Here is a 72,089-nt window from a genome sequence, read left to right on the forward strand (position 1 = left end):
ATAACAAAAAAAAAATAACATTTACAGTATCTTTATAGACACTGACATTTTGAAATACGGCAGTGTACGATTATTTTGTCGTACAAGGTTGGCAACGCTACGAGCAGTGGGCGCGGCCGGGTTAGCGACTTCCAGAGTTAGCGAATTCCGCCGCGAGACAAAATGGAGTTAGCGGGTTCCGGAGTTAGCCAATTCCTGACTGAGACGGTTAGCCAGTTCCAGAGTTAGCCAGTTCCGCCACACGACCGAGTTAGCGAGTTCCTGAGTTAGCCAATTCCTACGTCTCCCTAGGTCCACCGCCGTAAATCTCCCCCGCGCTAGTTTACGCAAGGTCTGCGGCCGGCGGGGCATGAGACCAACAATCCCTCCCACTTGCCATTGAGTCGCACAGTTTGGTTTGGCCGACCTAACCAAACGGTGCGGTGGACAACTGGAGACTACTAGTAGCCTACTTCACTCGTAATTACGCCTGCAAAATGTAGGATACTTTACCAAAGCACTGCTGTATTGCGGGCAATTAATTAATTCCATTTCTCATAAGGTTAACACGTTGGGTGCTGATGACGGGAATTCCCGCCATATTGCTTAACATTGAAATAAATGCAATTTTCATGTTCAAACATGTCAACGGCACTTTAAGTGTTAACATGGGAAACTCCAGAGCCACTGGGGCGGAGCCGATTGGACGGATCACGAAATTGATGGTGTATAAACCTATTCCATGAAATTCTACACGTATGTACCAAGTTTCGTGGCAATCGGTTCAGCGGTGTCTGAGTTTATCACTGCCAAACATATATATATATATACAAACATCCTCTTTTTATACTTATAGATTTGGGCAAGGCCGCACTAGTATATCTAGTGCGGCCTTGATTCGGGCCAACAACGTCATTTGTTTATGTTTATGATCCATACCGGTATTTTTCTAATATTCGTGGGTACTATTTTCTTTGCTGTTAACTCAACTGAGAACTGAATGTTTTTTGTTTTTTAGTTTACTTTTCAGCTATATCGAGCTATATCAGAAATATCGAATATATGCAAACTTAGACTAGGCCATACTATAGTGAATAAGTATCTCCATTCTAAGAACATGTACTTTACCCCACTTTGCTTGAAATGCACTCAAGGGGAAGATGAGTCATTGCAGCATCTATTTTGGGACTGTCCAAATTATAATTATTTCAGAGATAAACATCTTAAAGAAACATATAGACAGTACAGAAACAACCTACAAGAAGCCCTGAAATCTGTAAATGATCATATTTACAAGGAAATGAACAATTATTTGAAGGAAATAGGAAAAGCAATCTAAAAGAACAAAGAGACACAAACACTATTAGTTTCACATTTATGTTTAGTTAGCCTATGTTTTCTGCTCTAGAGGATCAACTTGCACGTCCCCAGAAGTACCAGGCATCAACGCTTGTTTGAGCTAGACCATGCGTCGACCAGCTATCTACGCTTCTGTCCCATACCACGTCTGATGCGCTCCGGGAACGAGATCTGTTCGTCGGTCGACCTTTTCGATTCCAGTTTGGAGGCTAGGCGAGTGGCAGCAGAGGAACGTGACGCTCTATAACATTTCACTGTTGGTGTTGTTTTTTGATCTTGTTGATCTCAAATCATTATTATTGTTGTTCATTTAATGCTTTATTATTGTTATTCATTCCATTATTTATTATTGTTACTAGTTAATTTCTACTTCTGTTATTCTTTTCATTGTTTATCGTTGTTAATGCCTAGCACAAAACACAAACATTCACTGTTGTAGCTTTCAATCTTTATCTTTGTAAATTGGTGTATTGCCGTTGGTAAATAAATAAATAAATAAATAAATAAATAAATAAAATAAATATGTTGTCCACTCTTGGGTTTCTTAATCCGTGGCCTTCCTCCCCTCTTCTGGGTAGTTAGGTATGCCTGATGGGCCCCTGGCGAGAAGATCACCTACCTCTACCATCCTAAAGAATCCCTTGAACCTTTAGAAAATCCTATCTTTAATACCTAATTAGGTACAATAACAAAACTAGAACAAATCAACATGAAACATTAATTGTGCACATTTATGTTCAATAACAAATGTTTGTAAACTAACAAATAACCTTAATTGCAGGATGAATTGGAAGCAACCACCACTCAGTGCACATCGAGGCTGCCTGGTCTATTAAACCGAAGCCTGCTAAGCAAACTAGAGAAAAAAAACATAAAAAAACAGTAAACGAAACAAACACGTTAGTCGTTATTTAAACAAACACAAACACTTAAAACTTAACAACAACAACACACAGTCTTAACTTGTGCTTGCTTGCTTTTGCGCTGTGCAGATTACTATTACTCAAACTCAAGTAATAAGTTAAATCATAAAGGAATCTAGGCCTAGTATTATGCACTGCAGATCTCATTTCAAATAGCCTAGGCCAAGGCCAAGTTTAAGTTATTTTGGCAGAAATATAAGAAGTGATGTAAACTATAAGTTAACTTATAACAGAGGCTGTCTAGTGTCTTGTGTTGATCGGTTTGATCTATGTAGGCTAGCCTAAAATTATTGTAGGAGCAATTCACAGTGATACTCATTAATATTTTATCTAATAATTTATTTTGTATAGGCCAAGCCTAATTATTTTATCATGTCATTGGAGAGGGTCTTGAGTTTTGCTAAGTTTGGACCTAACTCGAATATAGTGAATGCAAGACCAACTGTTCTTGTAAGTTTCCAAGGTTTTAACCCAAGTATCATAAGTAGGCCTATGGGGCACAGTTTCTTAACTGGGCTACGCTAATATCAATTGAAAATATTGATTAATAATCAATATTTTAAAATATATCTATTATAGAATTAAATATCATAACCTAACCTAACCAACCAAACTTGCTGTTGGTGAAAAATCACATGAAGGTTTACTAATTGAATCGGGTACACTTCCATATCCGTTGGCACAAACAACCGAATGAAAATATTGATCGATATATCGTTTGGTTAGTAAGGTAAGGTTAACCTAACGAAACAATATTTTGAAATAAACAATCGAATAATCAAAATTACTCATTCGGTTGTTTTTGCCAACAGATATGGAAGTGTACCCATTGAATCGATAGTTCAAATCGATATTAGTGTAGCCCAGTTAAGAAACTGTAACTTACACTGAGTATGTAGGCCTATGAATAAATATATATAGCCTAGTCTTAGTCTTAGCCTATGTGCATCTTATTATTTAAACCTAACCAACCAAACGATAAACCGAAATAAATTTAATCAATATCACTCATTTGGTTGTTTGTGCCAACAGATAAGTGTACCCGTATTAATTTATTAGGCCCAACTTATGTAGCTTAGAGGCATTTTACTACCAGAATTTTAGATCTGGTTCATGCAGGGCCTAATCTTAATGCAAACTAACTAAGACTAACTTATTTAAGTTATTTGTTTGTTTCCCAACTTCTTTTGCCTGAGTTCATGGTACTGTACCTAGTTAGTTAAGTTAATTCAGGCAAAAAAGATTGCACTTTTTTTGTGAAAGAAGATTTGTGTTTATTGTGTTCGCCCTACATAGTTAGGAGCTAATATAGGCCTAAAACTTACTTTCATTTATTACTCCCAACCAACCTAAACGCTTAAAATCAATTTTAAAATAGCCTATTCTGGCATCAATAACTTACACTTGGCTGCTAAGTTATAGCTTTTGGGTACAGTTCCGCAGAGAACCTGTGATATATTATGGGATTAATATAAAAAAGTTATATAGATCAACGATGATTTGGTAAGATTAGGATATAAATATCATCACATTGAATTTAATTTTAGTGTAGGCCTACCATATGATATATATAGGCTAGGCTAAATAAAAATATTACCGAAACAAAAATATTTAACTTAAGGCCTATAAAAAGTTGTTTCTTTATTTTATCCTTAGTAAAAAATTATCCTAAGCTAAGGCTTTTAAAAATTTTTACGACTAAATTTGTATACATTATATGGCAGGGATAAACTCAGACACCGCACAACCGATGGCCACGAAACTTGGTAGCCTACGGTACATAAGTTACAAGTAGAATTTCATTGAGTAGGTTATACATCATCAAATTTGTGATAACTTTCAGGGCTTAGCCCTGGGACCGTCTTAAAGATAGGTAGGCCTACCCATGTCAGGGATTTTGAAAGAATTTGAGTTATAGCTTTGTTAACTAATAAAACATATCAAAGTAAAATTTAAAACACGTGATGTATAAGTTAATGGTCACTTATAAATTTTTTCATAATTTATTAACCGATCAGCATTACATTGCTATACAAGTCAGGTATTTATGAGAAACAAAATAGAATAAATTACATTCACATAGGTAGGGGTCAGTTATGGATAGCCCTCACCCCCCCAGGCACTATTGTTAGGCTACTGTTTTTGTGTGCCTCACTGTAAGGCACTGTTAACATCAATGCATGGGTAGCTGAGTGGTTAGTGCTTGCCTGGTAATCAAAAGGTCGCCGGTTCGATCCTGAGAAAAGACGCTAGCTTTTTGATGGTTCGAAACTGGACCCAGCTGTTCCTGATCATTGGGCTTTAAATAAATGATCCTGACTAATGAAACCGCTGATCTTAGTCAGTAACAAAGCTACACAGGTCATCACACACCATTCTACACTCATCCTTCACTCATATTTGGGTTTAAATAAGCACCTAGGTGGCGTCCCCATCTCAACGATTGATTGAGATTGATATTGATACATCAATAGAACTCAGAATTCTTGAGAATGGAACATAAATGGAAAAAGGTTATAGCAGGGCCAATTTACTGAATAGGCACGTGCCTAGGGTGCAAGGCAATTGTCTTTTTGGGAGGCGCCAAATAATTTGAAAAAAAAAAACTTGTAGTTGGATATGCATGCGATTGTGGTAAACTTCTGATAATCCCTCGCAGCCATAGACATGGTAATCATCTCCCGCCATTGCAGAAAAATTCTGACTTACCTCCTCTCAGTATTTGTTTACTTTAGGGGCTTCTAACGAATTTTGAAAAAAATAGTTTTATCTCATTATTTGGCCTATTTTGAACACTTTTTACATTTGGCACTTTTGGGGCAAACACCTAATTCACCCTGAAAATCGCGTTTGAAAATTGCCAAAAAGTGCAAAAAAATTGGTGTTTTTTTTAATACTTGTGTTTTACTATTACTTTAGGACATTTTAAACACTTTTCCCAAATGTAATATAATCTAACCTAACTTAACTTAACCTAACCTAACCTAACCTTGGTTTAACAAAAAATCCGTAATTTTCGGCATAGGCTATTCCTAACCTAAGCATAGGTTAGGTCGTGTTAGGTTAGGCTAGGGTTAGGTTAGGCCACACTATATTATATATTTAGCTTGGTAAATACACTCATCTACCAAACTAAATATAATCTAACCTAACCCGACCTAACCCATGCTTAGGTTAGCAATTTGCCAAAAATGACGAATTTTTTTAACAAGGTTAGGTTAGGTTAGGTTAGGTAATGTTAGGTTAGGTTAGTTAATGTTAGGTTATGTTTGGTTAGGTTAAGCTAGGTTATGTTTGGTTAAGTTATATTATAGGTATTTAGTTAAGCAGAGGAGTGGGACGGGCATTTTCGGCACTGCAATTTTTTTATGATTTTTCAAATCTGATTTTTTTTTTACGGCAGTGTCTAAAAAAGTGCTAGAGGGTGTTTCAAATGTCCTAATTAAAAGTAAAAACACATTAAAAGTATAAAAAAATGAAGATTTTTTTTCAGTTTTTGTGATTTTCAAACACGATTTTCTGGGTGAAATAGGTGTTTGCCCCAAAAGTGCCAAATGTAAAAAGTGTTCAAAATAGGCCAAATAATGAGATAAAACTATTTTTTCAAAATTCGTTAGAAGCCCCTAAAGTAAACAAATACCTTTTTCTCGGTCGTGTAGACATAATTATCGGGGCTATAGAATACAGGGGCTAGCTCACGTCTTTGATGTAGCACTTGCCGACACGGCCCCGCTTCCCCACCCCTTGTGACGTCACCGGGCTGACAGTCGGGCCTGTTTCCATTACGCGGCCAGCGAAAATCTCCCTCTTTTACACGCTCCCATACCGTTGTACGAACATATTTCTCATATGATACTTATATCGTTTTATTCTGCATTAACTGTAGAATCCAAATATCCAAACAGTTTTTAGTTTACCACAAGTAAATTGGTTTTATATCAACAAACGTTGAGAAACTACAATAATGAAAAAAGAAGCGAGGAATATTTTTATTTTCGGGTTAGGCACAAACTTTCAGCGTAAATAATTATAACTGAATGAAAACTGCAGTCAATCAGTTCTACCATAGTAATTACTTAACGATTGTTAAATACCCCTAACAGTTCATTAAATCGTCTCAAAAGACAATTGTTTCAAGATAATTTTGCCGTTCGCTTCGCAATTTTTAGGTTATTGTTATGGCAACACTGCATCTAATACGAGTGAAATCAACTTCACTCTTTCATTGTTATTCGCGTCTTCTTTTTGTTTCTGAAGAAGATAAAAGAAAAGTGGTCAGAAGATGAGTAAGTGGCTGAAATCAGCAAAATAGGTTACAATTATTATAATAAAAATACTATTGCTAAAACGCTCTTTTACGTTTTTTTACGAATACACTTTTTACACTTTTACACTTTGTTCTACAGACTATATAAAATTACGTAAACCATTACACATTCCTAAAAGATATCCAACCAAGTGTATTAGAATATATGACAAAGGGGTACCGGAATATCAAACAAGATAAATAACAATTTAAGCCTTAAGTCTACACAATTCTTAAAATTCTGTTTTAGCACTAATTAATTATTTCAATAATGGAAACAGTGCAATTGTTTTATTAGGATCATAACAATTTTTACTATCATGTTATAAACAGCACGATGCGGACATGTGCGGAACGATGTAATGTGATCGCCAAGTTTATAAAGCCTTACTTCCTTATAAGCAATAAACGACCCGTTGGTTTTATCGAGAATTTTCAGGCTAATTATTGAAGTAGAACTATTAATGAATATTTTCTCGCTCAGAGTTTGTCCCTATCCAAAAAATAAAAAAATTCCCCGCTTAGTGACTTTTTGTAGTTCACAAGTTTGTAATCCTTATAATTTTCTCCTTTTAAAAAACATATTATTGATCATAACTCAAATGTTTTTGGACCATCAGATTCGGTAGTTAATGCAGATTACAATGATATAAGTTTCATACGGACAATTAAATTGTGTTAATTTAGGCAAGCGTTTGAATGAGAGGTTTGTATATGTGCCGCGCGCTAGCTACAGCCGTGGAGTCAGCCCGGTGACGTCACAGCCACACGGCACTGGGACCACTTTGTTAGTCGACGTGAGCCAGCCCCTGTATTCTATAGCCCCGCATAATTATAGTCTTCCATGATCATGGTAATATATGAAAATATCCCACGGTCGTTTGAAGATTATCATCGTCTACGGCGAATGAGGCAAAATTCTGGTCTTTTCCCACGGTCGTGTGGACATTCTCATCGTCTTGCAAGATCGCGGCAAATTCTGATCACACCTCGCGTCCGTGAAGACATCATTATATCCTCCACTGTGGTCGTGTGGACATAGTAATCGCCTCCCACGATTGAGGCAAAATGGTAATAATCTCTCCGGTCTTGTTGAGATCATCGTCTTCCGCAAAATAGGCAAAATTCTGATCATACCTAGCGGCTCTGTAGATATCATCATGATCTTCTGCGATCGCGGAAAATTCTGATCATCCCTCGCGGCCGTGTGTAGACATATTATCATCTCCCGCATTCATGGAAACGTCACTGTTGTCATGTGCGATCGCAGTAAATTGAAAATTCCTGGCAGGAATTTTAATTCATGTATCATTCCTGGTAAAAAAAACTCACTCATAATTCCTGGATTTCCTGGTCGGTGGACCCCCTTGCAAAGGGGAGCTAGGCTACTATTAGCCTAGTTGTGCCTAGGGCGCTAGCAGGGTCAAAAACGGGCCTGGGTTATAGTAATACATCTTGAGGCAATCTGAGTTTTAGCCCGAGTCTCTGGATTTCAGAAGGTTAGTGCTGTGGTGCTGGTTAATGGAAGTTTTGTAGGCCTAAATAGTTAGGTAATTTTCTTGATGAAATCCTCTATAGGTTTGATTCTCAGTAACTTTATATGAAATTTCAAATTTAATTTTCAGTCAAAGTATACATCTAAATATTTTATTGCTTGGTCAGAAAGGGTTAAATGCGATCTGTTCACCTAAAATCAGTGGCGTAGCTAACCAATGCAACCAATGCGGTGCATTGGGGCGCAACCCTTCAGTGGGCGCAGGCCTTAGGGAGGTGCAAAAAACTGATATTCTGGACAACTTTTAGAAAAAAATATGTTGAAGCAAATCTTTCTGTAGCTTACCAAAAGTAAATGTAAAAAAATATTCGTGGTACCGTACTTAATTAGGTTACAGTCACAACAAAATGTTGGTGACTCTTATGTTTACGTTTTTCGTTATCTCCTCATCGCGAGGGTGCACATCTGCGCTTATCACGTTCTTATGACAAGGATAGACTGCTCTTGCTTATGCTTTGGTCAATGAAGTAATTTGTTTTAGAAATGTAGTCAAAGACGATATTAAGAGTAATAAAATAAAGCAAAATCAGCCAGTTGGCTGATTATCTATGAAATGAAATTAAATGAAATATTACTTTATTACCACAAAACATTTCACAGATCCAGTGTCAGCTGGTGAAACAGGTGATATTGTCAGAGATCTTTAACACTACATAATAAAACTAAAATCCACATAGCTTAAACTAAAATACATTTACATCATGTAAATAATCGGAAATTTATAATAATATTTTTGTAAAAGGTATTGTTTGAAATCATTTTTAAATTTTGAAATACTGTTAATTTCTTTGAAATTAGTAGGTAGACTGTTGTAAAGCCTTAATTCCATAGTAAGGCGATCTTTCATATAAACATAGGCGATGTCTTGGATACCTATTGAAAATTTTTTGAGCGTGTAGGATACGGATGACTCATTTGTTTATCATTGTAGGCCTACATTTGATAATTAATTTTAAAATTCAGTAATTCACCACCATTTAAAAAATATAAAGTGAAGGCAGAGTTAATATCTCATATTTAGCAAATAAAGCTCTGCATGAGGTTCTTTTAGGCATAAACAATAAAATCCTTATAAATTTCTTCTGAATTTTGAAAACTGCTTTAGAATAAGAAGTTGCTCCCCATAATTCAATCCCATATTGCAAGACAGAAAAGAACATTGCATAGTATACTGTGAGTTTAGTTTTAGCGAATTTCCCATATAGGGAATAAGCTATTACCGTAGTACTCATGGTAAGACCTGGACCCGGGACCGATTTACTTTTTGTTTTGATTTCCCTAGAGGCCAAAAACACCATCCGTTAAAATTCATATATATATATATATATACTAGCTGTACCCGTGGGCTTTGCCCCGTTTAACTTCATAAGTATTCGCATGGCTCAATCACGTCCTGGTTGAAGTTTGTTCGCTACACTCACTCACCTTTAGGTTAGAGCTCGTTCGCTGCGCTCACTTGTCTTCAGGTTAGCTCGTTCGCTACGCTAACTCGCCTCCAGGTTGAAGTTCGTTCGCTACGCTCACTCACCTTTTGGTTGCAAATTAGTTGTAGCATATGTAATCTTTGGTTGTTGTCATAAATTAAAAAAAATAATAGTGCTGCAGCCTGTTGGTAATCCTTGTAACTTTAATGCTATTGAACATCATAGAACAGAACCACCTTGTTTTAATTGAAACAGCTATTAAGATTCATTAATTCATTTTAAATATGAAAAATCATAAGGTTAACATGGGAAACTCCAGAGCCACTGAGGCGGAGCCCGAAAGCCCGATCAGAATATAAACTACTTAGTTTTCCTATTTAATGCCTAAAGAATCGGTGTACCGAATTTCAGCCTCCTAGGTAAATGGGAAGTGGGAGAATTAGTGATGAGTGAGTGAGTCAGTGAGGGCTTTGCCTTTTATATATTTAGATGTATGTGTCTGTTAGCACGATAACTCGAGCAAAAATGATCCGATTTTGATGAAATTTGGTACAAAGGTGTAAACCTACATTTATTCGAACGAGTTTGCGAACCAGCATGATCGGACTATGGGAACGGGGTTTATGGGGAGTTTTATGGGGTAAAAATAGGGTTTTCCCATTTTTTACCGTAAAAATACAAAATTTCACAATTTCTTTCTAAACCATTTTGTAGAGCTTAAAAAAACAAATAATTTAGTATATTGAAGCGTTATTATGCGCCTAATGGTTACGGAGAAAATTTCAAAAAATTGTTAATTTAAAACTCCCATGTTATTCTTATGGAGAATAAGTCAACTGTTGTAGTTTGCTTGTTTATGAACATATTTTGATCAAATTTGGAAAATACATTCATTTCCAAACTACAGTATTAACACTTAACAACAAAAAAACACTTTTTATCCTCCCTGTTGCAGCAAACCTAAGTGCTCGTTAAACTAATTATATATTTAGGGAATAAATGTGATAATTTTAAGGAGACCTTTGAGTGTAAATCCAATCAGACAAACGGAAATTCGCTAAGTCTGCAGGTTTGCTGCGGCGGGGGTATTTTAATCTATTACATTTCTCAAAACATTTGAAAGCAAGCAGTATTTAATTTACCAACCACGATTTTTATGTGTGTTTTCCATGTTAAATTCTTATCGATATCTAATCCCAAAAATTTTGCATTTTCAGTAAAGGATATAATATTATTATCATAAGATAGTTCAACAGTGGAGTTTTGCCTATTCTGAATTGTTTGAAATAACATCACCTGTGTTTTAGAATTATTAAGTTTTAGCCCGTTGGCTGTAAACCACTTGGATAAATTAAGAATAGAAAGACTGATTTCTTGTTTTAGATTTTGCAAATTATTTTATTTAACTATTGCTATAGTGTCATCAGCATATAAGATAAGGTTAGACAATACATTTCGAGGTAAGTCATTAATAAATATTAAAAATAGCAAGGGGCCTAGTATTGACCCTTGCGGAACCCCACATTTAGTGTTAAGCCACTGTGAAATACATTTTTTACGATAATTGTTCTTTGATGTCTGTTAGTCAAATATGAATGCATCCAAGACAGCGCCATATCAGAAAATTCATAATATTTAAGTTTACTCATTAATATATCGTAATTTACGCAATCAAATGCCTTGGATAGATCACAGAACACCCCAGCTGTGCTCTGAGACCCTTCCAAGCCATCAGCAACCTGATCTATGAAATCTGAGACAGCAGATATAGTGTTTTCCCAGATCTAAAACCATATTGTTTATTGGTGAATAAATCATTATTTTCAAAATATGAATAGATTTGGTTGTAAGCAATTTTTTCAAAGATTTTAGACAAAGGTGGGAGTATTGAAATAGGACGATAGTTGTCGGGGTCCATTACTGAGCCTTTTTTGAAAAGTGGTTTCAGCTCAGCATTTTTTAATTGATAGGGAAAAATTCCTTCATCAAAACATTGATTGATTACTAGACACAGAGGCTCTGCAATATAGTTTATGACATTTTTAATTAATTCAATAGGAATTTCATCCCATCCAGAAGATTTTTTATTAGTGAATTTCCCTGTAGGGAAATAGCCATTTTGGAAAATGGCGGCTGAATTTCAAAAAAATAAAATCATATTTATAACTTCCACAAAAAATAAAGGATTGTCCCCATTTAAAGTTTTCTCTAATTCTTACCGTTTCCGATATCCCAATGGTGGCCTCCTTGAGTTGATCACCCTGTATCTATATATATAAAAGGCAAAGCCCTCACTGACTGACTGACTCACTCACTCATCACTAATTCTCCCACTTCCCACTTACCTAGGAGGCTGAAATTTGGTACACTGATTCTTTAGGCATTAAATAGGAAAACTAAGTGGTTTTTATTCTGATCGGACTCTCGGGCTCCGCCCCAGTGGCTCTGGAGTTTCCCATGTTAACCTAATGAGTACTCATATTTAAATGGAATTAATGAATCATAACAGCTGTTTCAATTAAACAAGTTGGTTCTGCTCTATGATGTTCAATAGCATTAAAGTTACAAGGATTACCAACAGAGTGCAGCACTATATTTTTTTTTTTTAATATTTGACAACAGCTAATTTGAAACCAAAAGGTGAGTGAGCGTAGCGAACAAACTTCAACCCGGAGGCGAGGTAGCGTAGCGAACGAGCTCCAACCGTAAAAGTGAGTGAGCTTAGTGAACGAACTTCAACCAGGACGTGTGAGCGCAGCGAACGAGCTCCAACCCAAAGGTGAGTGAGCGTAGCGAACGAACTTCAACCAGGACGTGATTGAGCCATGCGAACGAGCTCACGTATGAAGTTAAACGGGGCAAAGCCCGCGGGTACAACTTGAGTAATTTTTTTCCGATTTTGATGAAATTTGGTTTAAAGGTGTAAGGCGGGATAAACTTGAATGAGTTCGCGAACCAGCATGATCGGACCATGGGAACGGGGTTTTACGGGAGGTTTTATGGGGTAAAAAATGGTTTTTCTCATTTTTGACCCTCAAAACACAAAATTACCCAATTTCTCTCTAGACCTTTTCAAAGAGCTTAAAAAAACCAATAATTTAGTATATAAAAGTGTTTTTGTACGGTTATTGGTAACAGAGTCAAAAAATCGTAAATTTAAAATTCCCATGTTATTCTTATAGAGAATATTGTAAACTGTTGTATTTTGCTTGTTTTTTTTTTATCAAACTTGGCAAATTTATTTATTTTATACTAAGCTATTAATATTTTACAATAAAATACACTATTAGTTTCCTTGTAGCAACAAACCTAGGTACCTACTCATTAAACCTAATGTTATTTAAATAAATTTAATTGAAAATCAATTAAGACAAATGGAAATTCGCTTAGTCGACAGGTTTGCTGTGGCGGAGGTATTTTTTATATTTGTAATGGTTTTTTTTAAATTTCTGGTTTATAGAAGTATTTTTGTCAGATTTTGATGACATTTTGCTCGAAGGTGCAGGGCGGCTACATGATCGGACTTTGGGAACAGGGTTTTATAGGGGGTTTTATGGGGTGAAAATTGGGTTTTCCCATTTTTTACCCGAAAAACAAAAAAATTTCCCAACTTGACTCTAAAAAATTTTAAAGATAAAAAAAACCGTAATGAAACTGCAAGTTTATCGGGTGCAGGTATAACTTTTCTTAATGAAATTAAATGAAATGAAATGTGTTTATTGTCATTAGAATTTTCACAAATTATTGACAAAGTCATACAACTGCTAAGGTTTATAGCGTAGTCAGTTAATAAATACAGTAAGATAAAATATAGCTAACTACATAAAATGAGACATCTTACAATACACATTTTAAATATTACAATTGAACAGGTAATCTTATTCTTAAGAAAAATTTGTGGCATTGAAAATAATAGCCCAAGCAAATTAGGAAAAATAGAGGAACAAAACAATGTATTCCCAATTTTTTCAAAAGGGGTCCCCTAATGAATATATGATAGGGGAGAATAAAATCACCCTGCCGCTCTCTGGTGGTGGGAGGTGTAAATGCCCCAATTTGCGGTTTTTTTCTTATAACTTGAAAATGGCGTGTCGTAGCTTAAGTTGTTCACTGTAAAAGTTAAAGCTTATTAAATTTGCTACAACTTTGATCATATACATTATTAGTGAAAGACGCATAGTTTCTGAGATATCCGCGCTCAAAAAAAAGAAAATAATGTTCGAAAAAAGATTTTCATCTCACATATTTTGTTAAAATCTTATTTGTTTCTCCTTCTCTGTTATTTTTCAGAAATATTGATGGAAAGAAGGTTGTAGAGAATTAAATTTACTTCAATAATATATACAAATATGTAAATAGATAAGATGTAGGTATAAAGTTACAGTATTTTTAAAATTAAAAGAGAAAATTATGAATTACACAAATAATCGCAAAGTTTAGATTTTTTATCATTGCACGATTTGTATGGTTTCTGATAATTGTTTAGGCCAAATATAAGTATAGGTATTTAAGGTAAAAATTGGTAATAGTTATGTAAATAACAATTTAACAAAATAAAAAGGTTATCTATTTATTTTGATGATTCAAGTTAAAATAATTAAAACATACAAAATACATTCATACTTAATTATAGAACTAATGTTGTCAAATTGTTATTTACATAACTATTACCAATTTTTTCTTTAAATATACTTATATTTGGCCTAAACAATTATCAGAAACCATACAAATCGTGCAATGATAAAAAATCAAAACTTTGCAAGTATTTGTGTAATTCATGATTTTCTCTTTTAATCTTAAAAACGCTGTAACTTTATACCTACATCTTATCTATTTACATATTTATATATATCTTTGAAGTAAATTTAATTCTCTACAACCTTCTTTTCGTCAATATTTCTGAAAAATAACAAGGAAGGAGAAACAAATAAGATTTTAACGACAAATGTGAGAGAAAATCTGTTTTCGAACGTTATATTTTTTTGAGCGCGGATGCCTTAGAAACTTTGAGTCTTCCACTAATAATGTATATGATCAAAGTTGTAGCAAATTTAATAAGCTTTAACTTTTACATTGAACAACTTAAGCTACGACACGCCGTTTTCAAGTTATAAGCAAAAGACCGCAAATTGGGGCATTTACACCTCCCACCACCAGAGAGCGGCAGGGTGATTTTATTCTTACCTAGCATATATTCATTAGGGGACCCTCCCCGACACATTTAAAAAAAAATGGGAATACATAGATTTGTTCCTCTATTTTTCCTTATTTGGACTTATTTGCTTGAACTATAATGGAAGTGATTAAACCGCATAACCAACAAAGTCCAACAGTATTTGGTCAATTCGCTAACTCTACTTAAAAATTAATACCAGACATTTCAAAAAATTCATTTAGAGAATACGATGAATGCGATACCAGTCTACTGTAAAAAAAATTTTAAAAAAAATTAAAAATAGAATGGGTTGTTCAAAAGCCATCTGTAGAATTTTGTTTTAAAAGTGTTTTCAGGATATTTTTGTATTAAATGTATTAGCTTGTTGTATATTTTTAGTGAGATTACAATATGGCTTTTAAGAGTTTTAGACAGTCTGAAAAAAATCGATGGTAGCAACGCTTTTATTCCTTGTATAATGAACATTAGAAATTTGTTTGATTAACCCTCCGAGTGTCCCTTGTTTTGGCCTTAATGTCTGCCTATTTTTTGCTCATTTGCAAGGTTTTATTAAAACGGATCTGAGAAGCTTGAAAACAATGTTAATTATACTGTTCTATATACCATTTTGTTTGGAAAATCATGGGCTTCAATATTATAAATAAAACATAAGGAACATTTGTTTCAAAAAAATTTGTAGGTAAAAAAAAATATTTTGGAAAATTAAAAAAAAAAATAAGTTTGCGCTCAATGAAATTGTATAAATTATAGGCCTATAAATATTTGAAAATAGCCACTTTGTTCTAAATTTTATGAGGATTACAAATATATAATAATATAAGGAAGTAGATTTGCAAACCAGATTTGTATTTGTAAATTGTATTGTATTGTATTATATTGTATTGTATTTATATTGTATTTGTAAATAAGTTATGGGCAAAAAACAGATTTCAGTACATAGCGTTTAGCTAAGAATGCATAGCCTAACCATAGCTAGGAATCGGGCTGATAATTTACATCAATATCACTACCTACTTCTTCAGGATCATCAACCAGCCCTTCAAAATCACTTAAATCTTCTTATAATGCACCACATATATCACTACTTTTGATTTTTAACACTAAAACAATGATAAACGTAATAAAACACATCAGTCATCGGTCCGAGGTTAACCAAGCTGTTTACAAATACGCACGTCACCTGTCTGCTACAATATTTTCGGAACTAAAATGAAAAGCGCTTAGAGACAGACCTCCGGAGAAAGCTCTGAATCTGTCAAATAAAACGATACCTAACTCGATCCAGGTCAATCCGATTTTGTCAGTTATAGAGCCTTCGCCGTAAACAGTGTTTGCGAGTCGATGCATCGACACAAAACACTACACAAAGTGTGTTATGTGTCGATGCATCGACAAATAACACTCGGAGGGTTAAGTTGGGATTTTTTAGAACATGTGATACAGAGTCAAATAAATAAATGTTAATCACTGTTGGAATTTGTATTTGTATTCAGCATTTAAGTGTTGTAAGCTACACCCAACAACTTAACTAAAACATAAAACGTTAAAAATGTCCCGTACAAGCTGGTAGGGCACAAAACAACTTTCGGCAGTGAACTTTCGATAAAGTAGGGTGGAAATATAGCCATGTGTCTCAATCAAGTGTCTCTTTTAGTAATTAAAGGTGCCACTTTCTGTAAAAGGTCCTCAAACTCTGTGGTGGGTATGCGGCGGTAATTCTTAAATCCCGAACGATCTTACAACGTGAGTTCATTCTAAACATGCTGTAAGCACCATGCATTTTTCTTTTCTTAAAAAACTCATGCTGCCACCACCACCCAAGGGCGGTCCTAGACATACATTTTGCGGGGGGGGGGGGTCACCGGGGGGCCTTGGGGCTATGGGATACCCCCCAACAAAGGAGGGGGGTCCGGGGAAAAAAAATTTGGAAAGAACGTGCTAAAATGAGTGGTTTTTAAGCAATTTTGAGGACCTAGTTTAATGTGTTCAAGCTTCCCAGTTTATTTAAAGGTCAAAGAAATGTCTACAAATGAACTTGTATAATGTCATGTTTTTGCATTATTGAGACTTGTGGTTTTAATATCAAAGGAATACCGCAACATTACAACACATTCAAGCATTATTGATGTACGAAAACACCCTTTCAACTGGTGCCGATGTGCATGCTAAACTGAAAATGTCCAAAATCAGACCAAGATTTCGAAAAATAGAACTTATTTTATCTAAGAAGTGTTTAAGAACTTGCACCAAACACGACTGCATTATACCTGCCCAGTAAGCAACAGTTAACTTACACAAAGTACACTACCCAACTAACGTTGTGTTGGCGTCCCGTCACTGCTACCGCCTGAAGAATTGGTTCTCAGTGTTCTCATTTTTTTACGCCAGTGCCAGTGGCATTTTACAAGGGGTCAACGTGAGATTTAAGTTTTTGTGCAACGTTTTTGTGGTTGTGTCGGGAATTAAATCCGTCCCTTCCGCATCTAAGTCTGAGACACTACCATTTTGATGTTGTTTTGTGGCTAGCAATTAACATGCCAATTGGGTTGTGTTATTCTTAAATATGATATCAGGTGCTCTAAATATGAATACTATTTAATATTGAAAGTTTTGAAATTTGCTATGGTAATCATTGAATTGCATTACTGTAATTACAAATTCCTAACGCTGAACTCAGATAAATGAATATTCAACTACCTTTCAAACTCTGACTATTGATACAACTTCTTTTCTTTATCCAATACCCAATTCAAGTTTTCGATCATCTGGGTTAAAATGAATTATAACATTAAATGCCGAAAAATTCAATAAGAAGAAGAATGCAGCCGAACGTCAGCATCGGACACTGCCGTTGCCATATATGGCTGAAAGCGTCCGTTGTCTGCCGATCTTCCCTACTTTTCATAACGTACAAAAACATAATCAGACTTGAACGATCCCAAGTTTTAGGTTAGACTTTGTAATTAGTCCTTTCGTTCGCTACAAGTGTAAAGACTACAACGAATTTCAATTTGGTAAAACGATTTGCAATAAAAATTATTAATGTTTCCCTGGTTGTTATTGACTAAGGCCAACATATTCCTTAGACACAGCTTTATAATTTCAACTTTTCTTTTATTTATAGGCCTATGTATTTTATCTAGGTCGTATCATCTGCTGGTTACATCGAAAATTTGAAAGATGCATTGTTACTAGAAAACAAACAACAGTGCTCTAACGCTATTCAGTTCATATTTTGTGAACATGTAGAAGATGTTATGGAATGGACTTCACACAACCAACTGTCTCGTGTGGATTACATTGTTATTGTGTTGGATCCAAGAGAAAGCACTTGTATAACTACGGTAAGCTATATCTGTTTTTCAGTAGGCCTACACAATAAACCCAGAAAAAAATATAAGGCAACTGGTTAGGCAAAAAACTCATATTAATGATGGAATTACGCCCGCGCTATTGTTGTGCTAGCTTAGGCCGGGAGCCACTTGTAATTTTTAACTAATGACATAGGTTTTTCTGTTTTCACGTGCAATGCACGTGGATTGCTTTGATCATGCCACACTCGTCTTATGAGATAGACTTTTTGGGCCTAATGTGTAAATTATTTTGCACCTAACTCCCTTAACAATAAATTAATAATGAGGCATGAGAATTTTATTTACAAGTTGATAGTTTGAGTAGATTACCGTAATTTCAACCTCATTCTTTTGGTTCAAATGATGAAAGATACCATTGAATAGTAGCGACATTTCAAACAAAAGTGCAGTCAGAGATTCCTATTACTTGTACCGAAATGGAAGAAGAGTCTGTTAAGAACGCTGTTTTGAAGAAGGTAATGCACTATGTTAAAGTTGGTTGGCCTAATCCAGAATATAACTTGAAGCCTTACTTTTCCAAAAGATTTTCAGTGACTCTACACAAAAATTGTCTTCTATGGAGTATAAGAAAAATACCGAACTTACATTATAGACTACTTGCATGAATCTCACAATGGCTTGGTCAGAATGAAGTCCAAGGCACAGAGTCATGAGTGGTGGCCAGTAATGGATGCCCTAATTAAACAGACTTGTCACCGTTGCAGTGAATATAACTTGTTTGCAAACAATTTACCTAGTAAAATGCATCTAGTCAGCTGGCCTAAAGAAAATGAACCTTGGAGTCGAATCTATTTAGATTTTGCCATACCATATTATGGACAAATGATTCTCTTAGTTAAGTGATTGACGCTTTCTCCATAAATAAAGATTCTATTAGAGATCATTTACTTCAGAATGAGTACAAAGATTTCAATACTTTAGTTGAATTTGCTAGGACATTGAGTTCTGTTTTCATCACTTCAGCAACAAAAAAATCTAATTATGTTTTCCGGTAGTAAGAGCAATGGAGAGTTTCTAATCACTAAATCCAAACTATTTATGCTATTCTTGTGGGGGTAACCATTTTAGAAAAAAATTAGGATTAAAATGAAATAGTGATAAGAAAGGTTAATTGGCAAAAATTTGTAAAATTAAAAGTAGCATAGATTTTCAAGACAAACAAATTAGTAGACACAGAAAAGGAACGCACAGCCACCGACAAGTAAATTTTACCGACAATTGAGATACTATGTAGAAGCTGAAATTCATCCCTATAAATAAAATCCTTGACCAATCACATGCAATAAAAAAAAACAAATTAAAATCAATGTGATTTAAATGTATCAGCTATGGTACAATAGTCAATGTAGGCCTATCATTATTTGTAATTCAGCCAAATAATGAATGTTTATTTTCCATTAATAATTTGCTTGTTATCTACTTCAGTATCAGGAATTTTATATTTAAACACAACCCAATTGAGACTTCACCACAGTTGAAGCAGCCTTACTGACATTCTCTAAATCTTTCTAAAACTTTATCACGGTCTCATCACTACAGGCTGAAGATAACATCAGCAAGATTGATTCTACATATATTGAAGCAGGACGGCTTTGCTTTGTCAATGGAGCTTGTGGTATGCGACCAGCTGATATGGGCATTTCTCTAGGACACATTAATGTTATGAGCCAAAAGTATTCAGTGATGCTTATAAATGGTGATGTTTTGGTGAGTTTTAGAAATCAAGTTATAAGTTATATTAAAAGTTTAGTTAAGCTGCAAGAAATTGGTATTCACAGGGTCCGGCAAAAAAACTCCCTTATTTCAATAGGCATTATCAAAAAGAATAAGAAACATACAGAAAAATTGCTTATATTTGTGAATAGCCTATATGATGCCATTTTACATCACTTAACTAGTATACTTTACTTGGTTTTGAAAATTATGTCTGATAAATGATGTCCCCCATTGTTAAGACATTCACAAAGCCTTTCCCTGAAGTTGTCCATAGTTCTTTGTGTAACTTCCCTCGGAATGGCTGCCACTTCCTGCCTAATGGCATCTTTTAGCTCTTGCAGAGTTCTGGGACGATGTTTGTACACTTCAGCCTTTAGGTTGCCCACAGAAAGAAATCACAAGGTGATAAGTCGGGTGACCTTGGGGACCAGGAAATGTCTCCTCTTAAAGAAACAAGACGTCCAGGGAACAACTCTCTTAACATTTCCATGGACCGCCGAGCAGTGTGAGCTGTGGCTCCGTCCTGTTGGAACCAAAGTTCTTCTTCCTCATGGTCTAAAACAAACTGGATGCAGATGAAGTTCTTTATGCAGAATTCTCCTTACACTCCTTTCTGACAATCCCAGGCAGCTGAATGTTTAACCGCTGAACGCTTTGGAGACTGTTGGGTGGATGTTCTCACTCGCTCCACATTCTCTGGTGTTATTGCAGTACGAGGTCAGCCAGTTGGTTTTATTTTTGTGCTGACCCTGATTGTCTAAAGTTTGACACCCACAGTCTAATCGTTTTCGCATCAGGAACACTATCACCTCGGCCAAATTCAAATCGAATCCGAAACGCTCATTGAGTAGAAATCACAGAACCACCATTTTTAATAAACTCCTCCACAACAAACGCCCGATGCTCACCGAGCCAAGCCATGGCAAACACTGAAAATGGCACGTACGCCGCTACAGAACAATTCCCCCTTCTCACTCACGTGGTGGCTTGCTCAAACCGGGGAAGTTTTTTTGCTGGACCCTGTATTATTACTTTCTCCCCCTATACATAGGTAGGGTGTCAAAATGTTTGAGTTTCAGTTTTGGGTGGATATATCCGTTTTTGGCTCCCCTGAATCCAAAAAAGTTGTTTTTGAAAATATGTGTGTGTGTCTGTGTCTGTATGTGTAAATGTGTACAAAGCATCAGTCCACACTCAGTGGCGGCGAGCAGTCAATATTATTGTGTGGGCTATGTCTGGACCCTGGGCTTACTAAGGGACCACGAGAGGTCAGGGCTATTGAATACAGGGGCTGGCTCAAGTCGACTAGAAAAGTGGTCCCACTGCCGTGTGGCTGTGACTCTACGGGTGGAGCTAGAGCGCAGCACTAATTGCCTCTAGTGCGGGGGAACGGGAGGCACCGAGCACAACACGCCTCTAGTGCGGCGATGGAATGCACCGAGCTCAACACGCCTTTAGTGCGGGGGAACGGGTAGCACCGAGCTCAACGCACCTCTAGTGCGGGGAACGGGATGCACTGAGCTCAACACACCTCTAGTGCGGGGGAATGGGAAGCACCAAGCTCAACGCGCCTCTAGTGCGGGGGAGTGGGAAGCACCAAGCTCAACGCGCCTCTAGTGCGGGGGAATGGGAAGCACCAAGCTCAACGCGCCTCTAGTCTGGGGAACAGGATGCACAGAGCTAAACTTGCCTCTAGTGCGGGGACGGGAAGCACCGAGCTCAACACGCCTCTAGTGAGGGGTAACGGGATGCACCGAGCTCAACACGCCTCTAGTGCGGGGTGTACCGTGCTCAGCACGCCTCTAGTACGGGGAACAGGAAGCACTCAGCAGCATTTGGGTTATTTTTAGCGAATTTCCCATATAGGGAATAAGTTATTACCGTAGTACTCATAGTAAGACCTGGACCCGGGACCGATTTCATTTTTCGTTTTGAGGTACCTAGAGGCCAAAAACACCATCCGTTCCAATTCATATATATATATTGTAAGAAAGGGGATTATTTGAGGGGGGGGGGTATTGTGGGGGGGAAGGGGATTGTGCGTGTGCTTCTGGGACAATTAACAGTATGTTAAAAGAATAAAATATGTAACTAAAGTTTTGTCAAACATACAAGTCATGTAATTTGTAAGTAACTAATTCTTTTAAATTTTCATTTGATTTTCTTTTCTTGTAAATTTAACGTTGTAAATTAATTTATCTTATTATTGTTGTTTTTTGCCTTTTCAAAGTTTTCTTTTGCTGTTGGACCACTTTGTTACTTTTGTTGTTTTTCTAAATTTAAATTTTTGTTCATTACACGATGAGTAACACCTCTTGACTAAGCTAAGCGAGTGAATCATTTTAGGAAACTGTAGTGTTATCGCAAGTTAAATTAAAATATAGTTCAATAAGACAAATACTTTATTAGGTAGTTTTTACAATAAAATCCAGATCCAGAATGTTTACCAACAAAAACTAAAAAAATAATATTCTAACACCATATGTTAATAAACACATATGAATAACAACACATCTCCCCTTTAAAGATCGAACCTCCGGGTAGGTTTGAATTGTCTTGTTGATCTTCTTAGATTCGCTAAAGGTTTTGTCTGCGATTTCCTTGCAGGATGATCGAAAGGTTCTGATCTTCTGAGGTGTTCTGAAGGACTGGTCTGCAGTGCTGGTTGAGAGTGGTCTGAAGGCATAGTAGAGCTAAATCTTTGCAGTGATCTTCTGTTCCTCCGCAAACAACCATCTTGCGTTTGAATTATATAGGATCGAGGTGCAGGATGTTTGTTTAATATAGTTCCTTCTTGATTCCTGTCCTTTATATGGACTTGAGCTCCATCAGGTAGAGTAGGCAATTCTTTGACTCCATGTCTTTTGTCAAAATAAATCTTTTGACGATCAATTCTTGCTTCTTCCTTTTCCCTTAACTTTTCAGCGTCTACCAGATAGGGTCTTAGTTGATCAGACATTATTGGAACATAAGTGCGGATCCTTCTCCCGAAAAGTAATTCCGCTGGACTTTTCCCATTTTCTAGAGTGGTTGCTCTTAACATAAGTAGCATTTTGTAGGGATCATCACTTTTTTCTAAGTGGTACTTAAAGTTTTTTACTTGCGCTTCGATGAAGCCGTTGCTTTGTGGAAATTTTGGGCTTGATGTAATCAATTTAAATCCATAATCACGACCAAGTTGTTTGAATTGACAGCAGTCAAATTGAGAACCACAGTCTGCTCTCACTGTCTCAGGTACACCATGACGTGCGAAGATGGACTTTGTATATGTTACTATAGTGCCCATTTTTAAGTCATTTAGTCTAGCAATTTCCATAAACCTAGAATAATAGTCTGAGATTAAGAGATACCAGTGACCTTTGCACTTCAGCAAATCGGCACCCACTATTTGCCAAGGTCTGTCCGGATAAGGGGTTGGTATCAGCGGCTCTGCTCTCGTAGCGCGATTTTCTGCACATATCTTGCAATTTTCTATTAGTTCTTTGATTTGTTGAGAAAGACGAGGCCACCACACAGTCAATTTTGCAAAAGATCTACACTTTGTTATGCCTTGATGTCCTTCATGAATACTTCTTAGTACATTAGCTCTTAGAGAATTTGGTATTATAATACGACTTCCAAAGAGAAGTATACCATTTTGCTCACTTATATCTTCTCTATGATACCAGTAGGGCAATACATCCTCTGGAATCTTAGATTTTTCTGGCCAACCTTTCACACAATACTGTGACACATGCTTTAGAGTTTCATCTTTCATAGTTTCTTGATTTATTTCTCGCAACTTTTCATCCGAAACAGATGGTAGGGTAGTGTCAATATTTTGTATATAAGCAAGGATTTCCTCTGTAAGTTCCCATTCCTCTTCAGAGTTCTCTGTGTCTCGAGACAGTGCATCAGCCAAAATCAACTGTTTACCGGGCGTGTAGGTAATATCATATGTATATCTCATTAGTCGGAGTCGTATTCTCTGAAGCCTGGGAGTAATATTGTCCAAGTCCTTTATCTTGAATATGGAGAGCAAGGGCTTATGGTCTGTCTCAATATGCAAATGCAGCCCTAAAATGAGGTGTTCAAATCGTTCACACCCCCATGCAATCGCTAGAGCTTCTTTTTCTATTTGAGCCCAATTACGTTCGGCTGATGTCAAACTTCTCGAAGCATAGGCCACAGGACGTTTAGTTCCATCTTCTTGAAGCTGAAGTAGTGCAACTCCAATACCGTATGACGAGGAATCCGCTGAGAGGAAGGTTTCTTTAGAAATGCTGTATAAAGCGAGACACGGTTCGGACATCAATGACAGTTTAATCTTTTCCAAAGCTTCGTCTTGATCAGGCCCCCAAATAAATTCTGTATTTCTTTGCAGTAAAGCATGTAGTGGATGAACTATGGTCGACAAATTATGAATAAACTTGGCTACGTAATTGACAACACCTAGAATTCTCCTTAGTTCTTTAACATTAGTTGGCGTCTTGAGTTTTTGGATAGCCTCAACACGAGAGGGATCTGGCTTAATACCATTTTTAGTTACAAGATGACCTAGTAAACTGATGCTTTCATGCCGGAATACACATTTTGATCTATTAAGTGTCCAGCCCTTTTCCTGGAGCCTACACAAAACACTATGCAAATTTTTGTCGTGTTCTTCCATATCTTTCCCGTATATAGTTATGTCATCGAAATGGCAAACAACACCTTGAAGCCCTTCAAGTGATTCAGACATTTGACGCTGGAATACTTCTGAACCAGTGGAAATCCCGAAAGGAAGTCGTAAAAATCTGAACCTTCCAAAAGGTGTGATGAAAGTAGTCAAATATGAAGCTTCTTCTGTTATGGGTATTTGCCAATAACCCGAGTTAGCATCTAGTTTCGAGAACACCTTAGCACCATCTAATTGTCCCAGAGTGTAGTCTACAGAAGGCACAGGATATAGTTCTCGTTTAACACTCTCATTAAGTTTAGTAAAATCCACGCAGAGTCTTATTGAATTGTCCTTTTTAGGGACAATGACAAGAGGTGAACACCAGTCAGTCGGAATGTCTACTCTCACGATAACACCTTTATCCAACATTGCATCCAGTTCTTTTTTTACAGCATCTTTATAGGGTAGGGGAACACGCCTTGGAACTTTGAGAGAGTACGGTTCAGCGTTTGGCTTTAATTTTATATTATAATGAGCTTTTGTATCACCAAGACCGCTGAAAAGTTCAGGGTATGATGTAAAGGGATCAAATGAACCAGTTGAGTTGACTCGAAACATCCTTTTAACTAGACCCAATTTTTCACTAACTTCGTTGCTCAAAAGGGTTCTATCAGCACCAGATATTACATAAAACTGAGACTTACAATATTGATTCTTGTACTGGATTGTACCCTCGAATACGCCTAAGATATTAAGGACAGATCCGTTAGGCCCAATTAAAACTTTGTTACTTGAATTTAGTGGGTACATAAAAAATGTCAACTTATAAAGTGATTGGGGCAAAACACAAACGTCAGCTCCAGTGTCTATCTTAGCTTGAATACATACTCCATTTAGTTTAACTTCAGCTGACCATTTTGCTTTAGGATTCTTTTGAGGATTAATAGACCCCACAAATTTGTCATTCTTAATAACTTCATCTTGAAGAGGATTTGAATTTATTTCCTTGACATTTTTGAACTGGCAACATTTAGCAAAATGGCCCTTCCTGTTACAGTTTCGACAGAAAATATTCCGGGCAGGACATTTTGGTCGTTCATGTTGAGCGTTACCACACCACTGGCATTGATTGTAGTATTTGTTACTGGACGAATTGGAATCAACTGGAGGTTTCTGAGCAAATTTAGTGCCCCAAGTCCTTGAAGTGACTTTATCTGCAGTTAGTGCATGTTCAGAAGACATGGACCTCATTAATGATTGTTGCATTTTAACCGATTCGGCTTGCTTAACATTTGAGACAGCAGAATTAAGTGTTAGATCTGCATTCATTTGTAGTTTTTCAGATAAACTTTTGTCTCTAATCGCTACAACAAGTTGATCTCGTATAGCCTCATCTTTATAAGAAGCAGGAAAATCGCATCAAGAAGCCATCTCATGAAGATCATGAATCAAACTTTCAACACGCTCTTCCTCATGTTGAACCCTAGTATGAAACATGTACCTCTCATAGATTACATTCTTAGAAGGAGCAAAATATGTATCAAATTTTGTTAAAACAGTCTTGAAACATTTACTTTCCTCAGATGTCAAATTAAATGATTCAAATATGCTTTCGGCCTTTTCGCCCATCATATATAGTAAGGTGTTTACCTGATATGGTTCTTCTTCATTGGTGAGCCCAGATACCGCATGAAAGCGCAAGAAACGGGTTTTCCATTTAGACCAGTTTTCTCCTTTAAAATCAAAATGTTCTGGGGAAGGAACACTAAAACCTTTCATCTTTATGTACTGTATTGCTAAAACAATAAAAAACCCGCTGCCACCATGTAGTGTTATCGCAAGTTAAATTAAAATATAGTTCAATAAGACAAATACTTTATTAGGTAGTTTTTACAATAAAATCCAGATCCAGAATGTTTACCAACAAAAACTAAACAAATAATATTCTAACACCATATGTTAATAAACACATATGAATAACAACACAGAAACTTAAACTTAAAGTGAGGCATGGGACTCGCAATATATACTAGCAGAGTACCCGTCCTTCGTACGGGGTTGGAATATAAGTTTAAATTGCTTATTGCAGTTATACTCAAGCTTTGCGTCTGCAATGGGGGAGGACAAAGTTTGATAAAATTTGCTTCTTTAAATTGACGGTTTTCTATGGTATTACACATCTACCATAGCCATAATGTTCTACCTCTTCACCTAAATAATAAAAAAAAATAAAGTAGGTATTTCAAATTTTAAAAATCACAAATTATTCATGACATTAAAAACATAAACATAACTGTAAACAATCCTACTTTGACAGTTCTCATTGCGTATCACAGTTGTTTGCTGCTGCTTACTTCAAATTAGCTGTTTACATAAATGCAAAAAAAATATAGTGCTGCACCCTGTTGGTAAATGTTATAACTTTTTAATGCTTTTGTATATCATAGAACCAACTCTTTTAGTTGAAACAGCTGACTTAATTCCCTTTAAATATGAATACTCATAAGGTTAACATGGGGAACTACAGAGCCACTGGGGCGGTGCCCGAAGGGATTTTTGAGATAAGAATATGCCTATATGTCAATCGGGAATGTGAGCTATCATCATGCCAAATTTCAGCCCAATCCATCCAGTGGTTTATGCGTGATTGACCTTCAAACACACAAACAAACAAACAAACAAACACACAAACAAACAAACAAACACACAAACAAACACACAAACTTTAGCATTCATAATATTAGTAAGATAAGATAAGATATTTATATGTATATATATATATGAAATAAAATGAAATGAAAATGAAATGAAATGAAAAATCATTTATTTATACAGGCAAAGTTAGGGCCACATGGCCCTTTCTTACACTTAACCTGTACTTTAAAACATAATATAAATATTTAACATAATCAGCTTGTTTGTTTTAGCGAATTTCCCTATAGGGAAGTAGCTATTACCGTAGGTCTCATGGTAAGACTTAGGCCCGGGACCGATTTACTTTTTCATTTTGATGTCCCCAGAGGCCAAAAACACCATTCGTTCAAATTTTTATATATGTATATATATATATATATAGATATATATATATATATATAGATCCAAATTTCATCAAAATCGGATAAAAATTACTCAAGTTATCGTGTTCACGGACACATATATATATAAATCTATATATATATATATATCTATATATATATATATATAGATTTATATATTATATATGTGTCCGTGAACACGATAACTTGAGTAATTTTTATCCGATTTTGATGAAATTTGGTTTGAAGGTGTAAGGCGGGATAAACTTGAATGAGTTCGCGATCCAGCATGATCGGACCATGGGAACAGGGTTTTATGGGGGGTTTTATGGGGTAAAAATTGGTTTTTCTCACTTTTGACCCTCAAAACACAAAATTTCCCAATTTTTCTCTAAACCTTCTTAAAGAGCTTAAAAAAACAAACAATTCAGTATATCAAAGTGTTTTTGTACGGTTATTGGTTACGGAGAAAACTAAAAAAATTGTAAATTTAAAATTCCCATGTTATTCTTATGGAGAATATTGTAAAATGTTGTAGTTTGCTTGTTTATGGATATCTTTTGTTCAAACTTGGCAAATATATTCATTTTCTACTAAGCAATAATTATTTTACTTAAAACACACACTTTATCAGTTTCCTTGTAGCAGCAAACCTAGGTACTTGTTAAACCTAATGTTATTTAAATAGCTCGATTGAAAATCAATTCAGCCAAATGGAAATTCGCTTAGACGGCAGGTTTGCTGCGGCGGGGGTATTTTAATATTGAATAGGTTAGCGAAAGAATTTTGATTGATCTCAGGTCACATAGCTTTAATAACTTAGAATGAATGTAGAAAGGTGTGATGCGCTCACTGCGTCTTAGATCATAAATGAATCTTAGGCAGTAGTTCTGAGCGCGTTGGAGAGCATCAGCGAGGTTCACAGTCATGTCATTGATCACAGAGCTGCAGTAAGTGAAGTGGGGAAAAACAAGTGATTTAACCAGGTGTAACTTTATGTACAAAGGCAAGAAATTCTGTAACTTTTTAAGTGAGTGGATTGATGCAAACACCTTTTTACGTATGTCTACTACCGCATCGCCCCAAGTAAGTGTCGAGTTCATAGTAAGCCCTAAGTTTTTGACCTTGTCATTGTAAAGCAAATCTGTTCCATTTATAGTTATTGGATTCGTCGTCAGAAAGTCAATAGAGTTCCGTAAACGTGGATGACAAATTATGATCAGTTTAGTTTTTTCGTGGTTAAGTCTGAGTCCGTGTTTATTAGTCCAAGTAATGATTTTCTCAATATCTTCGTTCACTCTCAGAACACTTTCGTTGATCTGTTTGGGTGAAAAATGTGTATAAATCTGTAAGTCGTCAGCATACATGTGGTATTTACAGTGTGTGAGGACTGAGCTCAAGTCATTTATGTATAGTACGAACAACAGAGGACCAAGAATGGACCCCTGAGGTACACCACTAGTAACTGTCTCCCAGTCAGATCGTAAGTCATTAACCTCAACACACTGCCGCCTGTCTGACAGATAGGATCCCAGCCAGTCGAATACACCATTTGAAAACCCTATGGCCCTTAGCTTTTCCAAAAGGAGCTTATAATTTACACAGTCAAAGGCTTTAGAAAAATCAAATAGGGTAAGAATCGTACCCTGCCGATGTTCCATTGCTAGTCTTATGTCGTCCGTCACACGTAAGAGTGCTGTTTCTGTACTGTGAGCTGCTCGAAAGCCAGACTGTGAGTTGCATAAGATATTGTTTTCAGTCAGAAACTCAGTGATTTGGCAGTGCACGATTCTTTCAAGGCCTTTAGATAATGCGGGCAATATACTCATCGGCCTGAAATCCTGGCAAGAAGCAGGTGCTGGAACCTTATTTAAGGGACGAATTAGGGCAGACTTTCCAAGAAATCGGGAATATGCTTTGCCTTAGAGATGTGTTGAAAATGCAGGTGATAGTGGGGAGTATAGCAAAGAGAATGTCCTTAATGAAGCGAATTGGAATGCCATCAGATCCAATAGCATTACTGCGAATACGTCGAATAGATTTCAGAACATCAGACTGCAGTACAGGTTTGAAAGTAAACTTGGGGTATCCTAATTCTTGTACAGGGGAGTTTCTTAACTCCGTTATATAACTTTCAACTTGTTGTTGATTGATGCTTTGACCAAAGGAAGAGAAGAAAGCGTTTAATTCATTGAGAGGAATATTGACTCTCTGTGCGTCAGGTTGTTTCCCAAGCCCAAGACTTTTTACGTTACGCCATAAAACTCTAGATGATTGGTTATTGTTTTCAAAAAGCATACAAATATGTCGTAATTTTGAATTCTGCAAAAGTTGTTTAACTCTATTTTGAAAATAACGATACTGTTCCATTTCTTCTTGATTCCGGGAACGTTTTGCTCTCCTGAAAAGACAGTCGCGCCTAGCCATCAAGCTACGTATTTCAGGGGTAATCCAAGGCACTGGTTGTTTTTTGGTCAAACGTTTTGAAACAATTGGAACATGTTTGTCAAACAGATTTATAATTTTGATGTTTAGTTCATTTAACATTTCATCAAGAGATTGAGAATTTTCTATTAAGTGCCATGGCGTTTTCTGAATATCTGACATAAACTCAACTTCATTCATATTCTTAAAATCCCTATCTATATATAATTCTGTAAGACCAAATTTTTACCAGAAAATTGTGGACGTCTGGTAAGTCGCAGAAAAGTGGGAGAGGTCTTAAATTAAAGGTCTTGACCCCAGGGACTCGGGAAAAATAGCAGAATTCCCATAAAATTACCAGAAAACGAGATATAACGTAAAATATCCACCATAAGAAATGCATGGGGACTGAAAAATGTCTGCATTCTATCAGCTGTTACTTATTTATTTGCACTGTTTACATTTATTCCGAAAGTCAATGTTGGTAAATAATGTTTCCAAATGAATTGTGTTTATTTTTTTTGTTTTCCGTTTTTATAATGAGTGACGTAACTAGACAGGGTAGGGGAAGACCTGCAAGACGTGGAAGAGTGTCCAGGAATTCAACAGACAAGAAATGTAAAAGAGAACGTCATGTAGGGCCTAACTGTGAAAGAAATCCAGAATCTGTCTTTAGTAGAACGCTGGAAAAAGGCCACAAATGGACATTTCAACGCATGTTGCCACAATGGACATGCCACAACCACAAGTAAATGACGAACTAACTGTTTTTACATGATTCGAACTTCATAAAAAACATAAGGCAAAACAACAGTGCAATGGCAATTGCGTCGCTTTCCGCTACACAAAAAGAGATTCCGGGAAATGGGCCTTACTGTCTTAAAATTCAGGGACAAATTCATAGATATACTGTATTTCTGACTTACCACCGCCGAATGGGGAGTTGCCTTCATAATAATTAATAATAATTTTAACCTTTACATTTGGTTCTGAAAATGGAAACTACAGCAAAATTCGTAAGATTACAAAACAAATTTTCAATTTTAAACTAGAGAAGATGTGCAATGTTTGGCTGTATGATTTCAGCTCTGATTCGTCGTTCTCCGGGCTCAGGCCAACCGTGTGCACGTTTCCATTTGTAATATGTTGTGTTATGGATTTAATCATTATTTTACAATTGTAGGCTATTTCATTGACACATTAGAAGCAACTAATATACGACTCCAACGGAAGGAAAACCAAGATATAAAACAAGAAACACTGTTAATTTTAAGTAACATAAAGTTGATAATTTTAAAAACATATTTAGAATATTTGTCTTTTTATATATGTTTTTTTTATTGTAGTCTAAATTAGGGGCTATGGCCCCTACAGGCCACTAGTATTTTATAAATTTAGTCTTGGGTTTAGGTGCCTTAACTGAATACACACAAAATATGAGATCATGCTTGGATACTGCTGGAACTGGAAGCTGCCCATGATGTACAATGTCTACAACATCTGATACTATTATTAAGTAAAGAAGAGTGTCAGACTCGGCAGCATGATGTGTAGGGTCAAGTGGGAGTATGTTAAAGTTACATGAGTCGAACAATGTAGTCAGTTGTCTGTATTCATAGTTTTCATTGGTTGAAAGAAGGTTAATATTGAAGTCCCCCATGATCAAGACATGACTGTATCCAAACAAACAATTTAAGAGAGCATTTTCAAAATCCAATAGATTGCCTGCTCTAGGTGGACGATAACATACACATAACAACAAATTCCCAGCCCCAGATAGGCTAACTTCAATAATTAAAAATTCCGGTTTTGCCGAGTACTCAGAGTGTGAGCAATTTACCAGTTTAAATTTGATTCCCTCCCTGATATAAACTGCAACACCGCCACCCTGCTTTCCAGTTCTGTCATTGCGCTGCAGAATATAACCAGGGAGGTTCACTTCCTGTGATGGAATACTCGGCTTCAACCACGACTCAGAAACTGCGATTAAATCAAAATCTTTGTATCTGAAAATCTCCTTCACCTCATCAATGTGCGCACGTAACGACTGAGCATTGATGTGCGCCGCCTTTAGATGCTTGGGGAAAGGAGATAAGGAGCGAGAGAGATAGTCGGCGGTAGACAGTGGGTGCTGAGGGAGGGGTGAGGGGGGAGTGATAAGCCGGCCGGCGTGACGAGCACTAGGAGGACGTGGACTCGCTATCCCGGGTCCACGGGTCGCAGCGCCACGGCAGACACATCACCGCGATCACTGACACATTCACACACACACACACATACACTTACTAAAAGTAAAAACAGACAACATAGTTTAAACTACAGAATTTTTTACACGTGCAACAATTTTGGCTCCTAAAAACATTGGTGATGAAGTTGTTGAAATATTAAATTAGGTATCCAAAATGTGAGTAAATAGTGCAATATAATTAATATGTACATAACGAAAGAATATATGATTTTCCTTTAGTTTAACTAAACTTAATCGGACACTTATAAAAATAAAATATTTTTCATGTTTTTTAAACAGATAAGACACAAAATAAATACTGAAATTAAAAATAATTATAATTAAACTAAATAAATGATTTGATGTAACATAAATAAAGTACTGCATGGTAATTATTTTCCTCAAACATAAATTAACTGATAAAAATATACATACACATACACATGCATAACACGCATACATACACACACAAAATACATACATACATTCACATAATATACATACATATTGTTATGATTTGTTTGGATACCAAAAATTAATTTAACGTTCTCAATATAATATCTTAGTGCATTTAAAAAAAATACTATTGTTCATCATAAAGGTAGAACCAGCCTATAGCATAAATAAAAATAAAATGTTATGAAACTAAAACATTCCTCTGAGATAAAAGTTTTAAACATAAAAATACCAGAATAAAAACATTTTAAAGCTGGGGAAATTGCATTTTAAAACATTTCGTTACCATGGGATGAAAAAAAAAAATATATTATAATTTCAAAAAATAAAATAAAAATTAATAAATATACAAATAATGTTATTCAGATTATCTCATAAATACCAGTCAAGGCTAAATAAATAATGTTCTTATCTGGGTGAGCTGGTTGAGCTGGTTGTAGTGGGAATTCGCACCTCAACCGGCAGGTCTTCTATGCGCGTTGCCACATTCTTCTTGCCGTTTTTGACCCACAGCACCCTGCCGTCAAGCGTCCAGACGTTCTTGGCGCCGTACTTCGTCGCAACTTTCCGGTACAGCTCCAGGCGACGATGCGTAAGATCCTCTGTTATGGTAATGGATGTTCCTTTAAGTTTCTTCTTTAAGTTAAAAGCTGACTGCCTTGTTCTGTAGTTGTTGAAACGAACAATAATCGGTCGTTGTTGGGCCAACTCGCCAGGCTCCAACTCCCGTTGTCGTCCAACACGATGTGACCGTGAGATAGCGTCCTTTGGCAAGTCAATTCCTAGTTTTTCCCGGCATAGTTGCACCACCAATGCATCGGTATCTTCGTCTGGAGTCTCTTCTACGCCGAAAACACGGATATTTTCCCTTCGCTGGTACTGCTCCAGCTCGTCCGTTAGTGTGATAATGTGTCCGTGAAGGGGGGATGTGTCCGTTAGTGTGATAACTCGAGCAAAAATGATCCGATTTTGATGAAATTTTGTACAAACGTTTAAACCTAAGTTTATTCGAACGAGTTCGCAAACCAGCATAATCGGACCATGGGAACGGGGGTTTATGTGGGGGTTTTATGGGGTATAAATGGGATTTTCCCATTTTTTACCCTAAAAACAAAAAAGTTTGCAATTTCTTTTTAAACTGTTTTGTAGAGCTTAAAAAAAAATTCAAAAATAGTATAATTTAAAATTCTCATGTTATTCTTATGGAGAAAATGAAAACTGTTGTAGTTTACTTATTTATAGATGTACTAGCTGTAACCCGCGGGCTTTGCCCCGTTTAACTTCTTAATTTTCAAAATTATCTCGTTCGCATGGCTCAATCACGTCCTGGTTGAAGTTTGTTCGCTACGCTCACTCACCTTTAGGTTGGAGCTCGTTCGCTGCGCTCACTCACCTTTAGGTTGGGGCTCGTTCGCTGCACTCACTTGCCTTCAGGTTAGCTCGTTCGCTACGCTAACTCGCCTCCAGGTTGAAGTTCGTTCGCTACGCTCACTCACCTTTTGGTTGCAAATTAGCTGTTGTCATAAATGTAAAAGAAATAATAGTGCTGCACCCTGTTGGTAATCCTTGTAACTTTAATGCTATTGAACATCATAGAACAGAACCAACTTGTTTTGTTGAAACAGCTGTTAAGATTCAATAATTCCATTTCTCATAAGGTTAACATGGGAAACTCCAGAGCCACTGGGGCGGAGCCCGAAAGGATTTTTGAAATAAGAATATGCCTATATGTTAATCGGGAATGTGAGCTATCATCATGCCAAATTTCAGCCCAATCCGACCAGTATTTTTCGCGTTCACTTGTCACAAACATCCAAACTTTCTCATTTATAATATTAGTAGGATATTGATAAAATTTGGCAAATTTATTTATTTCATCCTATAGTATCGACATATGGTCAATAAACACTTTTTACCTTCCCCGTAGCAGCAAACCTAAGCACTCGTTAAATCTAATGTTATTTAAAATGGTAATAAATTTTATGTCTTATTTATGGAAATATTTTAGTAAAAATGTAATCAGACAAGTTGAAATTCGCTTAGTCTGCAGGTTTGATGCGGCGGGGGTATTATTTTCTTTTCTTATGTGACATTTATAACAATCATAATCAATGATTATTTATTTATACACCACACTACCCCTTAGCTTTAGGATTCGTTTTACCTAACAATTGACTTAAACAATTTTTGTTTCAAAGTAAATACATTTATTACTACGTAAGCGTATTTTTAAAAACATAAAATCATATAGGTCTACATTCATTTTAATTTTCATGAGTGCATCATACCACTCTTACCATCCAAGGTACCTAGCCTAAATACATGCCTGTAAGTGTTCACAGTCTGAGTTAACAAAAACGGATTGTTATCAAGTTAAGCGGTACAGTTGAATTTTGTTTCCAAATTAAATGGAGAACAAAACAACCATTTTACGGCATTTCAAGGAACCAACATTTTTCTCTTCTGCATTTTGACTCCATTGCAAGGCACGGGTATAGTGGCTAGTATATAATAAATTTGGAACATCTTCAGATCGACCATGATTTTATGGATGGTTGTATACAAAATAGTTGTGGTATTATTTTCAGAATGCAGAGAAGTGCCTTCATCTTTCCTCAAGTATTGTTCGACTGGTTTCAATTGTGATTGGTGTCCAGACTGGTGTGCCAATGAGTGTAGACATTCCTGGCTACTTCTCCTAGTGAATGACACTTTATTGGCTGGCTCATTTACAATGGATATTGCTGTAAACTGAGTAAAAATATTGAACATTTTTATTTGACTGCAAATGTTGTTATTTAATGATTTCAGATTACAGATTTAACAGAGAATATGTATACTTGTTTTATTCCCACATTTTTAGACTAAGCGAATTCTACACTAATGTCTTTAATAAAGCAATAAAAAAAAATGTTTATAGATATAATACAAAATACAACTATTTCATCAATTTAACTCAGTTTCGTTCACAACGATCAACATCTATAACAAGTTTCATAAGTAAATTGGTAAAAAGGACATTACATACATATCCTTTGTATTGGTATTTTTCCTGTATTTGCTTGCTAATGTCATCTAATAAAACCCACAGTTCTGGATGAACCCGACCTTAAACCTAAACCAATTGACATGTTCTCAATCTTGGCCAGATTTTGCAATTCAGGCAGAAATAATCATACATGGATCCATACAATTAGCAGATGTAACTTTTTAAAGACTTGTCTGCTTTGAGAGAACTGCACAAATAGTTGTCACCATACCTTATGAGGTTTGTATTCTTAAATTTTGTATATTTAACATAATTATGAAAAGCATTGTTTTCAAGCAAGTGTTCTACATTCAACTATCTCAAAACATTGCCAGATGTAGTTGTTTGTGCGTTTCGGGCGTTTATTGTGTGTCTTCATTTTCTACAATTATCTGGCAGTTTTTGAGAATACATTCTGAAATTTTCCAATGACACTCTTATACAAATAAGGTATTTTCTTGTAAAATGAAAACACAAAAAGTACTTTGTCCTTCTTGGGCAATATTTTTTCCTAAGTCGTTGCCAACACAACAATCAATACATATTTGGTTTGATTTGATTACCATACAGAATAATTTGTAAATTAAAATACTTTTCAAAAATGCCACGTTTTTAAACACACTAAAAAGTAGAAAATAATTTATAAATATGTTGATATAAATATGTAAGATTTAAAACAAAAAACGTGGGGCGGATGCTAATTTACAATTAACTATTGAACTATTATGATCTATTGCATGCGCCCCCATGTTTTTAGTTTGAAATCTTACAAGTATTTATTCTCTCAACATATTTATAAATTATTTTCTACTATTAGCGAATTTCCCGTATAGGGAATAAGCTATTACCGCAGGTCTCATGGTAAGACCTAGACCCAGGACCGATTTACTTTTTCGTTTTGAGGTCCCCAGAGGCCAAAAACACCATCCGTTCAAATTCACATATATAGATATATGTGCCCGTTAGCGCGATAACTCAAGCAAAAATGATCCGATTTTGATGAAATTTGGTACAAACGTGTAAACCTACGTTTATTCGAACGAGTACACGAACCAGTATGATTGGACTATGGGAACGGGGTTTTATAGGGTAAAAATTGATTTTTCCCATTTTTGATCCTAAAAACACAAAGATTTATCATTTCTCTCCAAACCATTTTGTAGAGCGTAAAAAAAGAATTAATATTGTATATTGAATCGTTGTTGTATGTCCAATAAATAAACTATTGTAGTTTGCTTGTTTATGGATATATTTTAACCAAATTTTGAAATTTGATTTATTTCATACTAAGCTATCAACATTGCAATAAAAATACCCCCGCTGCAGCAAACCTGCTGACTTGGCGAATTTCCATTTGCCTGGGTTGATTTTTAATTATTAACTTAGGTAATCTATTCAATTAACATTTATGTTTAACGAGTAGGCCTACCTAGGTTAGCTGCTACAGGGAAACTAATAAAGTGTGTTTTTTATTAAATATCAATAGCTTAGTATAAAATACCCCCGCCGCAGCAAACCTGCCGTCTAAGCGAATTTCCATTTGGCTGAATTGATTTTCAATTGATCTATTGAAATAACATTAGGCTTAACGAGTACCTAGGTTTGCTGCTACAAGGAAACTTATAAAGTGTGTGTTTTAAGTAAAATAATTATTGCTTAGTATAAAATGAATATATTTGCCAAGTTTGATCAAAAGATATCCATAAACAAGCAAACTACAACATTTTACAATATTCTCCATAAGAATAACATGGGAATTTTAAATTTAATTTTTTTTTAGTTTTCTCCGTAACCAATAACCGTACAAAACAATTTGATATACTGAATTGTTTGTTTTTTTAAGCTCTTTAAGAAGGTTTAGAGAAAAATTGGAAAATTTTGTGTTTTGAGGGTCAAAAGTGAGAAAAACCAATTTTTACCCCATAAAACCCCCCATAAAATCCTGTTCCCATGGTCCGATCATGCTGGATCGCGAACTCATTCAAGTTTATCCCGCCTTACACCTTCAAACCAAATTTCATCAAAATCGGATAAAAATTACTCAAGTTATCGTGTTCACGGACACATATATATATAAATATATATATATATATACATATATAAAAATTTAAACGAATGGTGTTTTTGGCCTCTGGGGACATCAAAATGAAAAAGTAAATCGGTCCCGGGCCTAAGTCTTACCATGAGACCTACGGTAATAGCTACTTCCCTATAGGGAAATTTGCTAATAAATGAAATTGCCAAGTTTGATCAAAATTTATCCATAAACATGCCAACTACAACATATTATAATATTCTCCATAAGAATAACATGGGAATTTTAAATTAACATTTTTTTAAATTTTCTCCGTAACCAATGATCATAAAAAAACACTTTGATATACTAAATTATTTGTTTTTTAAGCTCTTTAAAAAGGTCTGGAGAAAATTTTTAAATTGTGTGTTTTAAGGGTAAACTATAAAACCCCCTGTTAAACCCCGTTCCCATGGTCTGATCATGCTGGTTCGCGAACTCATTCAAGTTTATCCCGCCTTACACCTTCAAACCAAATTTTATCAAAATCGGAAAAAAATTACTCAAGTTATCGTGCGGATGGACAAACAAACATATATATATATATATATAGATAGATATATATACATAAATAAATAAATAAGGTCTTTATTTGCAAGCGTTCATCAAAGTACAAACTCTGTTTTTCATGACAACTTTTGTCAAATTAAGTAAATAAAACAAATTAATAGTCTATTATTGTATTATATATATATATATATATATATATACAAATTTGAACGAATGGTGTTTTTGGCCTCTATGGACATCAAAATGAAAAAGTAAATAGGTCCCGGGCCTAGGTCTTACCCGGGGCTATAGGGAAATACGCTAAAATACAACTCAATTTCTTCCTTGTAGCAGCAAACCTAAGTTAAGTACTTCCTAAAATTAAAGTTATTTAAATAAGAAATAGATCTGACAATGTTTAGGGAATATTTTAGTAGAAATCGAGCCAGGTAAATGGAAATTCGCTTATTCTGCAGGTTTGCTGTGGTAGGGGTATTTAGTCTTTAATGTGTAAATATGTTGAATCTATTTTATATGGCCTGTTAATACATAACCAAAACCTTATTATCTGTAATCAGATGTTTTATCTTTACTTTGAAATGCTTGTTTTATATTAGCGAATTTCCCTATAGGGAAGTAGCTATTACCGTAGGTGGCACGGTAAAACCTAGGCCCGGGACCGATTTACTTTTTCATTTTGATGTCCCCAGAGGCCAAAAACACCATTCGTTCAAATTTTTATATATGTATATAGATATATAGATATATATATATATATATATATATATATAGATTTATATACATATGTGTCCGTGAACGCGATAACTTGAGTAATTTTTGTCTGATTTTGATGAAATTTGGTTTAAAGGTGTAAGGCAAGATAAACTTGAATTAGTTCGCGAACCAGCATGATCGGACCATGGGAACGGGGTTTTCCGGTGGGTTTTATGGGGTAAAAATTGGTTTTTCTCATTTTTGACCCCCAAAACACAAAATTTCCCAATATTATTTGATCAGTAGTCATCATTCGAATTTTCCCCCTTTGTGTGTGGTCGTGGCTTGATTTTAACATGTGCTAAAAACGCAGGAGACAAGGCTAATAATTTTAACAATTTTATTTTAATCTTCAGAGGAAAAATAAAGGTCTATGGCATGCTTAACAAATCTGATTTAAAACAATTATATCGTTAATTTAGTGGGAATCAACAACATCAAACACAACATCACGGACGAAAGACTCACATTTCCCCACTTTACCCGGTGAGAGGGATAGACGGCCGTGACGTCATAGTTCTGTAGGGGTTTTCGTGTGGAGTGTAACATTCACAATTTTATTGCCACTTTCAAATACAGAGGTTGGCCCCCTCATGTATCCCAAGATTTTATTCAGCTGTAGTGCTAGCCTACAGTCTGCTTGAAACCCAATAAATTGCAAGAGTGTTCACATTTTGCTTTCTGAAATTGAAGGAACTACAAAATCCCAATACCAGCCCAGCTTAGCAATTTCAAGTGAAAGCTACCTTCAGCTGTTTGGATGACTCATCAGTGCCTGCATTATCCTGTTAGCTGATATCAGGGGGACTGGGGTTTAGGTTTGTCTTGTTCTGGCAGTCATGGAAGCTTAAGCAAATTATTCACCCTTCAGGTTTCTGGATTAATTAAGGGTTTTACCGCTACCGCTATCGCTGGATTCTGGACCTGGACCTGGACTTCCTGGTGTCTCGTCCTACCTAGCCTTCTATCGCTGTATCGACTATCGTCTCAACCTACCGAGGATCTACATTGTTGAAGGACCTCGTGTGTGCCTTAGCCTATGGACTATCGTGGGTCGACACATTCGTACCAAAAGTAAGAATTTTCCAATTTGTACGATAATTATCTTTATCTGAGACCAACATAACTGCTGCAAACCTACATCATTGAGGATCTCGGACACATAGTTCTTGGTTGAACGATTATTTTTGCAGTGACTTTGCACTAGTACTAGTGAATTTTGATAGCATCAATAACACAGACAGTGACTGTGAGATCTACACCTGGACAGGACTCCACCTGATTTTGCCAGAATACCTAGCTGTAATTTTGTTTAGCTTAAGTATTGTTATATTTGTTGGGTATTATATTGTTGTATATGTCATAGTGTATTTAAATGTTCTTATGTGATTTTGATTCTTAGCTGGTGGCCACCGAATTTATTGATTTATATTTATTTATACTTGTTCTTGATTTATCAGTTTATTATTCCAAAAATAATTAATCGTTAGTTTGGGTTAATAATTTTTACATTTAGATCTGAAACTGAATCAATCCATAAACTTAAATAATTCTTGGGTCAGATAATAAATGAGGCGTCGAGAGGCCAAGGGAGATGTGTGACTTTTTAAAAAATGTTGTCATGGTAACGGGTTTTGTTAAAAAAGGGTGGAATTTCAACAAATAATTCACTTATATCCCTTGGCCTCCAAACTAAACACCTAAGAGTTGGAAGCCAAGGGGTATAAGTGAATTTATTTTTATTTTATTTGGTACTTACGTATTATACGGAGGCCACTTATTTTACAGCGCGCTGCGGCGGTTAGGTTAGGTTGGGTTATCATAAGTTTTTATGACTCATCTCGTATAGTTCGATTCATAACGAAACTAGGAAAGTTCTACAAACATATTTATGATAACCCAACTTAACCCAACCGCCGCAGCGCGCTGTAAAATAAGTGGCCTCCGTATAATACGTAAGTACCTTTTATTTTTTATGACTATGAAAAAAATACAATGACATTTTTTAAAAAGTCACATATCTCCCTTGGCCTCTCGACGCCTCAAATATTATCTTGTGGAATAACTACTGTTGTTGGACAGTCCCTTTGTTATCTTGCTATATCAACTGAAATACTTATCTCTGATAATACATTCCTTGTTTATTCATTCAGTGTTATTTATTTAGTTACCTATGATCTAGATAGTTGGTTCATTTACATTCTTAGGAAATATAATTCAACTTTTATCAACTTTCACAAATCAATACAAAGTTTATTAGACCAAAAATTTGACTATACTGCAATAGTTATTAGTTTGTGTTAGATGTATGAAAAATGTTGTCTTCTATTTTGAATGGTCGAGGTTCAATTTAAATTATCAAATATCCCCTGAATATCAGTTACGGGTTCAACAACTCAAGAGTGGAGTTTGACCCTCGCTTCGACTCCAGGACTTCTCCTTTAGCGAGGTGGCGCCCTCAAACTTTGACCAAGAGGAATAGTAGGCCTAGATTGACTCTTAAAAATTGCAGGACCACTCCCATCACTGAGTTAGCGGGTAAAAATCGTCGCAATGGCGCCCAACGTGGGGCAAAGAAATTTGGCATAAGCCTACATAGGAAAAAAAATAAATAAATAAATAAAAAATAAAATAAAAAAAATAAAGAAATAAAGAAAAAAATATACCTATATATTGTTTATAGAGGTGTTGCCAGCAAATTGTTTGAATTGACTCACATTGAAATATTTGTGAATCTTGTTGTAGGTATTGTTTGGTCTTTGAAAAAAAAAAAAATTATTGAGCACTTATTAAACTTGTGTGTTTTGGACATTAGGCTACTTTAATGATTTTATGCTGATTTTGTTACCATTGTCTACTGAAGAGTTATTAATTGTTGTATATCTTTTGCTGGTTTACTTGGTTATTTGATTTAAAGAAAAAAAAAGAATTCTCATCGGTTACGCAAAACTGAAGTTCAGTATGAGTTAAAGATAAGGGGACTACGTACTGACGGAACGGCTAATGAATTAAGGAAGCGATTAACACATTGTTTCTCTAGTAATATTAAAGTTTATGAGGCTGTTGTACTAAAGCTGGATCCTGAAACAGAACTTGAAGAATGTGAGGAAAAATATTCTGATCTATCTTCATTAGTTGATTAGTATGATAGAAATGGAAAAAATAGCGAAGGTCAACGACTGATTGCCCGACTGGGACATCTTACTCAACGCATTGATAGAATTCCCTTAAATGAGACTAATAAGGAGGAATTTGAGGATAAACTTGTCGAATTATTGGGAAAAAGTAAGAAATTACTTGACTTAGTCACGAGTAAAGAAGATAAATCAAATGTTGATGCATCTAGTGAAGAGGAAGATAGTGAGAAGGAAGAAAGTGTCTCCATGGTAACAACGAAGAAAGAGGATACTGCAATGAATATTGAGGAAGGTGGACATCGTTCTGCGGGCAAGGCTATAGGTGTTGCTGGGGCTTCTACAGCACTGAACTTACAGAATTCAACTAAAACCGTTCAACCTACTGTACATACTTCTGTGCCTGGTAATGACAGTCCCCAAACTTCACACCAGACGACCAAGCCTTCATATTCATCATCTCAGAACAAAACAAAATCCGTTCCAGTCTACAAGTGGGGACTTCGCTTCAATAATGAACAAGAACAGAGTGTAGCAGCATTCCTTCAGCGAGTAGAGGAACTTAGAAGAGCTAGAGGAGTTAGCCATCAGGAACTTTTAGACTCAGCTGTCGATCTTTTTGCTGGACCCGCACTGGTTTGGTATAGGTCAACAATAGGAAGGATTAATTCTTGGGAATCGCTTTGTGCAGAGATGAGGATTGTTTTCCAATCAGCAGACCATGATGTAAGACTGCAACAGGAAATATTCAACCGAACTCAAGGGGAGAATGAATCAATTGATTTGTTCATTGCTTGTATGGAGGGACTGTATGCAAGACTAGCAACCAGTGTTCCAGAACAAACTCGTCATGAACAAATTTTACACAACCTCCATCCTCAACTGCAAGACCGACTTGCCTTATTTGAAGTGAACAGTATAGAGCAACTTCGCTTACTTGGACGAAAGGCGGAGATGGGCCGTCGTAGGGCAAATACATCCCGTCCTATCACCTCTAACAAGACCAGCATAGAACCTGATTTAACATACCGTGACTCAAACTTTGCAAAGCGATCTACAAATGTAAAATTAGCCAGTCTACAATCAAGACCTTTCCGTCAGAACACAATTAAGTGTTGGAACTGTATTAAAGAAGGGCATCGGTTTACCTCATGCCAAGAGCCAAGGACTCAATTCTGTTATGGATATGGAGCTAGGGATGTAACAAAGTCTACCTGTAGCCACTGCAATCCTTCAAAAAACGTGTAGGTTTGGGGGTCATCTTGGATCAGGCTGACTCCCGAGTAAAGAATATAAGAAATCTTCCGAAGAAACTTTAAGGGAAAATATTAAATTGGATTATTTGTTGGAAACTGTGGATAATGATTGCCGACCTCATCTGGACGTGAGAGTTTTTGGAAGAAAAATTAGGGCTCTTTTGGACTCAGGTGCATCTCGAACTATTATTGGAAACAAAGGCTTTTGGATTCTTGAGGACTTTCTTACTAAATTGTTGAAAACATCACAGCATTTCATTGAAACTGCAGACTCCAGCCAACACCTTGTTCAAGGATTTGTCAATATACAGATCAGTCTTGAGGGTAGGACTACGAACATAACTGTCATGGTGGTACCTACTATAAACCAATCTTTAATTCTGGGTATAGACTTCTGGAACCAGATGCAGATTGTCACAAATATGTCAAACAAGACATGGGAATTTTCTCCAACCATCAAGTTAAGTTGTTTGTAAGAATCTCAAGGAATAAGAGCAAATGAAAACTTATCTGAAGAAGAACAAAAGCAATTAAAAAAGTTGGTTGATGAATATTTTTCAAAAAACACTAATGTACTTGGACGGACTGATCAAGTTGAGCACATCATTGACACTGGTTCGGCAACGCCAATTAAACAGCGTTATTATCAGGTCTCTCCTGCCCGTCAAAAATTAGTGATTGAAGAACTGGATCGTATGCTAGAAATGAATGTGGTTGAACCATCTCGAAGTCCTTGGTCTTCACCCATACTATTGTTAGATAAACCTGATGGAACTCATCGTTTCGTAGTCGACTTCAGAAAACTAAACCAAGTTACCAAGAAAGATGCCTATCCCTTGCCCAAAGTAACAATGATTCTTGACCGTCTTAGAGATGCCCGTTATTTATCATCACTTGACATTAAACATGCCTATTGGCAAATACCTCTCCATAATAGTAGCAAAGAAAAGACAGCATTCACAATTCCTGGTCGTGGGCTGTTTCATTTTAATACCATGCCGTTTGGACTTAGTAACGCCCCTGCAACCTGGCAGAGATTCATAGATTATGTTCTTGGAGCAGACCTTGAGCCTTTTGTTTTCGTATATCTAGACTATATAGTGATCTTGACTCCCACATTTGAAGAACATCTGAAAATTCTGAAAGAAGTATTCACCCGACTTTATCAAGGCAAACTTGCCCTCAATAAGGATAAATGCAAATTCTGCCGACCTGAGTTGCGCTATTTAGGATATGTCGTAGACAAACATGGTCTTAAGTAGATCCAGAAAAGATTGAAGCCATAGTTAAGATACCTGCTCCACGGACTGTGAAAGAAGTGAGAATGTTTTGTGGTACTGCCTCATGGTACAGGCGATTCATAGAAAACTTTGCTACTCGTATGTATCCTATAACTAACCTATTGAAGAGAAACCGAAAATTCTTCTGGACCCCTGACGCACAAGAAGCTTTTGATGATATTAAGGGTTGTCTAATTAAGTCACCTATACTTACTTGTCCAAATTTTGAAAAGCCGTTCTCTATTTCCTGTGATGCATCAAAATGTTGGAATTGGCGCTGTGTTGACTCAAGAAAGCCCTACAGGTTCCGGAGAAGTAGTAGTCGCCTATGCCAGCCGCACCCTTACTAAAGCAGAATAAAAATACTCAGCAACAGAAAAGGAATGTCTAGCAACTATTTGGGCCGTGGAAAAATTCCGACCTTACATAGAAGGAACCCATTTACCATCATAACTGACCACTATAGCCTACTGTGGCTCCACAACTTGAAAGATCCGCAAGGAAGATTAGCCAGATGGGCCCTTCGGCTACAACCCTATGACTACACTTTGATACATCGGAAAGGCAAAGATCATGTAGTGCCAGACCTGCTTTCTCGAGCACCCATCATAGACAAGGTTGATATGGTCCATGAAATTGAATCGGAAAATAAGATCGATCATCCAGAAGACTCTACGGACAAATGGTCCTGCAAGATGAAACGCTTAGTTACTGAGAATGGGGAAGATCATCCTACATGGGGAGTAGAAGATAGAAGATTATTCAAGTTAGTTATTGAGAACAATAAACCAGAAGATGACACAAATGGATGGAAGATAGTTGTTGCCAAGGATAAAAGAACAAAATTATTAGAAGAAATGCATAATAAAACCACAGCTGGACACCTGGGAGTTTTCAAAACCTAACATCGGATCAAGGAAAATCACTATTGGCCAAAAATGCGCCAAGACATATCTAAATACATTAAAAAGTGTGAAATATGCCAAACCACAAAGTATGATCAGAACAAGCCAGCAGGATTTCTGGGACAGAGAAGAAGCATAGATCGACCATGGGAGATGTTGAGCACTGATCTGATAGGGCCATTTCCCCGCTCTACTAAAGGATTTAAGTATTTGCTTGTTGTTATTGACACATTCACCAAATTTACCTTGATGTTCCCCCTCAGAGCAGCTACAGCATTGAGTGTTGCAAGACATCTTGAGGACGATGTTTTCATGATCTTTGGGGTCCCAAAGTATGTCTTGTGTGATAATGGATCAGAATTTGTAGGCAATGCCCTAAAGAAATTGATGCAGGAATACAAGGTGAAACTGTATTTGAATGCTAGTCGCCACCCTCAAGTGAATCCGGTAGAGAGGTCCAACAAAACTATCATCTCTATGATTCGTGCTTATATCAAGGACAACCATCGTCATTGGGACAAGCGGATCTCCCACAAATTGGATTTGCTCTGAGATCGGCTGTCCACGAGACTACTGGATTTTCCCCTGCTTACTTGACATTTGGTAGAGAGCTTAGTGCTACCTCTGAGGGATATGCTCTGCTGAATGAAAAAGATCAATTGCCGGTTGTGGAAGAAAGTTGTGCCAACCATGCAACCAAACTCTCAAAACTTAAACAGTTGATTCCTGTAGTGAAGTCTAGGCTTGAAAAAGCCCACAACAAGAGCACCGAAAGGTACAACCTACGAAGACGAAACGTTTCTTTTCAAGAAGGTGATTTGGTATTAAAGAAAAATTTTGTGCAATCCAACGCTGCTGCTCATTTTACTTCAAAGTTGGCTCCACGGTTTGTCGGACCATACCGCATAGCCAAGAAGACATCTACCGTCACTTACCAACTTCAGAATCTAGAAGGCAAATATATTGGTACCTGGCACGTTCAAGACCTGAAAACCTACATCCAATGAACATCTTTGAAAATTTGGCTAGAAATGTTCTACAATTTTTGGCTAGTTTAGAAACGTGCTAGAGACTTGGAATTTGGTAATATTGTAGTAAGGGATCATAAGTTTATGGGGAATTTTGCAAAAGTCCCATCTTCAAATTTTAACCACCCCAAAAAGGGAGCCTACCAGTAGACCGACAAGATACTTGGTCGTCTGGCCACTAGACCGTCTTTTTTAATTAAATAGATAAATACTGAAAACCAGTACGTCGACAAGTTATTTCATCGTCATTCCAGTTGACCGGCCTGTAAAACTAAATTATTATATACGAGAAACCTACTTGTCGTCAATCGACCCGACCGACTTACCACTTGCTCGTCTTTTAGGTGGGGATAGGGGGCAGAGTGGGAGGAGCTAACCGGGGATTACCCAGGAGTTTGAGGCGCTTCTCGTGGTTGAACCACGTCGCTCGAGGCTAGAAGCCAGTCTTGCCAACTGAAAGTAGCCTAGCTCCGTCGAACACTACACACTCGGCGTGTTTATACAGTCTGGAGTTTAGTTGACGTTGGCGCGCAATTCTAATGGATAGTTTCGTCGTTTCTATAGCAACCGTGAAGTGACCTCATTCTCGCGCATTCCTCTGCCTTTGTATTATTTAATCTGCTTAGAAAGATAAGACTCGCTTATGTGCATTGACTATTGAATCAAATAACAATATCATAAGGGGGTTTTGATCGTTTGTTTGGATAAAACTACGTACCGTATATTGTAGAATTACATTTGTAGTGTGGTAATATGGTGTATATATATATAATTAATACGCTACATGAAACTTTGTCGGTTGAACTCCTCCGCCATTTCTTAACCGATTTTATCCATTGACATCTCATTGGAAAGAGCGTGTCGCGTAGATTTGCCAACTGGCCTTACATTTTTTACAAAGTCCCTTGGGTTCTGCCCCAGTGGCTTTGAAAGTTCCCATGTTATCCTTATGAAGAACATAATTGTTTACATTTTGATCAGCTGTATAATTTAATTACTGTTATTTATTTTTCGATTCGATGAAACGCATTGAGTAAATTTATTTACTATTTGAGTTTGTGTAAACATAACCCCCAAAACGAAAACGGACCGTGTTAGTATGGTTGTATCTTGAATTTATATATTTATCGTTGCTTTGTGTCGCTATGACAGATCGTGTTAGCATGATTGTAACTTAAATTTGTGCATTTATCGTTGTTTTGTGTAGCTATAATTTGTTTATTTGTTGTTTTTTTCTTTTAAATGCCTCCGACGCGACAACAACGAAACATAGAAAGGAGGCGTACACGTCAGCACCTGACCCTGGACAATCTCAACTATTAGGTTACGAATGCGAGCTAACACTACCCCTAAAACACTTTTCGTTCTCAATTTGACCCTCTATCAATGACATGTGTTGCCTGTACAGCGAGGCATTTTGAGAAGGAGAAAACCAGCCGGAATGCTTAAGGTTTATCAATAACGAAGATCAGGGATTTAGGTAATCAGGGTCTGAGTTACACAATGGTAATATTTGAGTTGACTCTTTTTAAACTCTTTTTAAACTTTGAGTTAAACTTTTTTAAATATGACTGTTATTGGTTTTGAAATAACCCCTGTAATACTTTGCAATTGCTTGAATTTGAGCAACATGTGCACTAGTATATATATAGGACCTGTGTATAATTTTGGGTAACATGGAGGTCAATTTACCTTGTGTAGGCCTATATCAAAAAAGTTTAATATCTTAAATTAATCCAAACGATTCATAGTAGCCAACAGGCACAAAGTATTGTAATTATGCAAGATGTTGTAAATTTCAAACATGTGTAACAGTTAAGTTTACTGCAACAGTAGTTCGTTAGGATTGCCTATTTAAGTACTGTAAGTTGTTATTAGGTGTATAAGTCGTTCATCAAGCGTCATGAGAAACGAAATCTGTTATAGAAGTGAAAAAATACAGTTAATCAAATGGTGCTGTATATAAAATATCTGCAAATAAAATTAGAGTTTTGTCTGTACACTGTTCAGAATGACATATTTTCCTCCTCGATAAGGGTTTACCTCCTCGCAAGTTATGTCAAAAAAGGTGTAATTGTAATTTTACTAAGAAAATTAAATCCAAAAAAAGGACTGGTTAATAGAACCAGATTAATGGCGAAAGTTATGAATGATGAAGTCTTGAAATTATTACTTGAAGTTCAGCTGGAAAACGAGTGTTCCTCTAAAATTCGTCCTCGAAAAGTTGGTCTTTATCTGCTAGAGCTGCATCCCCTGCTTACAGCATGGGGAATTGTACGTAACAATTTCAAGATGCCGCGCTTTGGATGATCTAAAAATAATGGTTAAAGAACAACGAAACCAAGGTCATTTGGCTGAAGACGTTAGAGTGTTTACAAAAAGACATGGTATGTGAAGAGTTTCTTATTTAACATTTTAAAAGTAAGATAAACATTTTAACTGGTCTGTCAGTCAGTATTCTAAGCCTACTCTGTTAACCTTTATTAAAACAGTATTGAGCTTAAGATTTTTATTTACGGTTAGTTAAAAGTTAAGCGCTTAAAATTCTTCCTTTTTTTGTATTGAGAAGTTAAAAGGTAATTAAATTTTTTTAATGATTTTTAAATAGGTACTGTATAGTTAATATTAACTGGAAACAACTAGTCTATACTAGAGTAACAAATTACAAAATACAATACAAAGGAAAAGGGCATTCCTATGAATGCTATTGAGCATTGATTATTTAATGTATTTGGGTTTTATGATGTATTACTAACCAAAGGAATACTTACTAACCAACCGCGATACCAGTGACTTAATAACGGTCAACAGATGTTGGGTATCACGAGCTTAAAGGATCGCTAGACAAAGTTGCCCGAATCGCATGGATGGTAAAATAACTTCTGGCGATGTCTAGAGAGATTGTTATTTAGAACACATGAAATCCTTTCTATAACATAAATGTCGGCTAATCGTGTGATTCCAAGTACTTTCGCCTGATTTGAAACATATTTCCAAGCCCGTGCCAATATTACTTGTTTCTGTTCGAAAAGGCCATTGCTGTGAGAATATCTGGTAAAACTAACCTAGAAACTTGAAAAATACAAATTAACAATAAATTGGCAACATAATAAATATGGAGCATTACTGATATCGCAAGTAAAACAAAAAAGACTTAACTATATAAGTAATCGCAATGGGAAGAGAACGCGGAAGAAAATAATGTCTGTATATATGCTGTATATGCTGTGTATGCTAAGATCTGTATAGTCCTTGCCTTATATAATTGACAAATGCTTATATTTGCTCCAAACAAAAAAAATACCAAACCCTTCAAATATTTAAGTTGACGGGAGCGGGACCTACCACTTCTAAAGAACGCCACCGTGTCTGCCATCCCTATTCTCTTACTTAAGAACACCCCTAAAAACCTTCACCGAATAGGTAAGGTACTATCGTAAAAATAACGAGGAACTTATATAAATCAGTTTTAATTTACAATTCTCTGGACGTACATCACTGTGAGAACCGAAGCCTCGGGGAAAGTCCACGGGTGCGGGACTTGCCACTAGGGCGGTCAATATCTTCAAAAGAACGCCACCGCGTCTGCTTTCCCTAACTTAACAACACCCTTATAAGCCCTAAATGAATAGAGACTATCATAAATATGACAAGCACCTTTTACAACTTCTTTCCATTTCCAATCAACCTGACCTGTCCTTCATCGGCGTGAGAACGAAAGTATTGGGGAAGTCCAGAGAAGCCTAGAACTGCGTAGATGAAAGAGAAGCCGCGTTGGATGACCTTGTCACCCCTTCGCATACCTTCATCAGCAATATCTCATAGTGACTTTTTACAACGCAATTTCTGTTGTCAATTTGTCTGATCTGAACAATTTAAATATTTCAAAATTAACTAAGCGAATAGCTGATTATAATTGATTATTTTTATTGGTATTTGTGTAGCCACAATATCCGGATTGAGCGTAGTAAACGAACATCAACCAGGACGTGTTTGATTGATGCGAGCGAGCTCATCTTGAAAATGAAAGAGCATTTGACATTAAACCACAATAGGACCACATGGTATATTGGATTAAAATTTGCACTGGTTATCAGTGTTCGTTGACTTTGGAAATAAGTCAAACGTCACAGTGTCTAATGCCATTCAGCAAACATTCCACATAATTAGTTCCACTATTCGATCAACTTGAAATGCTTACATTTCTTAATAACGCTGCCATTGATTTTTATCGTATTAGCTTATCTAGCCAAAAATGACAAAAGTAAGATATTATCATCATTGTGTCACGCACAGTTTAAATAGACACAGTTTAAATTTCGATCATAGTTAGTTGTAATAAACATTATGAATCGGCATATTTTGGGGTAGGAGTTAAGAATTTTATATTTGAATTTCAACACAAAAAAATCTTTTAAAATCAATATTTGATTTTCTCCGTAATTTTCTCTCTACAGCTTAAACCATACATTTTCGAAACTTTGAAAATACCAAAATCGTATTCCTCACCTACTAAAACATACATTTCGACATACGGATCAATATATTTGTACAATCCGTTCCTTAATAAAAATCTATATATTTTCATATTCGTCGCGCGAAGTATAAGAATTTGTATCGACCACATCATCGATCACAGTTGTAATAAACATTATGAATCGGTATATTTTGGGGTAGGAGTTAAGAATTTTATTTTAGAATTTCAACACAAAAAATCGTTTAAATTATATATTTGATTTTCACCGTAATTTTATCTCTACAGCCTAAACCATACATTTTCGAAAGTTTAAAAATACCATAATCGGATTCCTCACCTATTAAAACATACATTTTGACATACGGATCATGGTATGTCCGATTCGTGGTTTAATTCGATTCGTTACAAATTATTCAATTAAAATGCAATCAAAAACTACTTTCGGCCAGATATTTGGTTGGAATGTGGAATATCTTAGCTATTGTATAAAATTATAGCTTAACTAGTGTACATGTTGCTCGAAATCGAGCAATTGCAAAGAAGTACAGGAGTTACATATAAACAAATGACTTGTTAAAAAACTAATAACAGTCATAATTTCCGATGATTTTAAAAGAGTCAACTAAAAGATTATTAACTAATGGAAATACTCACAATTTACATAACAGTCCTATTCCAGTTTAAAGGGTTATTTTTTAACTATCAAACTGCCCATGGACGGGAAATGGTAAGCTTACAATTTAAGTAAAAATAAAAAGTCTGTCAGCTTTTATAATGTACTGTACCTAAGTTATTTAGCCAATTTGTAGACAATAAGGTGTAGGCTACAAACTCTACAGAACTCTCATGCTTCCATGGGGAGCAACTAATTATTAATATTTAACTAGTGGTCGTCCTGTGGTCGAAACTCGACCAAAAATAATTAATGTACAGACTTCTCTATTTTCTCCCCACACTGTAAATAACACATGTGATTTGAATTTCTTCCATTTGTTTTGATTTTCTGTTTACATGTTGTTGTTATTTCGTCACCATCATGGCAACCCATATGCTCCATGTTAATTTTTTGAAGTTTTCAAATTAATTTTTTGTGCTTATTTGTTAGCCTATTTTAATTTTTAGAGGCATTCTGCACATCTACAGGAAAATATCTTTCCAACAGTATGCGTAGATTTTCTCTGCGATGCACACGACCTGAGAAAAAAGGTTTTAAAGAAACATGCTTGCCTATTAATATATAGATAGAAGATTCCTGACAACAGCTGGAGTTTCAAAACAATGTTTGTTTCCCGTGTTAATCTTATGGAGAAATACGAAACTTTAAAGGGTCCCAGGGCCTCACTCTCTAATTATTTACCTAAAAAGAAAGTTTCCTGCACAACTTCACGTTACGCTCTTTCCAATGACCCCAAAAACATGTCAATCGGTTCAGTAGTTTCGGAGGAATAATTGTCACAAAAATCCTGCTTGCGTATTAAATAAGTACGAGAGGTCGTCCAGTGGTCGAAACTCGACCAAAAATATGTAATGTACTCACTTCTCTATTTTCACCCCACACTGTAAATAAAACATGTGATTGGAGTTTCTTCCATTTGTTTTGATTTTCTGTTTATATTTCGTTGTTATTTCGTCACCAGCATGGCAACGCATAAGATCCATGTTAATTTTTTCAAATTTTTAAACTCATTTTTTTGTGCTTATCTTTGAGCCTATTTAAATTTACAAAGGGATTCTGCACACCTACAGGAAAATTGCTTTCTAACGGTATGCGCAGATTTACCCCACGATGCACACAACCTGAGAAAAAAGGTTTTAAAGAAACATGCTTGCCTATTAATATATAGATAGATAGATGTGACTGTGGACCCAATTTTGTACTAAACACACGCTGTTGTTTGATCTCGAGTAGCCGACCCAGTGTTAGCATCAAGAGGCCAAAAACTAGGAACGTAGCGCCAGCCACGTCCCTTTCACTTTCAGCAATTTTACAACCCTCGCCAACCCTCCAAAGACAGAGAGAGAGAGGGAGAGAGACAGTAAAACAGCTGTCGAAGTCGATCGGGTCGACCTAAGTAGAGGTAATTACGCACTACTGTGGGGGCCGGATCCGCTCCGGTAATTAGCAATTACAATGAGTAATTACAATTAGTTTTTTTTATGTAATGAGTTTTTTTTTTGTAATGAGTTTTTTTTTTGTGTAATGCGTTTTTTTTCGTGCAATGAGTTTTTTTTTGTTTTTGTAATGAGTATTTACAATTAGTTTTTTTTAAATGAGTATTTACAATTAGCTTTTTATCAGTAATGAGTAATTACAATTAGTTTTTTTTTTTTAATAAGTATTTACAATTTGTTCTTTTGTAATGAGTACAGTAATTACAATTAGTTTTTTTTTTGTTATAAGTATTTACAATTTTTTCTTTTGTAATGAGTAATTACAATTAGTTTTTTTTTTTATTCGACAATGTGTAATTACTAATTAATACACATGTTGTACGTGGCAGAGGGTACTTCTCCCCCTTCCTTAATTTTTTAAGTGTAATTATTCTTTACATCGTGAGAAATCATTGTGATGATACTTCCCACACACACTAATCCCATGTCTAGACTTCATCAATCTGTTGACACAGGGGGAAGGAACTAACTGGCGGAGGATATTCCTCCCCTTCCCTGTGTATGTGTGTGTGTGTGTTGGTGTGTGTGTGTGTGTGTGTGTGTGTGTGCGAGTGTGTGTCATAACACTGCCGCTTGGAGCGCTGGTGTAGGGGAGTAGCTACGGCGCTTCCACACTACAAGCATTCACAGACAACATGTTCTCCGACGAAGAACTCATCGCTGCCGCTGATGAAGCAGTGGCAAGACACCACGCCGAATTGGAGACCGCGGCGACTCAGCAGACGCATGGCGAGCGTAATTTATCCATCACGGATGATGAGGTTATCGCGAGTGCTGACGTCATCGAAGCGAGGATTGAATTGGAGGATAATAATGTCGAGCAGGAGGAGGGGGAAGACCAACAGTACGTCATCAATGTGCTGTCGATGGAGGAGTTGCTCCAAATACATTTGGAGGCAACAACCGAACTAAATGAAGGATGGTTAGCTCAACCTAGGGATGACGAGGAGGAGGCTAGTTTGAGTAACCTACTAACCCTTATCCCCATGGTGGAAGAAATAATCGCATCTATACAGCGGAGAGAAGACACGGAGGAGTAGATTTAAGTAGTAATTAAAGTAGAATTAAGTTTTGTAAATTAATAATAATAAAAAATATATATATATAAAAAAAACAACAAAAAAAACAACAAAAAACAACAAACAAACTAATAATTAGAACTATTCCATACAGTCTTGGCATAGCTAAGACAGTGATGCAATAGTGGCAGTCACCACAAGGAGAGAAGGGGTGTTCCCATCGTTCCTTCCCACACACACATTAATCACCCTGTCTAGACATCGTTAATCTGTTGAAACAGGTGGTGAGGGAAGGACGATGGGACACCACTTCTCTCCTAGTGAGAGATTATTTCCGCATCACTGTGGATTGTGGACCAACAGTTTATTTTGTATGTTTGTTTGTTTTTGTTTGTTTTTTTTTTTATTACTATTTATTTAATATATTTTTTTTTATTACTATTTATTTAATATTTTATTACAAAATCTTAAACTAACTATCTATTCAACCATCTCAGAAACTCTTCATCTGTCATCTTCATTATCATGCGGTTTTCTTCACGCTCCAGCTTTCTTCTGCGCTCTAGCTCAGCACTCATATATCGAAGATTTTGCTTGATGATCTCCAGTTGCTGAGCTTCACCCTCATCTCTAGGTTGACTCGAAGTGTTTGACCATCGTATGGTCCATTCCAACGACTCGTCATCCAAATGTTTATATTCCTCCGTGGTAAATTTTTCTTCTGCGGCCTTACAAGCAGAAACTAACTGTTCGTCAGATATGTCACTAGGGAAGTGAGACATGTTACTAGCCTGATGACGGAATGTCGAATGACCATGTCTGTAAGAGCACTATGAGCCCCCCACTCTTTCCAACTGAGAAAGTAGTGGGAGTAGTGCTGCAATATCCCCCCCCCCCTAGTGATATTTTTCACACACACATAATTATGTATGGAAGTGCAAGAGTGGTAATAAATATATCTATGAGTAAATTACAAAAAGCTAAACGAATCAATAATGATCTACGTTGGAATCTTTTTATTAAAAGTGCGATAGTACGTGCAAGAGTCACATTCTACGAGGAAAACTTTAATATCAACCAATGACAAAAATAGCGTACATATGACGAAAAATTATAAGAAAAGTGTATTTTTTTCAAGTCCAATAGTTACTATATTTTACTTTGCGGACTATGAAGACAGAAGATGCTACTCACATTTAGATAGTATTCGTTTTAAACTAAGAATAAAACAGATAGAAACATTATTACGTAAACCTATTCTGCTAAGGTTACAACATATAAGAGAGTGTCAAAATTTAAACCACGAGTCATGTTTTGAAAAATTATTAAAATATTCTGTTGGCACACCTGCAGTGACTTGCTCACCTCAACCATAACTCATTGCATATCACGTCAGTCACAGTGTAGCAGCCGAACAGTGTGAGTATGAATCCCTCTTGCAGCATTGACGAATACATTCAATCATTTATGCAAGAGATAGACAGTATGACGGACAACGCAGTTCAACAGACTCCAATCACAAACAGTACAAGTAGTACGAAGAAAAGGAAGAGTTCCCCGGCTAAGACCAAGATGGAAAAGTCAGGATGGGTACCCAAGCCGCCAGCGGATTGTCCCATAGTATCATGGATGGATAAAGGTAATATGTACGCAGTGCAAAATCCAGCAAACAAAGGAAGTGTTTTATTGAAAATGGAAGTGTATGAAGGTGTCGACATGAAGTTCATGTGCGGTTTATATTTGGACAAAGACAAAACAGTGCAAGAGAGTGTTAATGAAACAATTGAAAAGATCGAAAACATGTGGGTTGATAAAAAAACTGGTGCTCCAAAACTCACGGGATTAACTCAAACTGTTACACCATGCAAAAGTGACGAGCTAGATGTAAAACCAAAGAAACGTGTGGTACGTAAAAAGCAATAGACATGTTTATAGGAATTAATGAACACATGTGCCCATAAACTATCCACATATGACAACCAACTCTTTTTTCTAGACATTTGTTAGCATGTGTGTTAAAACAGCTGCGTTCATTATTAATCCCCCCCCCACTCTCCCACCAACTAAAATGGCCGCTGATCGGAATAAAAAGCCCCAGTCTGTCTGAGACAAATGCCAGTCTGCTCCAGTTCATCAACACCTCACCACTAGCACCAGCACTGTCAGCTTCCACTACACACACACTATGAGCAACATTGCTGAGATGGACAACGTGATGACCACTGAGGCGGCTACACCGATGGACCTGAAGACTGCATTGAACACCTGCAAGAACAACTCGCCTACATACACCAGACTGACCGACTTGATTGATGAGGTTCCATACCTAATAACGATGATGGAGAGAGCGGTTACACCATTCGGCGAGACAATCATCGTCATCCTTGAGGCCCAGACGGGAGATGACTACTACCTGAGAGTCTATCTGCCGAGACGCTTCAATGATGTGGTGAGCAATGCCGACATCGATCGCTACAACAACGGTTTCGGAGATCGCCTTCGCTTGGTGAAACGCTCACCCAGGCCCGGCGCATCATTCACTCCGTTGGAATTTGTGTAAATATTGTAAAGCAAGAAAACATCAAGACGTAAATAAAAAAAAAATGTATGTATATATATTCTTAAAATAACCTATGTAGATTTTGATAGTTTTTGTAAGTAATAAATTTTTGATTTATTTGCAAACATAAACACATGACTAAAATGATTGACTTATACCCGAAGGTAATACTATAGTTAAAGCAATGAGTGATTGGTATCAGTAGTTAGTATGACTTTGAAGTGGTTACACCCATTCTCCGCCATTGTGGCGGGGCCTTCAGGTAGTGGTAAATCAGTGTTTGTCTCAAGGTTTATTGATAATATTTCATAAATGTGTGACACATTATTCTCTAGCATATACTGGCATTATGGTAGCGGTGGTGGAGGAGGAGTTGGTAATTCATTAAACTCAAAAATAAAATACATTGAAGGTTTACCAAACATGGAAGACTTTGACGGTAATCAACCGATACTTGTGGTAATAGATGATATGATGCGAGAAACAAACAACATAGTGGTTGATTTATTTACAAAAGGTTGTCACCATAGGAATATTAGTGTGTTTTTTATAACTCAAAATATTTTCCACCAAGGACGTGGCCAGAGAGACATATCACTAAATGCGCATTACTTAGTATGTTTTAAGAATCCTAGAGATAGGGTGCAGATCAAGTGTTTAGCTAGACAAATCCATCCAGAAAACTCAAAGTTTATCGAGGAGGCGTATACCGATGCAACAAGTAAACCACATGGCTACCTATTGATAGATCTGAAACAATCAACACCTGACGATATGCGAATACAGAGTAATATATTTCCAGATGATGATAATCATTTTGTGTATATGCCGAAACAAAATAGGAAAACAAAATAATTTAGTTATCATCATGTCGTGCTTGAGGAAGGACAGAGCGCTTCTCAAAGTGTTAATAGATGCTACTCCAAAAGAGCGCAAAGGGCTATTAAAAGTGTGTAACTTGAGTACTATTCGTACAGTTTGTGAATGTATTTACAATGTGTTACGAGGTAACGTTCCTCTATCAGACAAGATAAAACAAAAATTGCGAAGACACAAGACTACTCTTCGTCGAATTGTAAAACGAGGTGAATGCTGGAATAAAAAACGCAAATATTTAGTACAAAAAGGAGGTGGAACTATTATCCCATTATTATTAAGTACTGTGTTGCAAGCAGTTGTACAATCATCTTTAAATAACTAAAATTTGTATTAATCAGGTGACTCCTACGTCTACATCCATATAAAGATTTGTCATTCTATTCTGAGACACCGTGCGTGAAGTTACACAGAGTTACACGACAATGGAGCATGCACGAAAAATGGTCATTGTTCCACAAGAGTTATTTGATCGTTTAAAATCGCCGGCTAATCAACAGTCACTTTCAACTGAACGTTCATACAAAAGTTTGGATGACGAAATGGAAGAGATAATGAATAATAAAAAACTCAATGATAGTGATAAATGGAAGTTGTACAGTCAAGTGTTACATCGTTTTTTAAACGTAGCGTCAAGTAATCGTGAACCAGTTAGTATCCCCATTGTGAACACCAAACTAGGTGATCAGATTAACGAGGCTGGTGAAAGAGACAGACAGTATGGGCAGCAAGAACATAACAAGCGACGTGTTTACCCTGGACAAATAGAGGAAATTGTTGAAACATTTTCAAAGACTTATAAAGATAGCGCTCGAAACTTATTGCGCTTCATAACACGCGACGACAGTTTGATTAGCTGGAATGATAATTTTGAAGTGATTATACAGGGTAACAAAATACCAGGATCCAATTTAGTCGATGTGACACATGCAATCGTACGAGTTCGAGCGGCACATTCATTACCGCCAGGATGGAATGAAATGTTGAGCGCATTGAAACTGATGAATGTCCCTAAAGAATATATACATAACAAACAAGCGTTGGACTATTTAACGTTTGATGAGGCAACAGATGAATCAGTATATGACTCGGTAGAAGAAACAATGGATGAGCCTGATGATGGGGCAAGAGGGGGGGCAGCCGCGCTGTCAGTGACAGGGCGAAGGAGATATTTATTACCAGATCGTTTACAGTCTGCATATGTCAGGCGGGTGGGTCACGCTCCGTATCCACAAAGGCAAGTGGCTGATCACCGTGCAGTGAGAAGAGAGGTACTTCAAGATTCGATTGTGCAGTCACTCAACAATTGGGAACCGTACGAACCGTAAACAATGGAACAGTTGTATTATAATCCAAACGATCCTGCCTCGTATGGCGGCGTAGCTCCGCTAGTACGAGGAGCGAGGGAGAAAAATATTTCCAAACGTAAAATAGTTGATTGGTTACAAACACAAGACACTTATACTTTGCATAAACCAGTCCGTAAACGATTTAAACGCAATCCTTATATGGTGTTTCGACCATATGAACTATGGCAGGCGGATTTAAACGATATGCGAGGATTGAGCAAATACAATGATGGTTTTAACTACTTACTGTCAGTGATTGATGTGTTTAGTAAGCGTCTTTATGTTAGGCCGTTAAAGAAGAAGGAAGGTGCTGAGGTGGCTACCGCTTTTGAGAATATTTTCAAAGAAGCAAATAAAACACCAACGTGCTTACAAACCGACAAAGGGAGTGAATTCACAGGTAGAAAGACCGTACGATTGTTTAAAAAATATAAAATAAAATATGTAACCACACAAAATCCTGATATCAAAGGCGGCGTGATCGAAAGAGTTAATAAGACCTTGAAGACTCGTATGTGGCGATACTTGACTCATAAAAACACTTATCGTTACATCAATGTGTTGGATGAATTGGTGAATGCGTACAACAATAGTGTGCACAGGAGTTTGGGCAATAGACTACGCCCTGTAGACGTGGACGGTGGTGACAAACATGTCGTCTACAATGTATTAAAACATATGTTTAAAAGGATACCACGACGAGTGAAACCAAAACTAAAAGTAGGTGATACAGTTCGAATAGCCAGGGAGAAAGGGAGATTTAGCAAAGGCTACGAGACAAACTGGAGTAAAGAAGTGTTTTCGATACATCGAGTGAATGTGTTTACGCCACTACCTTTGTACACACTTACCGATCTCAATGGTGAAGAATTGAATGGACAGTTTTACGAAGAGGAAATACAAAAAGTTACATTACCCGACAATCACTTGTTTAAGATTGATAAAATAATAGAGACTAAAGGTCGAGGACACAGTAAGCGATACCTAGTGAAGTGGGAAGGTTACGGAGACGAGTTTAACTCTTGGGTAGCTGCGCACGATATACAGCATGTCTAGTAGTATCAGTCAATTTTTTATGACATTGCCCAGCAATAGTTCTATGAAATATTTCCCACAAAATACAGTGACCAGTTATACCACACACTTGTCCAAACACATCCAATTAGACGGCAAGTGGGAATTGGCTTTGGTGGACATTCACTATCCTTGTTCATTTGTGGTGAATGGAAACAATGTTGATGATGAAACAATACGATTTCAGTATGATAGTTTACTAGCGAGATCGACGATCCGTGATACAGAACTTTTCGCTGTTAAAATTACAGGCGGATACTATAGGAATCTTGATGATCTATTGAATACAATCAACAAACATGAAGACATCCACGATTATATGGAATTTTCATACGACACGAGAATCAACAGAGTTAAACTCAGGATCATGAACGAAAACGTATCGAATGTGAGTCTGAGTGAGAAACTATCACAGCAGTTGGGTTTTGATTATGATGAGAAAAATATATTAAAACCCAATATTACCGAATTGATTGGTTCTAAAGCACCAAACCTCGCATTGGGTATTCCAGCACACATTTATGTGTATTGCGACTTGATAGAGCCACAATTTATCGGCGATACTACAGCGCCATTATTGAATATAGTCAACATCAATATAGATACGTACAAGTACGGTTCGTACAATTCAGTGTCATTCACAAGTCCGCACTATGTACCCGTTATGAAATCCACATTTGAAACAGTGGAAATCGACTTGAGGGATCACACAGGGAAAAAACTGCCATTCATGTTTGGAACGTCTTACGTGAAACTTCATTTTAGGAGAGTGCAGCAGCAACAGCAGCAATAATGATAATCAATCTGAATGATCCCTATTTGGCATACTACCGACGGCAACAATTACAACAGACTGGCGGTGCTATCGATCGAGTATTTCACGGTGCACCATATCAGCGAGGACATGGAATCGGTAGTTTTCTGGGCGGTATGATTCGCACTATCGCGCCACTGATCAAGTCCGGAGCAAAATCGGTGGGACAAGAAGCGTTAAGATCCAGTGTTGGATTCCTAACCGATCTGGCAGGTGGTAAAATTACAGATCCAAAATCAGCCGCCAACTTACGACTTAGAGAGTTTACTGGATCGTTGAAACGTAAAGCTGACGAACAGATAGAACGTATTATGCTTAATGGCGGCGGAGGCGGCGACATTGGCGCGAGGAAACGACGCGTAACGCGTAAGAATAACGCGAAACGCGCAATGCGTGGCCGTGGCAGAAAGCCTGTTACACCACAGTCGTTGGCTAAACTTCTTAGGGTGCGGACGTCTACATCAAGAAGAAGAAGAAGAAGAGTTGGAGGAGTGAAACACAAGAGACTAGTAGGGAGGATACGACGACGAGGAGGAGTAGAGCCAAGGAAGAAGGTGACTTTGCCGAAGAAACGTACTCGTCGCAGTAAAAATTCGAAGTCTATTGATATTTTTAGTTAGTTAAAGAAGGAGGAGAAAAAAAATGTCGTTCCTACATCAAAAATCATGTGAGTGTGTCAAAACCGAGCTGGATTTATTCTCCTTACCACCTACGCAGACGAGTATTGAAAGTGGCAAATGGGTCCAGTACAAACCAATATCCACATTGACCGATGATGCGCCAATAGAGTTTGTAGTTCCGGGTAATGGTGATGAATACACTGACCTTTCACAAACAATGATACAATTGACCGCGTCTATTGTTAAATCTAACGGAACTGCGGTCACTACTGACGAAGAGGCGAAAACAGTTGGGCCGGTCAATAACTGGTTACACTCACTATTCAGTCAAGTTGATATGTTTATGAATCAAAAACTTGTTACTCCCCAAAACAACACATACGCATATCGAGCGTATGTTGAAACGTTAATGAACTATGGATACGATGCTAGAAAATCACATCTAACATGCAGTCTTTGGTACACTGACGATGGAATTGACATGAACGATTGTGCGGAAGAAAATGAAGGACTCAAAGCGAGACGGGAACTAACTAATAAAAGCCGTGAGATTGATATGCTCGGACATTTGCATGTGGATATTTGCAATCAGAATAAGTTCATGCTAAATGGCGTAGAGTTGAGATTTAAATTTATTCGATCAAAAGATGCTTTCTCCATTATGGCCAGTGCTGGTGAATTCAAGGTACATATTGTCGATATTAGTCTCTGGATTCGAAGATGCAAAATAAGTCCCACCGCACTGTTGGCGCACAGTAAAACACTCCAGACTGGTACGGCAAAATATCCAATCACACGAGTGGAGCTGAAAACATTCACACTACCCTCTGGAATACGTAACAAGACTTTGGACAATATGTTTCTCGGCCAAGTGCCGAAACGCGTCATAGTGGGAATGGTTACGAACGCCGCATACAATGGAGATTTTAAAAAGAATCCCTACAACTTCGAACATTTTAAAACAAACTTCTTTTGTCTATATGTTGACGGAGAACAAGTTCCATCAAAACCGTTACAGCCCCACTTTGAAAAATCAAAGGATAAATATGTTATGGCATATCATTCGATGTTCTCCGGTTCTGGTGTACATTTTAGCGATGCCGGCACTGTTATCAGTAGGGAAGATTTTGGTCAAGGATACTGCCTGATGGCATTCGACCTAACACCAGATTTATCTGCAAGTGACACTACACATTGGAATCTGGTGCGTAACGGTAGTGTTCGAATGGAACTCGGATTCGACGACGCGCTTACCGAAACTGTCAACTGTTTGGTTTATGCCGAGTTTGACAATGTTATCGAGATTGATCGACAGCGCAATGTAATTGTGGACTTTGGCGGTTAATCGATCAGTCTTCAATAAACATTCGTTTGAGATGGACCGTTTACGCAGAGCATTCAAGAAATTGAATATATCATCACCCATCATTGTGGACATTCAATGTTTCAAGGACAATCAAAATGAATATACACTGAAGGAAGTTTGCGTCTTGGAAGCCGACACCGGCGTACTACTTATGCATCATATTGCTAAACCACCTTACGATCGATCAGAGTTATCAGATGAAAAACTGAGGGAAAGCTACTGGCTCACAAAACACTGCCACGGACTACGATGGGAGTTCGGTGATATTGCGTACTACGAACTTTTTAACAAATTGACTGATTGTATATCAAAAAGACCGACGGTTTATGTCAAGGGATTGGAAAAGAAAGAATATTTAAAGCGTCATCATGTGATGGACTTTGTTACTACCAATGTAATCGATATCGGTGCAATTGGTTGCGAATCAATCACTTCAATCAATAATTTAATGTCAACAAACGTTTTACGATGTCGAAATCACAAGTCTACAAACAGTCGATGTGCGCTCACCAACTGTGTCGCAATACGTGGTTGGTTGCATTTGACAACAAATTTGGACGAATGTCTGGATACCAGCGGAGATGCGAGATCCTACTACTGTTCTTGTTTTAGCACCTCTACCAGTACAACAAAAACAGCATCTACTGCTACTATTGGTTATGATACTGTAGAATGAACACGCTACAGATTGAAAAATATCTAGCCACACTTCCTGTGCGCAATGTTGGAGTCTACGCTGCTGACAGAATCCCACGACGCATCTCACCACACACTGCAATAATTGTAAACACTGATCCACACAATGAAGGTGGGACTCACTGGGTGGCTTTCTATTTGAATCGAGAGGGGATGCTTGAATATTTTGATAGTTACGGCCAACCGCCATACTTACCACTATATCAAACATTCCTGCGACACAACGCTCATCATTACCTGTACAATCCATACCGACTTCAAGGTGATACGTCTTCAGTCTGCGCCCACTACTGTTTGGTTTTCCTGTATTGCAGCACACACTTCAGTATGAAGATGATGGATTTTGTTCAACTCTTTGATGAACACACTACTGATCGTAATGATAGAATCGTCAAAAGACTCTTTACTCAAATGTATCACAAGACAAACTAATCACTGTACTGTTGTAAATTATATATATTTTTAAATATATATTTTTTTTTATTACCAATAAACTTTTTCCTTTTGTCAAACAATATTTTCAGTTGTTATACTTTATTACCTGTGTTCATCATCATTATTATCATATTTTTAGTTTAAAGCGCATAGACTCTGATTATTTAAATGTGAAAACAAAATGATTTTTCCCTTTATTATTATTAAAATATTTCTGTTCAGAGTCTATGAATGCTGATCAAAGTCTAATATTATACTATGAATGATAGGAAAATAATTACAATCAGAATTTGTGAAATAAATATATCTGTTTATTAACTAAAATACTATTTACAAATATATGCATACTTTTGAGGAGTCAGTGACTAGAAATATTTACACGTGACTTTGAAGTGGAAAAAATTAAAGAATTTATTTATCAAAACATCTTTGAATTGTATTCAAAATCTAATACTAATGAAGACTGTTCAATAAATAACTCTACCTAATATCACACTCATGCGGACCTTGGTCTACTAATCAATAATAATATATCAGTTATGATGGGGACAGAGGTTGTGGCGCAATTGGAGAGTATCGTATCCACTAAAGGGTCAGTGGCAGTAGTTAAGGTCCCTCAAGTATCTGTGGTACCCTTAATGGTGGTATTGCATAGTGTCCCCAAGGTAGCGTGTTGATACCATCTTCTGGCATTACGTATCGTTTGTCGTCAAACGGTGCCATTGAGCGCTTCTTCACCACAACAGTGTATAAAATGTGGTGACGGCTTTGAAAACGTTGATTGTCTGTACTTTTAGTAGTTTTATTGTACAGACAATTCAAATAATCTTCTATGGTGAGATCACGCTTCACTACTGCTCTATTTACCCCTTTTGCTCTCTTCACAGGCGGCGGTATACAGTTGGCACCATCTCCGTTGTCTCCTTCAGGCGCACACGTTAAGATGCTATACGTGAAACAATACAGCTTCGACATCAGACCAATGAACATTTTAATGGCCACACCGGCAGCTTCGTCCTTAAACTTCCCCAGAACTCTAGCGTTTCCTCCGTCGTAACAAATGTGGTTCCGGGGATAGTTACTGGTGTCAAAGTCGTCCAAATGTTCTAACATGTCGCGGTATACGTTCTTAGTACGTATTGAATAATGGCAGCCATCGGTGTCCATGTAAATCATCGATATTCTATCGATTCCATACCTATCTACCATGTCATAATGGAAACCATACATCCACCTCTTACTGTGGTCCAGAATGCACATCCCTGCGTAGACGGGTTTGCTCAGTACTACCCGCACTTTTGACATATTCAGTATGGCAAGATTCTCATTTAACCAAATACGATCATTGAAATTAGCTTTTGCTACATACTTTGTATATGTTTTGCGGGATGATGCAATCTTTAAATCTTGATGTTTGCGCACATTCTGAAGACTCATACCGTAGACAGCGTTTACCATAAGTTTAAACATTTCTACCTCAAATTTATTTGCAGCACGCTGTCTAAGTTCGGTATTCATAGTCACGTACGGTTTCAACCATGCCGACTGTTTAAAACGAATCACTCTGTGGATTCGAGTTACACGTAATCCATTCTCTATAGCTTGTTGTAGGTAGCGATAGTGAATTACATATTCCCTCTTATCCATCAGTGTGGCCATTAGTTTCTTCGATTTTCCTGCTCCACTATTGATAATTTCCTCCAACGAGTATGGGAGTTGGTTAATCGGCGCTTTGCATATCTCGGGACAGAATGGTAAATCCCTGTGTCGATCGTGCAGTGCTGGATCTCTGGGGTATTCTAGATCTACTTCCAGCACATATCCATATTCACCATCTGTTGGAATTCTTCCAATGTCCAAGTCGTCACATTCCTGACGTGATAACCACTCAAACTCGGAATGAGGGAGCAGTTCCGACATTGCCCAGCCATAAAGGTTGTTTGCGTCATAATACATTATAAATGTATCGTCATCTCTTTCATCGCAATATTCACTTGATGCTGCTGCGTTCTGACCGTCTCGGTCATTGCCAATTGTTTCCATTCTGGTAAACTTATTGTTGGCAACAACGTGTCTAGTAACGCATTGGGTCAGTCCACCTCGAATACCCTTCTCAAAAAACAGATACATATCAATATCTTGTAGGGTATCAAGGATAACATCTGTCTTGAACATCATTACGTCCCAAGCATATGATGGTAGTGTCAAATAACGCGCTGGGTCCAATCCGTAATGTGTTAGACACATCTCTCGGAATCCCTCGAACACATCTGCTAATAGCAATACGTCAGTCGCCAAATAGATATCAGCATACTGTCCGAGGGTCGTACAGTCAAATTTCTCCCATACTCGCTGCGCATGCTCGTAATCCGCATCACTCACTCCTTCTCCAAATACACACTTTGGTGGAAGGACATCTTCTTCGAGCACCTCCATCGATGAAATGTACTCATACGGAAATACCCCTTTCCTCCTAAGCAGATCAAACTGTTCTTGATTGGGGAAGCGTGATTTTGTAATTTTTAATTTATCGGCCGGCAGGATTGATGCTAATGTCCCTAATGCTTTTGACATTAATCTATAGGAATCAACAAATTGTAGTTTGAGACCACCTTGCCGACCTGCTCCCGGATATTTAAATCGTTTGGAGAATGTGATATACTTTTCCTCCGTATTTGCGAGTACATTTATATTTCCTTTATCAACGGATAGCTCTCTGATGATAAAGTGAACATCGTAATTGGATAAATTGTGGAGATAAATGTTGATAGTGTCCTGTTCCTTGTGGCGGATATTACAGGAACGGTGAGCTGCTCCTCTGTAAGTATAGGGAGGAGAATGTTGGTGATCTTTCACACGGGGGTCGAGTATTGTGAATTCTCGCTTGCATATGTAGCATACTGTTTGCTCGCGGAAAGAATCCTCTTCCACCTGTGTTAACCGTGGAGGGTCATTCGGCAGACGTTGCCCATACACTATATCGCCAATCTTCTGTACGTCATCCCGTATCGATTTGATAAAGTGCTGGGCGGCGTCTTCACCTCTGTACAGACGCAATTTGGAGAACGTCAAAGCTGTATGGTCATTGTCATCAGTGTCACCTTCACTTACATTTCTATTATCATCTCGAATGTAATAGGCGTATGCATATGGTACATGGACATTTCTGGCATTGAGCATTTCACCAGGTCGGTGTCGACGTGCTCCTCTTGCTAATGCGGGATCCCATGCTGGCGGTGGAACAGTTGGCGGAGGATCGATTGTTTGTTCAGGCTCAAGAGGTACGAGTGCGCATTCAAAGTCAGCGTATATGGTGAATCGACTTCGTTGAGTGCGTTCAAAATTTTTAAAATGTATTGTTTTGTCTTCCGCAAGATCAGTTCTTAACGGAGCATTGTTAAAACAATATCGCTGATGCTCCAAAAGACGTTCCTCTCCTCTAAGACCTAACTTCGTTGGCTGGTTATCGAAGTGTGCAAAACAGCGCTTACATATGTAAAGGCGATGTCTATCTGATCTCAGCTGGGAAGAAACCAATCTCGTAAAGCTCTTGATCCAAACGTAGTGGGTGGTGACGTCATTTGTTATAAGGAGTAGGTCAAAATGATTGGCTAATTCACGATCTGCGACACGAAGAGGGTAGACAATGTGTTTGTCCGGGTCCGTGAAACGTTTCTTTTTCTTCTTGTCCAGACCATACACATTAACACTAACGCCTTGGTTATTGCGCTCAAACGTGCGGATTTGGTTAAGACTTACAGGGAAAATTAAGTCATTAAAGTTTAAATTTGCTCTTTCTCTAATTTCTGCTGTGAACATGTTAGGTGTTAGTTGACATTGACGATTAACAAAATATTTGGAGAGTATTGAATATTCAAAACAACGTTCATCCGCATCGTTTAGCACATTAACCGTTGCTTTTTTAATGGCGATATCATGCGGCAGTTGAATGAAAGAACTACCTTTGAGTGGGCTATAGACATTTACACGGATTTGCATGTCTAAAACCCTGACAAAGCTCCAGCCAGATCCTTTCATTTCACATGTTTCCTTTTCTAGTAATACATTTTGAATAAACTCTTGCACTAATTCGTCAATGTGAGACGATTGAAAAAAAGGTACATTTTTAGTTTTGAAAGCTCGCCTGCATGTATCACCATGAACATTTACAAATTCACATTCTACAAATATATTACACTTAATGGCATGAGTGTGATTTAATATAGTCCGCATGAGTGTGATTACCTTATCTCGAATGTCATTGAGGAACTCCAGCAGTGAGACGGTGTTTTCGGCAGGCTCGGATAAACAATAGGTTTTAAGCCGACCTTTGAACGCCGTCTCAATTTCCTCGAACCCTTGTGGAGCCAAATTGTCAGGAATCTCGACCTGGTCATTAGTATCATCCTCGTCACTAGTCGACTGAGGTGATGACAGGTTGATGGATGGTGGGGCGGGTGAGGGCTCTGGCTGATTGATTGGTATCTCAGATCCGTTACCCCTGCAGCTGAAACGAGTGTGCTTGTGTAACTTATTCTTCCTGGTGAATGTTTTCCCGCAACCGTCGCATGTATATCCTATATAAAACAGAAAAAAAACGGTGTGATTAGCACGTAAACTTAAACAAGATCATAAAAGTTTATCTCAATTTATTTAATTGCATATAGTAGTTTTAAATTTCAGAGTTGTTATTTCAGCGATCGAATGTCCATTGTTTGCAATAAAAATAATTTTCGTAAATTATATAATAAATATTTTGATTTTGTTTTAACGATTAAACCTAACTAACTACAACCGAACATGGCTCGGCCCCACTGAAGTTTCTAGTAAACAGAAGAGAATAGTATACTAACTCTTAATGAAAAATTGATTTTTACTTTAAACAAAAGAGTGTAATGACAAAAAATATACTATATTGTTTTTTTTTTGTAGGCCTAGTACAAGGAAAGTGACAAAAAGATATCTCATATTTTGACTGTGAAATAGTAAAATTTGTTGGTATTGAAATAAAATGAATGAATAAATTATAATTTACTACTACTAGTACTTCAACAATAGAGTTCAAAGATAATTCTATACTCTATTGTCATGATACTAAATGTTATAAATCGAATTATCTTTAATTAAAACAATTGTATAGTTGATTGGTAAATATATCATTTAAAACGTACCTATAAGGCGAGATACAGCGGGTTGAGCTATCATCGGACAATCTGGGGCAGACGATGGTCCAGGTCTCGGAATGTAGTCGGGAGCGCTGGATGGTACAAGTCGATTACTTGCGGTAGTAATAGCATTGTTCTGTCTAAATGCGGGATTCTCAGGTTGTTGTGGTTGTTGGCGATGCACGATTAGCATGTGACGTTTTAAGTCATCGTTGCGCCTAAATGTTGTCCCGCAGATAGAGCAGGCTTCAGGTGTACCGCCATGAGTGACTCTGGTATGGCGCATCATATTGTTCTTCCGCGTGAATACCTTGTCGCAGAGGGCACAAGTGAAACTACGTCGTACAGTGTTATTATTCATGATCTGAAAACCGAAACAAATACTTTTAATATACATACTAAACACCTTTGATGAAATATTTTAATTTTTTTCAAGCAAGAAAAATATTTTTAATATCATACATTTTAGTTAATTGATCTTATTAGTTTTCTACGTTCACTATTTGCTACGATCAGAGCACTTCTGTTTAGTCAATTTCTTTTTGTAATATTGTTGATTTATAGTACTATTACAACTATTTATATTAATTAAAATCTAAACTTATTAATCCAAGTATGATATTAAGTTCACGATAGATTGGATTTATTTTCGTAATATTGTTACTTTATAGTATTACTACCATTATATATATATATATATATATATATATATATATAAATTAAATCCAAACTTTTTAATCCAAGTGTGATATTAAGTTATATATTTATCTCTTTTTCTTCCTAGTAAATTTAATTACCTGGAGTAATTCTAGTCACTTCTTTTTTACATTTGTTTAAATATGAAATACATAACAATAAATATATAGTACTGTATACATAATGATATGTACTTACATTTTATGATTGAGAGGTTAATCCAAAATCTCGATGCTGCTATGCACCTATCGACTGTAGAAGTGGGTTGGTGATTAGTCCGTCCGCACTACACGAGTAATGGAAGCAGAATGATGTTTTAATATAGGGCTGGGATTTGTTATTTGGAAGGAAGGGGATGAGAGGGGGGTTGATGGGGATGAGGGGGAGGGGATGAGAGCGGAGATCTCTCATCTTGGCGTCATTTCTCGTCCTACACTCCAGCAAACATCACGATGTCCTTTGGAAGTGATATTAATGATGAACAGTTAATCGATGCTTCTATTTCGGCGGAGGCTGAAGACAATGTCATCAATGATATTGGTGAGATGACTCTAATCGAAGCCTGCATCGAGGTTGAAGTACGATGGGAACAATCCTTAATGAAGACAATGAGTATATCACAGTTGATGTCTGCGATGACTGATGTGGCCTTTGAATGGGAATTACGGACATATTGCGACACTCACACGCAGGACACGGTAAGGATAGCGTTGCAGCGATATGTAAACCTGGACGCGGAGATAAGAAGCCGAGGACTCCAATAGCTTTAGTATTAGTAGGATTAAGTTAGATATAATATATTAAATGCTTGACTTCCTGGTTCCTCAATAATGTAAATTAATAAAAAATAAAAAATAAAAAAAAAAAACAAACAAACAAACTAATAATTAGAACTATTCCATACTGTCTCAGCTTAGCTAAGACAGTGATGTAATAGTGTCTGCGATGAGCCCTCTCTGTTGAGTCCAACGCACCCACGTGTCTAGACGTCATAAATCATATTGAAACATGTGGTGAGGGTGGCGAAGGGAGAGCTTGTCGAGGCTCCCTTTCTATCTTTGTGAGAAGATCACAACACTGGAGGGGATGAGTACCCCCCGCCTGGGATTAGTGTGTGGGAAGCAACATCACGATGATTTCTCAAGATGTAAAGAATAATTACACTTAAAAAATCAAGGAAGGGGTAGGAGTACCCTCTGCCACCTACAACATGTGTATTAATTGGTAATTACACATTATCGAAAAAAATAATTTTAATTACACATTATCGAAAAAAATAATTTTAATTATATATAAAAATTTTAATAACTCATAAAAAAAAAACTAATTGTAAATACTCATTACTCATAAAAAAAAACTAATTGTAAATACTTATTAAAAAAAAAAAAACTAATTGTAATTACTCATTACTGATAAAAAGCTAATTGTAAATACTCATTTAAAAAAAACTAATTGTAAATACTCATTACAAAAACAAAAAAAACTCATTGCACGAAAAAAAAAAAAACGCATTACACAAAAAAAAAACTCATTACAAAAAAAAAAACTCATTACATAAAAAAAAAACTAATTGTAATTACTCATTGTAATTGCTAATTACCGGAGCGGATCCGGCCCCCACAGTAGTGCGTAATTACCTCTACTGACCTAGCCTCGGTCGTCAACTCGCTTTCTTTTTCTTCGCCTACAAGCGTTTGAATAGGGGCGCGGGAAAACTACTTGTGTGATGCGGCACGCGTAATACCGGGAAAGGCCTTCGGGTAGTTCTAGAGCGCCGGCAGAATTGGGTCGCTGGAGTCGCGTTTTAGTTGCCACTTTACTATTGAAGATTCTTAAGTGGCAAAAGAGTTTATGACGAAATATACCCCCACCGCAACAAACCTGCAGACTAAGCAAATTTCTATTTGCCTGATTGGATTTACACTAAAATGACTTTTTGAAAATATCACAGTTATTCCATATTTAAATAGAATAAGTTTAACAAGTACTTAGGTTTGCTGCAACAGGGAGGGTAAAAGTGTGTTTTTTTGTAAAATAATAACATTTTATAAATAAATAAATGATTTTTTTTCTAATTTAATGCAAATATTTTCATAAACAATAAAACTACTACAGTTTACTTATTCCCTGGTGTGAGAGAGGGTATACTTTCAACTCTAGAAAATACGCTGGTCAACGAACGACAAAGAGCCGCCGATGTCTAGAGTTT

At 36.8% G+C, this 72,089-nt stretch overlaps 2 protein-coding genes across 3 annotated transcripts; both read left to right on the top strand.

Annotated features, from left to right (window-relative positions):
• Window positions 1-2,284: 2,284 nt before the first annotated feature.
• LOC128987135 (uncharacterized) lies at window positions 2,285-35,424 on the top strand. 2 transcript variants are annotated; one of them, XM_054407854.1, is made up of 4 exons: window positions 2,285-2,711; window positions 17,866-18,066; window positions 19,636-19,803; window positions 35,182-35,424. In XM_054407854.1, the coding sequence occupies exons 1-4, from the start codon at window positions 2,634-2,636 to the stop codon at window positions 35,293-35,295; spliced, it is 561 nt and encodes a 186-aa protein (XP_054263829.1). In that variant the 5' UTR covers window positions 2,285-2,633; the 3' UTR covers window positions 35,296-35,424. The 2 variants fall into 2 exon arrangements, with proteins under 2 accessions (XP_054263829.1, XP_054263831.1); XM_054407856.1 differs by lacking the exon at window positions 2,285-2,711 and adding an exon at window positions 17,588-17,736.
• A 26,120-nt stretch (window positions 35,425-61,544) lies between these two features.
• LOC128986963 (uncharacterized protein F54H12.2-like) lies at window positions 61,545-62,867 on the top strand. The gene has a single exon (XM_054407596.1). It carries the CDS (start codon window positions 61,545-61,547, stop codon window positions 62,865-62,867), a length of 1,323 nt encoding a protein of 440 aa, XP_054263571.1.
• The last annotated feature ends 9,222 nt before the right edge of the window (window positions 62,868-72,089 follow it).

Source organism: Macrosteles quadrilineatus, unplaced genomic scaffold, assembly GCF_028750875.1.
Source record: "Macrosteles quadrilineatus isolate MER2022 unplaced genomic scaffold, UCM_ALF_1.0 Scaffold_2__2_contigs__length_208266976, whole genome shotgun sequence".
NCBI lineage: Eukaryota > Metazoa > Arthropoda > Insecta > Hemiptera > Cicadellidae > Macrosteles > Macrosteles quadrilineatus.

Excerpts from the sequence above, each read along its gene's own strand:
- LOC128986963 (XM_054407596.1), top strand. The coding sequence starts at position 61,545 with ATGTCGTTCCTACATCAAAAATCATGTGAGTGTGTCAAAACCGAGCTG.
- LOC128987135 (XM_054407854.1), top strand. The coding sequence starts at position 2,634 with ATGTCATTGGAGAGGGTCTTGAGTTTTGCTAAGTTTGGACCTAACTCG. Across the intron at positions 2,712-17,865 it reads ATGCAAGACCAACTGTTCTT|GTCGTATCATCTGCTGGTTA; the intron begins GTAAGTTTCCAA and ends TATTTTATCTAG. Across the intron at positions 19,804-35,181 it reads TTATAAATGGTGATGTTTTG|AATGCAGAGAAGTGCCTTCA; the intron begins GTGAGTTTTAGA and ends TATTATTTTCAG.